Source organism: Topomyia yanbarensis, chromosome 3 (assembly GCF_030247195.1).
Source record: "Topomyia yanbarensis strain Yona2022 chromosome 3, ASM3024719v1, whole genome shotgun sequence".
Taxonomy (NCBI): domain Eukaryota; kingdom Metazoa; phylum Arthropoda; class Insecta; order Diptera; family Culicidae; genus Topomyia; species Topomyia yanbarensis.
This window is the reverse complement of record NC_080672.1, coordinates 101,507,582-101,579,670: the sequence shown is the minus strand read 5'-3', so window position 1 is coordinate 101,579,670 and position 72,089 is coordinate 101,507,582. Positions and strand designations below refer to the sequence as shown.

Genomic DNA, 72,089 nt, shown 5'->3' with positions numbered 1-72,089 from the left:
TGGAGCACATCTTGAGTTAACCGCATCGAAGACCAGAATGCCGGCGCACTGTTGAATGGTGTACGTAAACTGCAATATCGATCAATATCATTAAGACTATAATGAAGAACTTTTTTCCCAGCGATTCTTTCCACTGAACTTACCACATTGCCCGTTCCCAAAACGCATTGATAGTAACGTTTGCTGTTGACTGGTTCATTCGGAATGGCAAACCTTCCGGCACTGGGACAACTGAAGTCACACTTTCTTAAGCGTGCATTGAAAACCTCATTCCCTTGGCACTCGAATGTCATTGGTCCGGCCGTGCTGGAGCAGAAGACGTACAACTCCGGTGCAGGAGTGTAGGCGTACCATTGGTTTTGGGAAGTAGCAGCAGCACAGTTTATCTGAAAACAAGTTCCTGACCGTACGCAATCCTGTACCGTGTGGTTGTAAGCTTCGTTGGATGCACAAGGTGTGACGTAAGCGTTTTTATCTGCATCGCAGTAGATGAACTCGCGACAGTTGGTTGGTTCTATCGGAAAGTGGTTTTGAGGTAAACGATTGGAGTAGTTATTGATGAATACTTACGAGGGAATATTCCTTCTGCTGGGCATAAATCACTTGGCTGGTCGCAATCGCCGGTTGGCGTAGCGCTACAGGTTCCAGAATTTCCATTACAATACGGCTGGGAAGGATCCACAGAGTCGCAACGATACTTGGAAGACTCGATGGCAGTACCATCCCATTGACAGACCTGTGGCGCAAAGAATTCGATTAAATTTCTTTTTTTTTATGGGAATTCTAGAAACAAATTCGCATGTGCAGTTAACTTACCTGTACCGTAGAGCAATCGGCACATCCCAAACGTTTTCCACTGTCGCATCTAACGTTTGTAGTGAAGGGACTTACAGAGCGTATACGCCTTAATGATCTTGTCACATCCGGGGCGGCAGTAACAATTTGTGCAAGAGAGAAAAGCAAAAGAATTGCCACTGCCGGTTGATACGTGTGTGCCATATCTTCAGACTGGTCCGATTGCGAGACAAGTTCACGAATAACTGACGGTTTCATGCTTTTTACTTAGATATTTATTTCTTAATGTCCGATTTGTTATCAGTGCTGTGTGTCGTCAAAGCTTAAGTCAATTTTCACTTGCATTCTCATTGTAAACATCACAGGACATTTATTACATCTGTAGAGGAACAGGAAATATCGTTGCGAAAATGTAAGATATCATTGTGCTCACATTTTTTTATATCGCGTGCCGCCTCGTACGTCTTCCGACGAGATATGGGGTTGGTGCTTGTCTAACCAATTGTCTAGAAAATAAATGAATGGTAGGATGTGTGTACGAGACACAACACTGGTATTCATTAAAATTGCAACGGTTGGTTCAGTGAGTACATAATATTATCTTGGTTGCTCTGCCAAATGAATGTGGCACCGAATCAGAGTACGCAACTTACTGATTTATTTGATAAACCCAAAATCCAACGGGTACTTTTCTATTACTTTTAGGTAAGATTCTATTACCTTTTTGTCAATAAACTACGAAATTGCACATTTTGGTATTAAACCCAGACAGAAAAAAATATTTTGTAATTTGAAATTTATTTTCATGCACATGTTTGGAGCATGAATATCAATGTCAGATTAAGTTCCACCACAAATACATACAAGTTGTCGTGCTTTCTTCAACGAATTTCACTATAATTTTACACGCTAATTGAAAATTTCAGCTTCATTAAACGGGATACCAATGCACTTCAATGTATTTTTAATCCAGTATTGCTGTAAAATAAATGACATATTAATATCACACGAGCGAAAATGTAAAACCGTATGCTTTTTGATGCTCCAATTGAGTGTATCAAATTCAACTTATTTTTCACTCAAATTTTTTATTCAAGCTTTGTATGTTTACATTCGTATTGATTTACATGTCGTTTAAATTTCATTATTTTTTGGTGTGCATATTGACGCAAAGGTAATAAACGGCGGAGTGACGAATTTCGGCAGCGGTTGGCACAAAGATGTATGAAAAAAATTAAATACCGCAGAACCAAGTTAGGAAACTTTGCAATTCGTAATCGAATTCCTATGCGAAATTTGAATCGAATCTGTTGGAGCAGGTTTTAGCAGAAACGATTCTTGTATGGAGTTTATCATAGAAAATCAATAAGCGTCCATGAAGTTTGTATATATATCGTTTGGTGTCTCTGAAAAATATAGTGTATGCTACATTCTATTGAATCAATCAAGAGGACCAACTTCTTCTAAAGACAGTGCATAGCTATGACAGTTGGTTTCTGAGTTATTGCAAGATTAAACCATTGTTGACCTGAAAGTTATGAAAATTGAACCGTCTCTGGCTGCTCGGCGAGCTAAACCTTCAATCAAGTGAACATTGACGTATTTGTTGTGTTCACCAGTTTTACCGTAGACGTTAAACGGAAATATAGTTCAGGTGATATCATCAGAAACATGTGATATTGCGAACACCAGATCGAATTTCAATAGAATCATTTGTTTTTATTTATACCTTTCTCAAAGGCTATGCAATCGGTCGGATTTTCGACTTCTTAACCGAGGCCTGGAGGGCCGAGTCTCTTATACTATTAAACTCAGTTTGTCGAGATAGGAAAAAACGTCTGTATGTGTGTGTTGCGCGTTGCTGCGATTTTCAACGAAATAAGAGGAAAACACAATTTGTTCCGTAGCGCCATCTCGCACGCTCCATAATAAATGCCTACTGTGTAAATTTTTTTACGGAAATAGGTTAAGCCGTTTGGGAGTCTATAAATCATATACATAGAAACTTTGACTTTTATAGATAGATAGATAGATAGATAGATAGATAGATAGATAGATAGATAGATAGATAGATAGATAGATAGATAGATAGATAGATAGATAGATAGATAGATAGATAGATAGATAGATAGATAGATAGATAGATAGATAGATAGATAGATAGATAGATAGATAGATAGATAGATAGATAGATAGATAGATAGATAGATAGATAGATAGATAGATAGATAGATAGATAGATAGATAGATAGATAGATAGATAGATAGATAGATAGATAGATAGATAGATAGATAGATAGATAGATAGATAGATAGATAGATAGATAGATAGATAGATAGATAGATAGATAGATAGATAGATAGATAGATAGATAGATAGATAGATAGATAGATAGATAGATAGATAGATAGATAGATAGATAGATAGATAGATAGATAGATAGATAGATAGATAGATAGATAGATAGATAGATAGATAGATAGATAGATAGATAGATAGATAGATAGATAGATAGATAGATAGATAGATAGATAGATAGATAGATAGATAGATAGATAGATAGATAGATAGATAGATAGATAGATAGATAGATAGATAGATAGATAGATAGATAGATAGATAGATAGATAGATAGATAGATAGATAGATAGATAGATAGATAGATAGATAGATAGATAGATAGATAGATAGATAGATAGATAGATAGATAGATAGATAGATAGATAGATAGATAGATAGATAGATAGATAGATAGATAGATAGATAGATAGATAGATAGATAGATAGATAGATAGATAGATAGATAGATAGATAGATAGATAGATAGATAGATAGATAGATAGATAGATAGATAGATAGATAGATAGATAGATAGATAGATAGATAGATAGATAGATAGATAGATAGATAGATAGATAGATAGATAGATAGATAGATAGATAGATAGATAGATAGATAGATAGATAGATAGATAGATAGATAGATAGATAGATAGATAGATAGATAGATAGATAGATAGATAGATAGATAGATAGATAGATAGATAGATAGATAGATAGATAGATAGATAGATAGATAGATAGATAGATAGATAGATAGATAGATAGATAGATAGATAGATAGATAGATAGATAGATAGATAGATAGATAGATAGATAGATAGATAGATAGATAGATAGATAGATAGATAGATAGATAGATAGATAGATAGATAGATAGATAGATAGATAGATAGATAGATAGATAGATAGATAGATAGATAGATAGATAGATAGATAGATAGATAGATAGATAGATAGATAGATAGATAGATAGATAGATAGATAGATAGATAGATAGATAGATAGATAGATAGATAGATAGATAGATAGATAGATAGATAGATAGATAGATAGATAGATAGATAGATAGATAGATAGATAGATAGATAGATAGATAGATAGATAGATAGATAGATAGATAGATAGATAGATAGATAGATAGATAGATAGATAGATAGATAGAATAAAAAACCCTGAAAACCCCAAGAAAGCCCTGAGATTGCAGGAAAAAATGTACAAAAACCGTAACGTCTCAGGGACCGGGTTTGGATTGTCATCACCCGACCCGCTAAAAACCACTGCTCTTGCCCAGAACCTGACTCCTTCCAGGCACTATCTTACGGCATTACTTCAGGGACAGGTTTTTATGTGCATAACACATACTCTAATTTAACTATCTAGTAGTTAGTTCCTTCAGTAGGGTAACAGCACCACTCCCCGACACACCTCCAGTAGGGTGGGACAAAAAATAGATTCCAGCTCCGAGAAACTTTTTAGGTACCATTTGGGTCCTAGAACAACTGTGCAAATTCTTAGCTCGATCGGTGAAACTATATTTTTGCGCCCACTGTTTAAAGTTTACATGGGATTTTGTATGGGAAAGTTAACTTTTACAAAATAATTTCTCCAGGAGTCGCCCATTACTTCCTAAAAATAAATCGTTATGTGGCTTGTATAGGAAATTTAACAAAGAAAAAAAGTCTCGAAAACCACGAAACGATCTGATGATTGAGAAAAAAGTTATTAAGCAGAAACCGATTGATCCTCTGACGATTGATAAAATATTCATTTTTTCTAGCACCACTGCTGTTGGTTGTCCAATTATACGCAATTTTGTTTTAATCCTCTCTTAACGTATCTAAATCGTTTATCTGTACTATTTGGTAACTTCGTAAGGTTTTGAGGGATAAATTGAGGCTTCTTTTGTACATAATAAGAGAAAGTTAAAAAATTTGTATATAATAAAACCGTCAGAAGCAGTGATGCTATGAAAAGTGAAATTTTCATCAATCGTCAGGGCATCAATCGGTTTTTGCTTAATAACTTTTTCCACAAGCATCACATCGTTTTGCAGTCTTCTAAACTTTGTTTCCTTGACAAATTTCCTATAAAAATCAGACGTCTGTTTATTTTTAGGAGATAACGGGCGACTCTTGGAAGAATTAATTTGCAAAAGAAAATTTTCCCATACGAAATCCCATGTAAACTTTAAACCGTGGGCGCAAAAATATAGTATCACCCATCGAGCTAAAAATTTGCAGAGTTGTTCTGGGAGCTAAATGGGACCCGAAAAGTTACTCGGAGCCAAATTTTATTTTTTTCATATAACCATGTCCCACTCTAACCTCCAGTTCTCCACCATCCACACAGACTGGCAATGTCTGCATGGCAGTCGCGAAGCTGGCTGTGAGTCGAGACTTAGTGCTCTTCCCCTACGAAGATAATCTGGGCGGTAAACTTCAGATTGTCTAATTTACCGAGCTCTTCGGCTCCCTTGTGCTATTCAGCACCACGACTCGGCCCGCTTGTGCCATTTAGCACTGCAATTCCTTTCTCGCACCATTCAGCATCATTGACTTGTTGAGCTCCCGACTTGTTCGCGAACTACTCGGTCTAGTCCCTGACGATGAAGCTAGCCTACTTCGACGGAGAATTCACCGGCGAGAGAAGTTCTCCTGAAACCGAGTCAACCAACCAGGAGTTCGGCGATACCGGTGGAGCAGTCTAATCCCCGGCGGTGAATCTAGCTTTCACCGAAGGAGAGTTTCTCGGTGAAGGAAGTTCTCCCGATACAGATTCTTCTTTGGTTTCCTTACCACAAATTCTTGAGCCCTTTGGCTCCCTGTCCGCAACTCCTTTAACCCATGTGGTTCACATATCGTTCTATTTCGCCCCACTTCCCCAATGAGCGATTCAGCTCCCGACTTAACCTACTCCGATGGAGAATTCTCCGGCGAAAGAGGTTCTTCTGAAACGGAGCTGTAGTTTTCTCCTGATACCGATGTTCGTTTCAATCATTTAACTTCCCGCTTCTTTCCGATCTTTCGATCTAGTCCCCGCCGGTGGACCTAGCCTACTCAACGGACCAGCCAGTAGGTGCTGAGGTCCATCTAACGATTCCGGGTGGAGCACAGCTTCCGGTTCACTGGTTCCGACCCATTGCTAGCAATTCGACACGGTCTACTCGGTCTAATCGCCCACCGTGGATCTAGCCTACTCTCGAGCTACCAACTGGTCCCCGGCGGTGGACCTAGTCTACACCGTCTAAGAGTTCTCCGTTGGCGGAATTTCTCTCGAAACCCAACTTGTGCCTTCACAGCGACTTTCTAGCCAATGGCGCTACTTTGTTGGTCCCTTTGCCACTTCCTCTGCAGCTCTAAGAGTATACTCGTAACCACTCTGTCGACAGTGTCCCAGGTATGCTCGTCGTGGCACATCTCTGCGACAATATTGTCAACTGTCACACCATGCATTCCCACTACGAACTTTTTCGAACCTAGGGCATTCGAAGACCACATGTTCCGCTGTCTCTTGCACGTTCGCACGCTCCGGGCAAAGGGGTAACGAATCATGTCCAAAGCGATGCAAGTATTTCCGGAACTATCCGTACCCGGATAAAAACTGCGTCAAATGGAAGTTCCCCTCTCCATGCTTTCTATGTACCCAAGCCGACACATTTGGGATGAGTCGGTGGATCCACTTTCCTAACTCCGCGTTGTCCCACTCCTGCTGCCATCTAGCCAACGATTCCCCTCGGACCAGTCTCCTTGCATTTCGAGCATTTATGCGCTGGTAGCTTTCCACGTCCTCGGCCAGAGTGATGCAGATGGGGATCATCCCGGCGATAACGCATACTGTCTCCAAAGATATTGTTCTGTAAGCACTCGCAACTCGTGCGGCCATCAGCCGGAATGTACTGTTCAGCTTTGCACGGTCCCGCTTGATTTTCAGCGCAGCACCCCAGGCAGAAACCCCATATTGGAGTACCGATGACGAAACAGTAGATAGCAGACGTTTAGTGCTGCTTCTCGGGCAGCCCACGTTTGGCATGATTCTCGCTATTGCGTGCGTTGCCTTAGCCGATTTTTCACAGGGGTAGTCAACGTTGTTATTGAAGATCAACCGCTCTTCGATCATCACTCCCAATTACTTCAGTGTACGCTTCGATGGAATCACTTGCCCTCCGAAATCGATCTGCATCCGCTGAGCCGCTTTGTAGTTGCTGACCAACAACACCTTCGTCTTGTGGTGTGCTATTTGCAGCTTAGCACCATTCATCCAGCTCTCGATAGCGTCTATTGTCTCTGTAACAGACACCTCCACTTCTTCAAGTGTCTAACCCATCGCCGTTAGTGGCACGTCGTCCGTGAAACCCACGACTTTCACTTTCCTGGGCAGCTGCAGCGTTAAGACTCCATCCTACATCCCCTTAAATGAGTTGGACCGAGAATGGAGCCCTGAAGAACGCCCGCTGTGACTCGCATTGGCTTCTGCCCTTCGTCCCCTTCGACAGGTACAGCAACACTCTGCCGTAGACGTAGCTATTCAAGATCTGACATAGATAGTCGGGAACCCTCATTCTGTGCAGAATTGCAGCGATGGCTTCCCACTTGGCGCTGTTAAATTCATTTTTCACATCTATCCTGACCACAGCGCAGTATCGATCTCCTTTTCGCTTCGGTTTAGATGCCTTCTCAGCACTCTCGAGCACTGTCCGAATTGCATCCACTGGCGATGCTCCTTTGCGGAATCCGAACTGCATCTTGGACAGTCCGCGTTCACCTTCTGTTAATTTCGTCAACCTATTAAGGATGATCCTTTTCAGGAATTTTCCGAGTGTATCCAGCAGACATAAGGGATCTGTACGAGGCCGGATTGCACGGAGGTTCCCTGGCTTTGGCAGCAATACCAGTTTCTGGACCTTCCACATTTCGGGGAAGTTGCTTTCATTTAGGTACTTCTGCAACACCATCCTGAACATGTCCGGATATGCCAGGATCGTCGCTTTCAGCACCACTTTTGGTATTCCATCTGGACCGGAGGCTTTTTTTGATTTCAGGCGTTTCGATGCTTCTACGAGCTCGTCGTGTCGTCACTTGTCGATCGTCCGTGTTTGTTTCTTCTTTTTCGCTGTACGGTGTCGGTGGCCATACAGTTGGATCGTACTTCGGGAAAAGACATTACAGCTGCTCTCGGCACAGAACCTTGTGGAAATCTGACATCCCGAAACGCTGCATTGCGCTGCTCTCTATCTGGCTCCAATATTGCTCTTTGAGCCCGCCTTTTGGCTCTGAGACAAGCAGCGCGTAACGTACTAGGCGTATCGTTGCACCAGTAAGCTGAACGCCCTTTATTGCGTGGTTCCAGTTTTCGCGGCATTGTGGCGTCACAAGCCGCCACAATCTTTCTTATTAGGTAAGCCGCATCCACGTTCTCGGTCCCGCCGTTCGGCCGAAGTGCCTAAACGAAGAGGTCTTTGTTGAAGGTTTCCATCTTCCACTTTCGCTCGCTGGTCATCCTTCTCCGTAGTGCAGCAGGGTTTCGTTGACCGATACGGTAGCGAATCGCTTGGTGGTCACTATGCGAATACGTTTCGCATATTCTTCAATCCATGTTCGCCGTCAATGAAGAACTACAGAATGTGGCGTCGATGATAGACTCGCTCCCGTCTCACCGAAATGTGCTAACGGAACCTTCATCGAACAATCTTAAGTCTAACATCGCTAGAGCTTCCTACAGGATACACCCTCTTGTGTTGATAACTCTAGTGCCCCACTCCACAGCCCAGGCGTTGAAGTCACCACCAATGACTACCGGCTTCCGAGCGATCAACTGCTTGGCTAACTGCTCCAGCATTAGGCTTAACTGCTCTACTGTTCACCTTGGAGGTGCGTAACAGCTACACACAAAGACGCCTCACGAAGCTATGAGCATTTTACCACTTCTTGGATGGGTAATCTGCCCATAACTTATATCACAACCGTTCCCGATTTTCCGTTACCCAGTTACCGTTATCAAGGGGACTTGATACGGATCTGCAAACATGGCTTCCGTCGTAGACTGGTACAACAGTTGCTGTGCGGTGTCACAGTATTTCAGATTTATTTGGGTTACCTCCATTACCCAGTCACCTTCTTGTAGGTAGGGCAGTTAAAACCAACCATCTGATGATCATTTCCTTCGGCCTATGCGTGCAGTCTCTCTCGCAAGGTGGCCTGTCTATTCTTATTCCCAGCACATCCCGAATCTATTCGGACATTTGCAAGCTCCTGTAAAATGTCCAAAGCCTAAATACTTGAAGCATTTCTTCGCTTTTTTATTCACTCAACCGCCTCCTCAACGGGCATCTCGACCATCGAACCGTTACTTTGCCTACCTCCAGCGCCTTATCGACAGCGGTTACCGATAAACGAATCATCGCTATCTAAGTTCCTCCGTATCCCTTCTTTAGCCGAATCGTCATGTGCACTTCGCCCAAGTTACACTGCTGCTTCGTGCACCTCTCAGTTCGTCTTCCATAGTGAGTTCATCAAGGTCCTTGCACACAATCACTATCTCCGAGTTTAAGGCTTGAACTTCTACCTTTTCACTCATTGATTCGGCAAGTTTCCTGCAAGGTCGAGCTGTTAACCGTGGGATCCTTCTTCAAATCGAAGAGCATCTCACTTTTCTGGGTACGCCTGATTCTTACCACGTTTCTCTCAAATCCTTCAGCTCAGAGTCCTCTCTGTCCTTTTTGAGCAGCGCTTCATGTGTTGTAGCGTCATTGGTTTTGACGAGCACGGCTTTCCCTTTGGCGCCTTCTGACGAGCCGAAGATTTTCCTTTCCTCTTCTGCTGCCCTTTTTACCTTCCGACCTACAACGGTACTCAAGATTTCTCTCTTTTGGACGACGTCTTTTCTTCCGTCAACAGCGTCTTCGAGCGTCTACCTCTTGGGCCAACCTGGTCTTCCGTCTCCTGGCGAGGTTATTGTCCTCTTTGGAGTCACATAAATTGGCGTATTCTCCACTCCAATCTGCTTCTGCTCCTTGGTTCGGAGGGGCTAGGAAGGTAGTAGCCATAACAGACGCCAACGGTCGCTCAGCTACATCAGCGTGTCATACTCCTTTACGGCAGACAATAATGCCTTTCGGATTCGGGAAACCGTCTCCTTAATGTCCTTATGAACATAGTTTCTCGCGTGCACAAACTTATGGAGCTCCTTCACCAAGCATTTTGTTGCCACTAATTTTGGCTTCTGTGGGGTTTAAACTATCCCGCTCTGTTCTGGCTGCTCCTTACCCTCCTCTTGTTCTTGCTGAATAACTTCAGCTGTTGGTAGTGGTGGTGACCTCACCAAACCGCTTCTGACGAACGGATTTGCCGCGCCTGCTCCGTATGTGTAAGTTTCTATGTTTTTCTCCATTTTATTGAGTCTCAACTCGTATATAGTCACCTCTTGTGATCCCATGATTATCTATCAAGCAGTAAATGGTGACGAGTTTTGAACGTACCCGGAGACCTGCCAAGGTTTTGTCGGAACGGAGACAGCCGTGCTGTTAGCCCACTCGCCATTTCAAGTCGGTGTCATCCTTCCTTACTCAGGGAGTAGAACAGGACGCCTGTCAGCCCAAAATCGCCGTCCAAATCGTGATCCGTGTCCTGCCCGTTGACGATCGTCATGACCAGTATGCGATAATCAGGATGTTACTGGCGTCAACCCTGATGTGCCGGTTGACACTCCGGTTGAACTAGAGTGCTTTTATTGCCAAGATCTTAGATTATTGGAATCTTAGCTTCTTAGCAGAAGCGGCACAGACTCGCTTCGTCGGAGCTGCTTTCGGAGTAATAGCTTTTTATAGAGGTTTAGCAGAGCCCAATGCAAACCTCACCATATCCTAGCAAGACTCCCCAACGCGCTGTAGGACCGGGGTTGTTAGACCCCTAGACTCCTGTCTTTCCTGTCCCTGCTGCCCCCTATTTATGTGTGTGTATGGGAGTGTCAAATAATGTCACTCAATTTTCTCAGAGATGGCTGAGCCGATTTGCACAAACTTAGTTTCAAATGAACGGTATAACGCTCCCATAAGACGCTATTGAATTTTTAAATTTCCGATTTAAAATATTTAAATGGGTCCCGGTAAATATCCCGTTGACTGCTATTGAATTTTATTTAGTTCTGATATTTGGTCTGTTCTGATATTTCGGTCACAAAGAAATTTTTCATGTAAACCGGTACAATCGTAATATCTCAGAGGTTAAAAATCGATTCAAATGTACATCAAATTTCTTCGATCCGTACGCCTAGATCACTGATGGCGTATCAACGAGGCGGAGAATGCGCAAGATAACCTTGGCAACCTATTACCATTATTCTTTTCAACTTCTCGGACTGGAAAGATGGACTGATCGGTCCGAGAGTCACAGAACGAGTGTAATTTTATTTTGTATTTATATAGTATTATAAACTAACATTATATATCAATTTCGGGGTGAGGAGGGAGCATCAAGCCATCATTTAAGCTACAACTGAACGATGAAGTGGAAAGTCTATCGGAGTCAAGGAGGAAAAGTGTCCGTCGTTCGCGACAGGTTTCGGATGTGCTAGTATGTACGAGCTGGTGGGAACCTGTTCTAACATTCATATATTATATCAACATATCGTCACCACAAAATCAACTGAAACACAAATCTTCTTCCAGATCCAGGAGCTCATGATGAAACAAATATTTCAGTTCAGACATTATACTACCCTATGAATACATATACATAATCAAGTAAAACTAAAAGTATATGAGTAAGAGGGACCATCAAAACACCTTATTGACCACCGCGGTTTGGACAGGAAGAGTGGAGCAGCCAGCTTCCTGTTGCTAACATTTCGGCTTTTCTCCCCACCTATTACCTTTCACTACAACGGCTTGCATTGCGATTGACTTATACGATCTTGTCATTGGAAGGAGATTCCTGATCATTCCCGTGGTACGTGTAAGCCGAATTGTTTACCGACCACCCAACTATGGTCAATGGGTAATGTTTGATTAACTTGCTGTGAAAGGACTGTCCAATGCTACGGGCGGTGGTCCTGTTATAATGGGTGGTAGTAACACACATCACATCATATCACATCATCTCACTCATATATTTACAGTAGATAATTTCAATATTTAACATTTTGTAAATTTTGTATTATTATTTTAACTGGAAAAGTAGTACTATCCACGGATTGAGTAGAAAGTGTGATTTTTTCAAATCAACTACGATGATGCAGTCGAAGGTTCTGGTGATGAAGTGGCTTAGGGTGGAGCACATCTTAAGTTTACCGTATCGAAGACCAGAATGCCCGCGCACTGTTGAATGGTGTACGTAAACTGCAATATCGTTTAATATCATTAGTACTACAATGAAGAACTTTTTCCCCGTGATCCTGTCCACTGAACTTACCACATTGCCTGTTCCCAAAACGCATTGATAGTAGCGTTTGCTATTGGCTGGTTCATTCGGAATGGCAAACCTTCCGGCACCGGGACAACTGAAGTCACATCTTTTTAATTTTGGGTTGAAAATCTCGTTTTTTGGACACTCGAAAGTCATTGTTCCGGCCGTGCTGGAGCAGAAGACATACAACTCCGATGCAGGAGTGTAGGTGTACCATTGGTCTTGGGAAGTAGCAGCAGCACAGTTTATCTGGAAGCAAGTTCCCGACCGTACGCAATCCTGCACTGTGTGGTTGTAAGCTTCATTGGATGCACACGGTGTAATGTAAGCGTTTTTATCTGCATCGCAGTAGATGAACTCGCGACAGTTGGTGGGTTCTACCGGGAAGTTGTTTTTTTGACGTCAACGATTGGAATAGTTATTGATGAATACTTACGAGGAAAGATTCCTTCTGCTGGGCATAAATCACTTGGCTGGTCGCAATCGCCGGTTGGCGTAGCGCTACAGGTACCAGAATTTCCATTACAATACGGTTGGGAAGGATTCACAGAGTCGCAACGATACTTGGAAGACTCGATGACAGTACCATCCCAATGGCAGACCTGTGAAAAAAATAATTGGATCAAATTTCTATTTTTGGGTAAGTTGGAAGACAGGTATGTTTTTTTTAACTCACCTGAACCGTAGAACAATCGGCACATCCAAATCGTTCTCCTGGATCGCATTTAACGTTCGTAACGAAAGGATTTATCGAGCGTACACGCCGCACTGTTCTAGTCACATCCGCCAAAGTCAAAGAGAAAATTACAAAAATTACCGTTGCGTATAGGTACTTGTATGCCATGGCTGTAGAATGGTCCGATCTTACGACCAGTTCACGATCAACTGAAGGTTTCCTGTTGGTCACTCAAAATTTTATTTCTTCATGAACTACTTGTTATCAGCGTGGATCTATCTTCGTCATAACATAAGATGGATTGGCCATCTATTGAGATAAAGAGTTATTTAAATTTTTCTGGTGCGTTTTTTGAACAATATACGTGCTTCGTTTGAGCGCTGAATTCCAGTGATTCTAGGGGATACTGTAATTAGAGCGTAATGGACGAGATTTGCTCGCAGGGTGGAATAGATGCAGTCAAATGATTAGATCATCTTATTAATATGCTGCACGACTTATTTTGTAGTTTATAAAAACACATTTCATGCCAAGAATTCCGGTCAAGGAATCCACGATACTAGGCATAATTGTCCATGGGTCATGGAGTCAAACTTGTTTATAGAGTAACACTCCAAATCTTTCTACAGTATACTATATTACTGATCAAAATACACCTTTCCGATTTTTCCGATGGTCCAATTCCTTAAAGCTAACCTTGAGTTAAAATTGAAAAGATCACAGAACATCTACCATTAAACATTTCAGCTGCATTAGATAGTCAAAAGATGAGATAAGGTGGTCATATAAATTTGTGTTACCTGAAAATATCTGTGAACTAACAGCAAGCAGTAGAAGATGTAAGATACGTTCCATCCGAATAATTATGTTTCAGTATCACCACAAATCTTATCATAGGTGTACAGAAGCAATCTTCAAATATAACTCTTGCCAAATTAGTGCTTCACGCAGTTTCGCACTTTTCCTTATTCTACCGATACAGTTTCAACACACACGAAAATTTTCGACTTTTATGACGCGATAGTGAGTTTTATTTGTATTTTATTTATTTATTTATTTATTAATTAATTAATTAATTAATTTATTTATTTAATTCATCTGACAACACAGTCTTAATGAATAAACGAAAATCTAATTATAGTAACGAAGATCGCGATATTTTGTGCGCGAATTTGTGCGACGGTTCTCCAAAGGCGAACAGATCCTCAACTGTGGCGAAATTTCGCATACATGCAGATATCGGTTCGTTGAATCCAAACACCGTGCGATGAAACCTTGGTTGAAGCAAGCCAGTGGAGCGTAGAGGTCGTTGCGAAACGCGGAAGTTAGTAAGGGATAGAATCTTTGGAGAGTCGATTTCGGCGTTGATCACCTTCGCCACAAACACTGCTTGTTGATTTTTCCTGCGTCGCTCTAATGGGTCGAGTCCGATCAGGCGGCATCGATCTTGGTACGGTGGCAGATCCAAAGGACTCCGCCAGGGAAGGTCTCGTAGAGCGAGCCGAACAAATCTTTTCTGCACACGTTCAATTCGTAGATTCCAAACAAGCTGATGAGGACTCCAAATCAGACTGGCATTTTCGAGTAGTGGGCGAACCAACGAACAGTATAACGCCTTCAAGCGGATCCTTAAAGTCCCGGCCGATTTTGGAAATAAACCCGAGTTGTCGAGTAGCTTTCGAGATTAAAGCTGAGCGGTGCAGATTGAAGGTAAGCTTAGCATCCAATAAGACGTCAAGGTCGCTGACGTGATCAACTCTTGGCCCCTCGATCTGGCAGGCGTAAAGTATAGGATTGATTATGCGGTGGAAAGTTATTATCTGACATTTAGCGATGTTAACAATGAGCCAATTTCTACGACACCAGCCGACGAATGTATCCAGAAGCTCTTGAAGCCGAACGTAGTCGTCGATATTGCGGACTACGAGGTACAACTTCAGGTCATCAGCGTAAACTAGTTTGCATCCAAAACCAAGTAGCAAAGTTGAGTCGTTGAAGAATAGCATTTTATGTCACTTTTAGTACAAGAGCTAAAAAACCGAAAATAGAATATAGTTTCATAAAAGAGCAGACTGTCAGCAACATCTCTGAATTTTATTAAAATGTTTTCATTTATATAATCATAAATATGTGATGCAAAAACCCGTCAACTTACCCCGGCTTCGGGGTAAATTAGTCGTATAATGGGGTAGTTAAGCGGTACGTCAGAAAATAGACAATCAAATGTAAATTCAATCACCTCCGGGGTCCTCATAGATCGTTCTGAATGTCTTTTGAACTAAACTGTATTTTAATCGGCAATTGCCATTATATTTCATTCTCAATACTCCGGAATTGTGACATCGACGCGTGCTTCATATTCAATAGCAAATATTCGAAAATTTGCAGGTGGTTAATCGAAATAAATGTCCTCTGCATTTATGAGATACACAAGAAAAGATTCTCTTGTTTTGCGGTGAATTCCAGAAATAATTGATGACTCAGATGGGCGAACCGATTTTTTCAAACTTGCTTAACTGCTATGGAATTTCATTTCATTTCGACTTCCGGTTTTTCGGTACAAAAATCAATAACTTCCAAAAGATAAATTATGTCTGAAAGAACATTTTTGGAAATTGAATTAGCTTTCTTTTGAAATAAAATGTAACTAGTGTGGTTCTCTCGAACATTCTTTTCGAAAAGAAAGGAAATGTTGATTTTGAGATATTTTATAGTATTTTTTATGCACTTTTGATAAAGTAAAAATTCAGCTGCTACTTTTTGCAACCTTATGAGGTACAAGTCATTGAAAACTATCATTTATATTTTAAATAATGACCGTAACTCGATAACGAAAAATGATATCGATTCACATTCTTCAGCAGAAATATGCGCAATGAAAAGTACTAAAATTGTTTCGTAGAGAGTATGAAGATAGACTAACTATTTAAAAATTTATAGTTAAAAAACTGACTTTTTCAGAAACACCCTAAGTTAAAGAAGAAAAATAATTATAACATGAAAACCGATAGTGCTATAACTTTGATGCGTTTGAAAATGTGTCTTGAAAACATTTTTTTACAACTTTGCTGAAGTAAGTACCTATACCATTTAGCATAAATATTTTTTTGACATAAATGTTCGAGAGGACCACCCTAGTTACATTTTGCTTTAAAAGAAGGCTTATTTAATTATTTAATTAAATATTCTCTCAGATTTAATTTCTCTAAAATGAACGGTTTGGAAGTTATTGATTTTTGTACCGAAAAACCGCCCTTCTGACCCATAATGCAGGGGTGTGTGGCGGAAGGTAACTCTCCCCCCCCCAATTATCGTACCACCATCCCCTCATCCCCTTCCCCATCAAACCCATAGCTCTCTTTGTCCCATCGCGTTCTCCCAGCAGGCATACCAAAATAAGCTAGCTGGTAGTAGCTGTGGTTGGTGGGTTTTTCATCCCCCTTACACATACACCTCCACAATCCGAAATAAGTTAGCAAGCAGACACCGTTGAACTAATGCTGATTTAGATAATTACCCGTTGTGTGTCCAACAAAAAACACCTTTAACAGGCCGACGAGAGTACCCGGGTACCCACAAATTGAAATGCTCAAAACTATGGCTTTCAATTCGGACACTTTTAGATGTTTTGGATTCAGGAACTCATCTGCTTTTTGATACTGTGAAATGAACCCGGATGAATGGATCTGGTTCTTAGTAATTCGGATTTTCCGGAGTATACTAGGGTATGATTTGTAAATTTTTATAATGCCCTATTAATATGGGTATCAAAACTTGTAGGTCTGTTATTTATTGCTACGGGACCATATGGTAATTTGAGTACGGATTGGCCAATCACAGCCCAACAGGAACCTGCTCCGGAATGTCTGTTCTGGGGTCAAATCACCAGGTGGTTCCAAAACCATGACATACAGCCTGCTGATGCAATTTCAAGAATTTTGATACCCGTATTGCCAGCATTCCATTGAAATTCACCATTAATATCCCAGCACTGGAATATGCTTCTGGAAATCCGGATTCCCGGGAATCGAGTGATTAAACCAGATTCATTTAAACCAAGTCTAAAAGTAAATGGGTTCCTGAATCCAAAACACCCAAAAGTATCGTTTGAAAATTGCCTTAGTTATTGGCATTTCGATTTTGTGGGTACCCGGGTACCCTCGTCGGTATGTTATGTAGTAAAAACAATATTATTAACCAAAAAGCTTGACTTAAGGTTGCACAGAGAATGCGCAAAATTCGCAAACGAAAAAAGCAGTTTTTTCCACACCGTATGTCAGATCTTCATAAAAATCAATCAGCGTATGTAGAATGTTGTTACAGTACTGCTGATTGATTTTTATGAAGATCTAACATACGGTGTGGAAAAAAACTGCTTTTTTCGTTTGCGAATTTTGCGCATTCTCTGTGCAACCTTAATGAAGTTCTAAGATATCACAAAGTGTAAATTTCCAGTTATGGATAGAACATTGAAATTTCATTAATTGAAACCCAAAAAGGTACCCGGCTACCGCGTCGGACACATGACGATTAAGTAGGATATTTTTGTTTGTTTCAAGTGTTTCAGCGTTGACACGTAGCTCATCAAGTTCGTGGATGACGAGCAGATGTATAAAGGTGTACTAAGCATGCATTAGACTATTCCACAACTATATCGAACATAACCAGCCATGGAATTTGAGTTTGGAAAACTGAGAAAGACACAATTGCACCACTAGGTGCTTTAAAACAATTTTTTTTACCCCGAATAATTCGAAATTAACTGAAACTATGTTTTGTTGCTATATTGTCCATGTATTGGAATTGAAAACCCCGTAAAAATGAAGAGATCGAGTCGTCGCTACGGAGCACCTTAGTGACTCAATCAAATATGGGGAAATTATGAATAGAGGTGCCGCGTGTCCGTTTTGTTTTTTGTATGCCGAACGAGCGACATCGTGACTATATTGTTCACACGGCCACACGCAGTGGTGGCCCTAACCCCCACACCGTTGAACCGTGTACAACTTGCACCTGTTTGTTTGCAGAGTGCACAGTTTATCGTGCGCTATTTGCGTTGCTGTGCGATTTGAAACGTTCCTTACCTGAACAGGTATGGAAATGTGACTAGTTCGAATCGTGTATACACGATGATTTACATGGTTGGGTGGGAAGTAGGGCATTGCAACCAATTTATTTTTTTAATTCTCAAAGAGACCCCCCCCCCCGTTTTCATATTGCGTCAAATGTCAATGTAAGCTCAGATGCCGAATTTCACATAATTTGGACAATTCTAGACCCCATTTGCTTAAATTTTTTGCTTAGCCCATTTTGCTTAAAATTTTTAAATCTTAGGTTCCAATGAAACTTTTCACATTTCACAGTCATGGAAGACTAAACATTTTCACTATCAGTAAGATTATTTTGACTCAAGAGCAATTTTTTTAAAAGGGCGTAGACATTTCTGCACTAATTTCAAAAAAATTTGTTCGATTACTGTATTTTATACAGCAAAACTTTCTGAGAATGAGTTACAGGGAATGAATATTTCTGTACGAAAAAATATACACAGAAAACAATCTTGTGTCATTTTTCATAAAAACAAAAGTTTGTGTTAAAAATGTAAATGGCAAAAAATCCTATTTTCTCTGATTTTTATAAAATTTGTCAACAAAAACCAAAAGAGAAAAGGAACATTTTGAATAAAAAAAGTTTTTCCAACAATAACTTTATACATGTTTTTAAATTCCATACTGATTGACATACAAAACTTTAATTTTATTACAGAATATAATTCTTAGTATCGTTTTAAATCAAAATGCATTGAACAAAAATCTTCCAAAATGCGATAGTTTTCGAGATATTTGGCATTTTGTTCCAACATAAACAGTTAATTCGTGTGATTATAACCTTTTTAAAAGTTGTTCGTGTTACCCCATCATAAAATGTCAAAAATCTAATGTTTATCGTTTTAAAGACGCAAAAGAAATTTTTTCAGTGTATTTGAATCATGGAGAAGCTTTCAATGAAAAAGTTGTCCTAAAAACAACTTTTGTCATATTTTTATAATTCATACTATTAGCAGTCAAAAATACAATTTTATTTTTGAAACGCCATTTTAAATCAAACTGCTGATAACGAAAATTTTCTAAAATGTTGAAATATTTTAAATTTTGTTTTAACAACACAATTTATTTGTTTTATTACGACCATTTCAAAATTTGTTTGCATTTCTCCATCAACAACTATAAGTTTTTTTTAAAAGGCCCATACAATTTCTTATAGCTTCCTTTTTGACATCAAGGCGATATTGTAACCCATTTGAAAGCTATATGAATAAAAAAACCAAAATAAAATCGAACTCTTTAGTTCAAGCATCAGACGCTATGGTTGAATAGTTCTCGACCACGGCTGAAAATTTCTGCTTCAGTTTCTTCGAAATCTAGCCGCTTTCAAACACCTAGTATCATCTGTTTTACGAATATACAATATAAGATTTGCAACTGAAACTTAAACTAAATGAGCGGCAGACAAACACGAACGAGCTTTGATCAAATCAGTTGGAAATCCGATTTCTCGTGTTTTTGAAAGTTTACTACTAGCGAAAATTTATTTCACAAATTATCTCGCAAAAATGGTCCGTCAGTCGCCTTCAAACACCTAACATCGAATGATATTGCAGACAAATCTACAGTAACCTTATTTTTTAATTTCACAAAATGTTAGTCTGTTAGTCTGTCAGTTGTTTCACAAAATGTTAGTCTGTTAGAGAACTCACTACTAATAATTTTGATTTTCTCTGTCACATTCGGAATATTTTCTCAAAACAAGCTTTATTATAAAAGTTATGCATACTTAGAAATTAAAATACGCCTGCAGTACATCTGCAAAGGACATTGAAATCTTAAGTTGATTTATAAACAATACAAAGATAAAAGAGGCGTAAGTGTAAGTACCATTTCCACTTAATTATTGTTCGAAAGTCAAACTGAAAATGAAAGCCAATATAAACACCAAAGGGGCGCAGAATTGAAAATTCTCCAAGGGCTTCAGAAGTTTACGCTACGGCTCTGCTGTAGGTATTTCTAAAGTACGGGCGGACTGAACTGGTTTTACGCCTACTGAATGGCGGGTGTTGACCGGAGTTCTGGAGATTAAGTTATATTAGAGCAGTTTCAGTTTGGTTTGTTTCCAAAAAGTTGCGAAGTTAATGTATATCGAGTTTTGGTAGTCAACCCAAAACTAATGCCATTTGACCAGAAAGCACTGATTCGTTGTTATTGTCATTACAGGTTTGCTAGCATTAGCACTGTTAGCGTTTTTATTTATCATTTTTAACAGTTTTGTCTCGAACTTTCAAACTGGTATAGGCAACTGTTCTTTTTGTTGCTTCATTTGAACTGTAGACTTTGGAAATGTGTTTCAAATATATTAAGAGTATCGGGCACACTCGGGTTCGATAGACCGGGGAAAATAACTGATGTGCTGACCTAAAGACACGTTTTGGAGTGGTTCAGTTCTAGATTTATGATTTTTACAGTTCTGTAACATAAAACTGAACATTTAAAACTGAACTAGAACTTATTGTTCCCAGCAGCAGCATACATTCCACGTCATGCTTTGAGCGTTACTGGACTCAATAGCAAATAGATTATTTTTCACACAGCTGCTAATTGATTAATTGAATAATCGATTAGTTTAAACTTATATAGCAGAGAGCATAGTGTTGTGCTTGGTTTTAGAATTTTACTGTAGTTAAAGGACTATTAAGGTAGCTGTCTTCAATAAAAAATCGTGTTTTTGCTATGTTTCCATAGGAAGATCACTTACACTCTGATTTAATAAACCATACATGCCCACATATCGTCAAAGGTTGTTCCTTAGACATATCTTAACATGTTTTAACAAGTGAACATAGCTCTAATTGCAATAGAATTTGCCTGGATTTTTATATAGAAAAGTATATCAAAACCATGAAAAATTAGTAGTATTTTAAGATATGTCTAAGAAACAACCTTTAATGATATGCGGGCATGTAGGGCCCATTAAATCAGAATGTAAGTCATCTTGCTGTGGAAACACAGCAAAAACACGATTTTTGGTTGGAGACACCTCTAAATGATGTTTTTAAATTCAAACCTAGAACAAAAACCTGAGCTGACCCATGTATATTTCAAAACTTTTTCAAAATATGGAGAGGTCTAATGTATACCTGTAATGATGAACTACTTTAACAGTAATTTTCACTCATAAACAATCTGTTGACATTGTCAACTGAATTTTTTATATACTTTCTTCATAAAAGTACACCCGATTGCGCCTTCGTACTCGACATTGGTTCCGGTTTTTGTTTATTCTGCAAATTAGCATTATATCGACTTCAGTTGTAGATTTTGGAAGTAAGTAATAAGCAGCAATGACAAATGAGTAGTTGTTGGCGATTATTTGTGGGGTAATTTCAGCTTGACCTGTGTGTTGGAAACATCAGTAACAAAAATTTGGTGATTATGCAAATTGCCATCCTATGCTTGTTGTATCAATTATTCGAAGAAATCCAAATGTTTCAGAAGCGCCAAATTCTAGCAAGATACACATAACTTGGCGGTACCGGATTTTTTTATTTGATTTGATACCTCACTGACAAAAGTGGTCCTAATTCCCAATCAGTATATATAAGCATTTTGCTCACCCAAACAGATAGTGTGAAATACCGTCGGTTTCAGATGAGAACGATTAGATTCGTTTGCTTTGGTGTACTGCTGATTCCAGTTTCCTTTTTGGGTACTTACTTTCTTCAATGTTTGAACACATTACGCAAACAAGTACGAATGAATATTTCTCTCTTTGGTAGTCGCACAGGAGAACGATATACTGTTAGATGAGTTCGCGCCAGCAATTGCTCGACAGGTCCCGGCAGATGATCTTCTTTACCCGGATCCAGTTAAATGTGCTGGTGGGCGGTGGTTCGTTTGCGTCGGCTGCCGTACGATAAAGATATGTCTGGGACAGGCGAATGACAACGACAATCCTACACAGATATGCCCGGTCGATAGTCCCTATTGCAACACGGCAGAAGGAAGTTGTTCAACGATTCCGGATGATAGCCAGGAACAGTGTTCCGTCCAGGCAGCGACGCAGTTGAAACTTCGTTGTACTTCCAGAGGACAATTTCCGGATCCACGCACGTGCGATGGATACTATTTTTGTGAGCAAAGTGGCTCTTTTGGCGATCCGTATAAATGTCCTCCGAAATACACTTACAACAGCAGGTTGCAGTTGTGTAAACGACGCGGTAGTAAAAGATGCAATACGGTTAACTGCACTTCGAACAACTCAATTTTGACTGCTTATCCTTCGAACCCACAGTATTTCTATTACTGTCCGAAGGACGTCGGTAAAGATCCTTTGCCAATTATGTTTTCATGCGGCGACCGAGCCACTTTCGACAGTAGTGCCAAAAAGTGTGTGTATAAGTGCCCGCGGCAAGGATTGTTTGTGAAGTCGAACAACCCAAATATGTATTACCAGTGTTATAGGTCAAATGGAAGGCTTACATACTCGGAAAAATTTTGTCCAGCGGCTAATCAAGTGTTTGACAACGATAAGAAAGTGTGCGTCGTACCTGGTGTTTCATATAGGCCTAGATTTAGTTTCATAGTTGTAGTACGAGGATAGTTTACATTTTCATGTAAGAAATAAACTTAACGTACAGTAAAGTGAACACTGTTTATAAGCATTTTAAAATATTATCTTGATATATCTTAACTATACTGAAATCGTGCAGCGGCAGGTCTCTATGGCCCCGAAATAAACTTGCTACAAATATTTTATTTATATACCGTTTCTTAATATTAATGACTCGTACGAAAGATCCAAATTTTTGAATGACACACTCTCCTGATTTTCCTGAATTAGGAAATACTGACCTTCAGTATGTAACAAATTGATTTGTTCCATATCAATTAACAAAACTACCTTACTGTATACCAGTTATAAATTTGACACCCTAGCGGACGATAGCTGAACTAGAATATAGAAAGTTCGATTATGACAACTCTTATACAAAAAAGCCTACTTGTCTGCGTAAAATTATTCTCACTTACGCTAATCGCGGGAAAAGTGGAACAAATGAAAAGTCCGAACAAATGGAAATGATCAAAAGGGAACAAAAGGGATTTCTTCAAAAGCCAATCAGAACAAATTACGCGCGAACACACGATACCGCCAAAGGGTACGCATGAACAGATTCCCGATAAGCTCGTCACTTTGGTGGAGACCATTCTGGAGATTAGTTGCGTTTGAGTAAAAGTTTAAAGTTCGCGTTGCGCGTGTAGAGTGTGAGGCAAAGTACTGTGTGCCTTTAATTTGAAATTTAAAAAAAGTTCTTAATAGTTTTTCCAACTAATTTTTGATTCTAGGTGCGAAAACCGTTTAATTGGTTTAGTGAATTGTGTGAACTAAGCTTTGTGCTAATCAGGTAAGCCATTTGCGAATAAAATGAGTGCGTTAGTAATGTGAATGCGCGTTGAACAGGTGACGCTACCCATTCAACGTGGGTGCTAGTTCTGGGTGAAGAACGCAACATCGTGGTCGAATCGCTAGTTGGCAAGCCGTTGGATCTCCACCAAAACCTACACGGGGACACATCTACCCCAAGGACTCGGCCGTCGTCATTTCTGGCCTACGGTGCGGCCTCCTAGCCTGATCGACCCGACAACAGCGAACTGCGCTACTGCCACCCGAAGATCCTCGAAAACCCAAGCTCCGAGGGATTGTCATCGTCACCCTGCCGGCCGGCATAACAAGTAAGCTCGTTCCGTTACGGTCGTGCGCACTCACTAGAGAGAACAGAATAAAGTGTTAGCGGTAGTAGATTGGCCAATTGTATAGCACGATTTTTCGTTCACATCCGGTAGTCTTGGTTCGTTGTGATTTACAGAATAAACGCGGTATTGGTTTGGGAAACTATTAAGAAGCGTTTGGATTCTTGCTATTTTGTTTGATTCTTTTTTTTTACTCAAGCTAGACTGATCTATCGTGCGCCTTCACTGTGGTATCGTGGTTTCGAGATTTTGTCCTGATTCGCGTGATCAAAGAGTATACTGAACTACCGTAGGTTAGAATAAGATCGGGAATACCTAACCCGCCCGAGTTAAGAGTCTTTGGCCGGACACCATCTGGTACAGTGATCCTTCTTAGGAAGGTGGCGCTTAAATCACTGTAACTTGGTAACCGTGTTACTTCAATTTCGGTAGTGAAGTCGCGAGGTTATGCGTTCAGTTGAGAGGAAGAAAGAAGACGATTACAAGTAACAGATCCAAGGGGAGGGTCTCGGGGGTCCGGACCCCCTCCGAAATGTTTTAACTTGTTGAGAACTTTTAAAATAGTTTCCGTTCTAAACTCAAAATCATTCCAGACCAGATTCGACCACCAAAACAGCCCCGTGAAAATTGTTCGTTGCCTGAAGCTACCACCAAATGCCAGTAGCGCTAGCTACGCTTCAAATTCAATTCAAGGTCCGTTCATATGAACTGTACAGCACTGTTCAAAACTTGGATTCAAAACAAGTAATTATTAACAATATATGAAAAATCACACTTTCTCTTGCATCGCTTCTTCCCCACAAAATCCGAATGCTTTTATCACCTGAAGTTCTGTTAAACACATCAAACTGAAATTTGTTTGCATTCGATAAGTTTCAGGTCGAGTTAACAACATTGGCTCGTAGCGATGTGAACGTTACTTAAAGCGCGTTCGCTGTCATTTTTGGCAACTAGCCGAGCCAGCTTATGTTGGCTTCACTCATTCTTCAAAGAAACGTCAAAACATTCACCCTCTTGATTATTACGCATTGTTTAATGAACATTTCAAAATCGAAATTTCGGACCCCCTCCGAAATATTTTTCTGGATCCGCTCCTGCTCACCAATTACGGAAATATTCCATATATTATCGAACGAATGAGCAGTAGAGAGATTTCAAGCAGTAAATAACTGAAAAGAAAAACTCAGAGGTCTTTGACACAATTCGCTCTGTCAATCATGGGTTCTGCTAGACAGTATTCGAATCGTGTTGGCGTTTTTTCCCTCGAGAACATAATGACCGTGCAATTCTTAGAATTTAGGGAAATTTGGTTGATTTCGTACCATTTCACAAAATGTTACCAGTTGGCAGCGTCATCAGTATTTCGGATTTTTTGGTATAACTTGAGCTCATCATCGAATGACGGCCGTGGTCTTTCTGTACAAAAGTTGATGTCGTTGGAATGCAGGAGAAAAATCAACGGACCGAGATGACCGCCCTGTGAAATACCAGATAAAGCGAAGAACTCTCTAGATACACAATCATCTATCTTGACTGCTAGACCACGATCACTGAGATACGATTGCATCCAATGTATGAATATTAGTACCAAAGACATGTCCATCCAACATTCCCACTGCAATATCGTGATTAATCTTGTCAAAAGCCGAAAGGTCTGTATTGATTACGTTCGTGATTACGTCAGTTTAGAGGCCGTTAGCCATGGCATCTGTCACATAGGTTATAAAAATCTATGTTGAGATTGAATGAAAAATGCCATAGTTGTGACCATTTCCATTTTGCGGGAACACCTGTCGTTCGATATCTAAATTTAGACAAACAAGAGTGTATATAAATTGATTTATTATTTCATTTAAAAAAACAAATTATATGTATACTTTTGGAAGTTCAGTATTAAATACTGCAAACATGTTCAGCTAAGCTTGAGGTTGACCGAATCCGAATGACATTTCATTTAACTCCTACTAACAGATTCCGTAAAGCGACTTTGTTCGCCACAGAACACCTGTTAGCTTTAAACTGCTTCTCGCTTTCAATATTTAATAACTGAAGAGCACATGTGAAAATAGAACGTAACAAAATAGCATGCACATACATATACCAAGAAGCTAATGTTTTTAAATGGATTAAAAGAAATACGTTAAATTTTAGTCGACCAAATTTTGACCGCAAAACCCTTTACTAATTAGAACGATATTTTGAATATTTATATTTTATATTGTAAGTAGGGGTTTGCCCACTACTCGGGTTCTTGTTTGCCCGGCGTACCTTTCTTTTCAGGGCGGCCTAGGTGCTCCTACCGGAATTTCGGATTTTCGTACAATAACAAACAAAAAGAGGAAAAAACAAATAAATTCTAACTTTACCGTTTATTCTCCCGAAACTCTCCTCTGCTGGTCGTTCCTTACGGTCTGCTGCTGATGACGGCGGGAAGGCGACGGTTTTTTCCGACCGGCCGGGACTCCAACGGCCGAGTTCTCCTGCTGGTATCGTTGGCTGCTCCGGCAGCGGTCCTTTGCAATTAGCCAGGGAGGTGAGCAAGGCTCTTTTGTTGGAACCTCCCTAGCGACGGGGCGAATAATCGCCGGGTCCACTCACTCCCCGTGAATGGCCCAGGTAGGTTCCGCAGTAACCTACCTCAGGGGGAACCTTTGTCTGCCCTGCTTCGTTCTCCTTTACGATTAACTGTGGAGGAGAGCTAGGCTCGTTCGGCTAATCCTCCACAGTGAGAACGGCACTGGTGTTACCTGGGTCCTTTTTGGTTAGCCGAGGAAGCGAGTGGCTCCTTGGTAGTTAGCTTCCTGTTTCGGCGACCGTACACCAGGACTTTTCCGAATGCCCGGACCACAAACCGATACACTGACGGCTTTAATTTGCCGAGGCACGCGCGCACTGCACTTTTATTACGGTGGCGGGAAACTGTCCCGAAAAAAAGAAATACGGTTTTCGAACGTCTGTTCGTGGCTGTGGTCCGTCACTATCTACTCTTTTACGATGGCCGCCTTCCGCACTCGACTACAACAAACAAGCACCAAAAAAACGCACCGCCGCATAGCTGTCATCGCTATAGCACAGCATAGTCAGACCACTTTTGCAGCGAAAGGAGAGCGGTAACCTAACTAAACCCTATGCTATTTATTTACAAATACACAACAAAAATTACTACACCTATCTGGACTAATAACAACGTTCATGGACTATTATTTAAACGAAATTTACATCAAAAACATGAACGAGCATAATGAGCAGCGGTGAGTTATGTTGCAATAACAATACACTCTACGGAGAGAGTACGCACAAATAGGTATATTTCCACCCAGTGCTAAATTGTTACCCTGACGGGTTACAATCTCGCCCATACCGGGTGGAAACAAATTGGCAACAATTTTTTTCTAACCTAACACCTAACACCGATACAATAATAATACGCAATGAATAAATAAATAAATAAACAAAGAAATACTAACTACACCTAATTATTTCTTCCGCAATTTATCAAAATTCATCAAAAAAAATAATCGACCGGATGTCCTCATTGGTGAAAAGTTTGCCTGTGTTTGGTCTGATAATACTGACAGCGTACGCGAAGCGAGAGGTTGTCAGCCATTGTCATTATTCGGTTATGGGTTGAACCCTAAATCCAATCCGAAAACAAGATCGGTAACAACTCGAAATTCCCAAAATTCTGCAAGTGACATTGATAATTTTCAATGTTTCAACTTGCAGGGGAACGGTTGTCGGCATTATATTGTTCTTTTTCATCGACTGCCCAGAAATGTCTTACGTGTCCTTACGGTACCAGTACTCAGGGCCGTCGAGAGCCGCGCCGGGCCCCGGGGTTTGAAGTACTGACGGGCCCTACCATATATGACTTCTTATTTCAATATCGATTAGAGAAACTATACGGATGCAACCGTTTCAATTAAACTATTTGTTATGAAAATTGTTTATTTGACACGATTCAACGCGTTAGCTTAACAGAGTCGTCAGTATTTTAAACATGTAATAGATGGAAAAAATAAAAATTAATAAAGGAATATTTGTGTCTGGCCATTAGAATGACTTGCGTCCGATTTACCATTCCAATTGGAAACCTTTTTTGTGGCATTGCCATACAGTCCATATCGGCATTGTTCATGCTCCCTTGACGCACAATAATGCTGCCCAGAATCAGAGCTTAGAAACATTGACATCCCTTCGTGAGCTTGAAAGAGAAACAAAATTCAATTCATGCCCGCCGCGATGAATCGAATGTTTGGTTTGTTTCCCTCGTCCTTTGCTTTTCGGTACAACGCATTCATGTTCGCATATGTTCGGTTTCAGGAGCAAACTGAATCTTGTTTCTATGCTAGCTCGTCGCTGTTGTGCTATCTTATGACAAGCGCCATTTAGCACATTTCGAGAAAAACGATTTTTAAAGTTTGAGATTGAATATCATGAAACTTAGAAATTGCACAAACAATTCAAAGAAGGCAATTGATGCTTCTATCTACTCTGTATTAATCTCTCAAATATTACGAAGATCGGTTGACTATGTTGCGAGTTTTCACTATAAATGTGAACAAAAGTCACACTTACACGTGCCATAGGCGTGTATTGATGACAAAATTTGTAGGGTGTCATAATCGTGCATGGAAAATTTTCCATAGAAAAAAATCAGCAATTATTAACTTTTATTCATATCTTTGGCTTCATTTGGTCTATGAACAATCGATGAGATGCATTTTTAAGGAAATGAGTGAGGGAATTTAGAAAAAATAGTTATTTTTGGTTACAGTGTTTGTTAATAGCGCCATACAGTTCAGCGAGCCCCTCGGCGCCCATACAGCAAATCAACATCAACAAACCGCGCCCTTCGCCTTCTCGAGGGACTGGCACGAATATCGGTCACGGACAAGACAGTCAGATAGGAAGAAAGAAAAAAAGTCAAGTCATTCGGTAAAAAGTAGCGTAAGCTAGAACACATTTTCACAATTGTTATAAATTAACCCAATTCTCAAGTTAAATAATTGTTCCCATTTCGAAGTAAATCTACCCTAACTGTACTGTGGTAAGTTTAATTATATTAGATATTTATAAATACCTAAAATTGAACCTAACAGGAATTAAAGCTACGGTACGGACAGAGTTAGTGCGGGTAGGAAACAGTACGGATACAATTGATACGGAGAAACAGTACGAATCGAAGACTGTGCGAACAACACCATTAGGAGCACATTTAAATTACAATTTAAATAGACTTCGAAACCGATCAGGTCATTAAGGTTAGTAGTCCAAGCTAGCTTATTTGATTACCGTGAATCTCTAATACTATTATACTTAAATGCTAGGACACAGACTGATTACTGTACGGGTACGATTTAGACAGCTCTGTACGGCAGCGAAAGCATTAACAGTAAGAATTTGTACTTATACCCTAAAACTTAATCCTAACACAAGATTATCCTCCATGCAGGAATTTATAATCCAACCTTGATTCACAACGAATAAAGAAGATTCATAGATTTGCTAGTTTTCACTGCTGTCCGGCAACAGTGTTGCCAAATATGCTACATTTCCAGTTTAAAACTTAACTTGCATTTTTCTCACAATTCGTGCATTTTTGTTTTGAAAATGAGTATGCCATTGTGTTTCTCAGATAGTTTTACATATAAAAACATCTTTTACATCAAGATAATTTGAGCCAATCCCTAGACACAGTCAATTGAAGTAAAAAATGGAAAATTTCTCAGCACGTTTCTCGCTATATCTCAGTAACCAAGCAGGTTGTCAAAATTCTGTAAACTCCACTTTGCACAGTGGCTCAAAACAGCGTTTTGAGGTACTTAATTCACTGGAGTCAAAACTGTCCATATTAGTGATTTCACATATCCTACTATGTTTGTGTGTGTAAAAAGCGCCATCTTTTAGTGATATTATCTTTTTAAAAAAATGATCATAGTAGGCTATAGAAAATTTAACTTTTGAACCGAAAGAGATAGCGCTTGGCTGTCTTCGACAAAGTTGTAGAGGAGAGTATTTTTATAAATTTTGCAGAAGACATGTTGTCTCTGTCACTCATAGTAATCGAGTTATGAGAAGTTCTCTATGGTGAACTCCTTCATTTCCTATTTTTACTCATAATATTTTTATTTCTAATTTTTCGCATTAACAATGTTCTAAGGTATTTTTTATCATCATAAAACACACAACTTTTCCGAAGAGACCAGATAGCTGTGAATGCTGTGTAAAGACTTATAACTGATTTTGATTTAATTTTGGCCTGTTTTTGAACCCGTGTGACTTCACTATCGGCAAAAATTGTAATTATACTATCAATTATTCTAATAGGACTAGGTTTCACCTACAAAACAAAGGTAAAATTGTTTGTCCATAAGCACCCGTTCAAAAGTTATACACTTTATGTCTGGCCTTCCTTTATGTCTGGCCTTCCTGAAGTCGCGTGCATGGCTCACTGAACGAGTAGGCCAGAACACCAGCCAAAGACGCTTTCGCTTGATTTCCTGAGTGACGCGCACTCTGTGTACTAGTGCGTCTACCGAAAGGTTAACACTGATATTGAATGATTTTCCAATGGGTGCATTAACCGGCTGGATATTTTCAAATATTTCAGACTGTGGTGAAGGCAGCAATTTTATGCATAATCTTTTTTGCCCTGAAGCTAACTTTCATACGATAATCTGGACTGAGATGAAATTGTATGTCACCCATTGGAAATCGGTTTTGGAATCAGTTGTTACATTTGCGCTGACATTCAGAGAGAAAACATTCCGAATGCGATGACTGGGATCCAACAGCGAAATCTGCTGTTAAAAGACTGAGACAGAGAGTTGTGAGAGAAAGAATTTCAACTTTTGGTGGAAACTAATGGGTAGAATAAGTATCTAGTTAAATTCCCATATTTTCTGCATCAAATGTGTACACTGCAACCTCCATTTACGAATCAAGCCAAGCCGTAAATTAAATTAGTTCGTTTTTTGGGATTTAGATCGTAAAAAAAGTTCGCTTCACATTCTTATTAAAATTCGTTGGTTGAGCAATATTATCGATAACCCTAACAATATGGGTATTTCCGGAACGGGCTTGACAAGTACATGATGAAAATAGATATTTGGTACCTTTTTGAAATCCAGGATGGAGACTTCCGATTGAACAATAATCTCGATAACCCCAACAATTTGGGAATTTTTGAAAAGGGCTTGACGAGTAGATGATAGAAACGGTAGCTTGGAGCTATTTCGAACAATATCTGTATAAACTATGAGGGTATTTTTAAGCGGGTTTGATGAGTAGATGAGTGATGCCCTTTTGAAGACCAATATAGCGTCTTCTGGTTGAGAAAAGTTTTCTATAATCATATCATTCGCATCACAAATCACTATACCTATATCGATTATATGATTATCTTATTTCGAAAACGTCAATATTTTAGGTTATAATGATGTCTTAACTGGAATTCGCCATCTTGATTTTCAAAATACATTGATTTTCGTCATCTACTCATCAATCCTATTCCGAGAATATCCAACTTTTATTAGTGACAGTTAGCTAGGAATATGATAAATTGTATACCACTTCATACTGCACACTTTGAAAAACACTTGCGATAAATGAAACCAGAATGGTTCAATTGCACTGTTAAATGAATCTGATTGGGTTACGTTCACCTACTTCAGAAAACCATTGGAACGTATTTGATTGTAATATATTTGCAGTGTCAACAGAAACAATAAACTTCAACAATTAAATTAAAATAAATTTAATTCGGTTAAAAATGCGGGCCCCCAAAACAGACCCGGGCCCCAGGGTAGTTGCCCCCCCCTGACCCCCCCTCTCGACGGGCCTGCCAGTACTACACGCTTGTGTTGGGGTTTCTATCCAAATACATTCATACAATTATCCCATTCATTCATCCTCAATCACTGGCCTACTCGATCATTCACATTCCGATAAGCACTTCGAATTAACCCCAAAACAATTTTATCTTATCATTCACACATGCATTCATTAACTCTGTTCGATTCCGCACTCATAAATTCACTCATACAATACCGCTTAACACGTCATCATTTCTCCCACTCACAGACATTCCGGACAAAAAGTTTGTATATTCGTCCCTTTTCGCCTCAAAACGCTTCGTACATGGCAAAAGAAACGTTTGAGAGGGACCAAAGAATGTCTTTCGCATAATTTAAACAGATCAAAAAGATTCCCGCTGGAATCAAACGAACCACCCCAGGTTTAACCACAAACCCAAAATTAGACGAAATAAAATTTTATTCGATTCGAAATCGAAGACGCGAGGCGCTTTTTACCCCATTCGCTTTTCCACTCACACTACTCTGATCCAAATCGGGCTACACCTGCATGATGCAGAGCATTGATGCGAACATCGGGGAAAGTGTCAAATCGATGATCCATTCGATATGATGAATGAATCATCAAAATCGTAAATAAAAACAAAACAGTTCGCGAAATCGGTTAGCAAACTGTTTTTATTCGCGGTTTTTTTTCGTTTACGGTCGGCTCCGGAGTAGTAGTCGCGCAGGAAACCCATTTCCGCGAGTGTTGTGTCCCTGTTGGAAAAGGGAGTAGTGATTTTCTTGTGAGATTGTGCTCCAAACAAGGAGATTTTATATAATTTAGTGCACCCGTAGGTGCGAGCGTTCCCCACAGAAAGGGGTTTTTGAAAAATTTTATGTTGCCGAACACGGCAGAAGAATGATATGTATGCATCCGGCGGTGAAAAGACGGTACAATAGGTTCGTTTTGTTTCTGCCAAACACTGGTACTGGTTTGGTGAGAAAGTTTTCTTTACCGTAACCGTCTCGACCGCCGGAGCAAAGCAAATTAGTGGATAATTTGGTTACCTCACTGCGCGAGTGGGGCGCAAAAGAATTTTTTTGTTTTTGTTTGCCGAACACGGCGGGTAGTGTATTTAGATGCGCCCGGTGCCCGGGAGAGCGGCACGGTATAAGATTAGTGTTTTTAGTGGAGTATTCCACCCTACCGTAGTCGTCACCGGGGCCGGAGCATATATTTCGTGCGAGTGTTTGTTTACCACACTGCGTGAGTGTGGCTCTGGAAAATTGCAAGAAGGTGTTGAAGAACCTTCTCGCGGCAGAGTTGGTCTTCCACAATAAAAATAGAGAAGACGGAGAAATGTTTATTGTTTTTTTTTATTTCGGACCAAAGTCCGTGTTGTTGCCGTAGGGAACTGACGGCTGCTTTTGGAAAACTCCCAAGTGAGTAATCCATATAAAAGCATACCGTCAGTCCACAAACGGCACGGAAAAGTTTTTTTATGCTGGTTTAAGGAGATTTGCTGGCCAAACTCCGAGATTTTTACCTGCTAAATCCTCCAGCTCGTAGGAGGATACACCTTTTTTTGAGACAATTTTTGCCGGTAAGTATTGTGGTCCAAGTTTAGCATTGTAAGACTCGAGTGCATTCGACAACTTCATGTTTCGACGGTATACCATTTGTCCTGTTTCAAAAGGTTTGGAGAACTTTCGATGACGCAAGTTGTACTGATGTCGAATGCCCTCGCTTGCCTTTGCCAAACTTTTGACCACAATCTCCCGGATTTTGTCTATCTGTTGGTGTCTTGTTTCTAGGTCACCCTCACCGGAAATCCTGCTGAAGTCATCGGCAGATGCCATTTCACACCCGTGTATAATGAAATGTGGACTAAACCCAGTGGAGGAATGAACGGTAGTATTTAGGATGCGCTCCACATCGGTGATGTGGACATCCCAGTTGCGCTGCTCGGTTCGAGCATATGCCCGGATTGCGGTGTTTATCGAGCGATTTGTTCGCTCCACTGGGTTAGCCTGCGAATGATAGCGGGAGTTCAGCCAATGTTTGACGTTGGTTTCTTTTATGAATTGACTGAACTCCTTCGAGGTGAAAGTGGAGGCATTGTCGCTTAGCAGAATTTCCGGGCTGCCATGGCGATTGAACCACTGTTCGCGCAGTATCGTACAGAGTGACGTACTAGCGATTTTGCGAACGGGGGTTAACATGACGTACTTACTGAAGACGTCGAGGACGACAAGCAAGTGTTGATTGCCACGTTTGCTTTTTGGAAGAGGACCAATATAGTCCACAGAAACCATTCGCCATGGTGCATTAGTCGCACGCGACTTACCCATTTCGGGCTGGACTGGGACGAAAGGAGCTTTGATTTCCTTGCACGTCCCACATTCTCGAATAAACTTTCGTACTTCAGATCCCATACGAGGCCAGTAATATCGTAACTGCACTTCGTGGATCGTTTTATCGTATCCCACGTGAAGCAAATTTTCGTGGGTACGTTGAATCAAATCTTGACGGAACTCGGGTGCTGGGACGAGTTTCCAACTGAACCGCGAGTCGCACGGAACAACTTTCGAGTTTACATACTTGAAAAGTTGATCATTTTCTACTTTGAAGTCGGCATAGTCGTCAGGATTTTGGATAACTTTGGACTTCATGGAACAGTACCAGTCTGAGGTGGACAAAGCGGAAACGGCTGCTACGGCCCGGGATAACGCATCTGGAACGACATTGTCCTTGCCTTTCCGGTGCTCAATAGACATGTCGTAGAGTTGCAATTCTAAACTCCAACGACTCAAACGTGAACTGATTTTCCATTTAGTCTTCAGTATCCATGTAATCGCTGACGAATCAGTGACCAGTCGAAAATGATAACCTTCCAAGTAACCTCGAAAGTGTTCAACCGCCATTATCACCGCCAGACCTTCCTTTTCAGTTGCATGATAGTTTCTTTGGGGAGTGGTCAGTTTGTGCGAAAAGTAAGCAACTACTTTCTCACCCTCGGGATACTCCTGCACCAGAACAGCAGCGACTGCTACGTCACTAGCGTCTGTCTGAAGAATGAATTCTTTGGAGAAGTCTGGTGGGACTAAAACTGGAGGAGTGACTAGAAGTTCCTTAATTTTAAGGAACGCGAGTTCTGCCTCGGAGTTCCAAACTAAGCTCTTGGTTTTCGTTTTGAGCAGATCGGTCAAGGGAGCAGTGACCTCACTGAACCGATCAATGAAACGGCGGTAATAACCGCACATCCCGAGGAAACGACGAAGTTTCGTCACGGTAACCGGTCTCTCGTAGTCGAGAATCGGCTGAATTTTGTCAGGATTGACCTTGAGTCCGTCCCGATTCAACAAATAACCAAGAAACTTTAGTTCGGGGACTCCAAAACGGGATTTTTCCAAATTGATGGTTAGATTGGCTCTTGCTAGACAATCGGCCAATGCTTTGAGCAACTGTATGTGATGCTCGAACGTTTCGCTTACCACGATGATGTCATCTAGGTAGACGAAAACGTAAGGTTCCCATTTACCTCGTCCTAGAACCTGGTCCATCAGTCGCGCCAGAGTAGCGGGGCTGTTGACGAGACCAAATGGTAGACGGGTGAATTGGAACATACCCCTGCCGGGAACACTGAAAGCGGTATATTTACGACTCTCCTTAGCCAGGGGTACCTGGAGAAAGGCCTCCTTCAAGTCTATGGTAGACAGGTACTTCGCCTTGGGTAAGCCGCCCAATATTCGCCCAGGGTGGGGCAGAGGGTATGCATCTCGTACAGTACGCTCATTGAGAGGCCTAGCGTCTAGACAAAGGCGAAGTGAGTCGTCTGGTTTCGTGACCGCCACAATATTAAGCGACCAATCCGAATCAGACTCCTCGATAATTCCCATAGACCGCCATCGGTCAACTTCTTCCCAGACCTTTGACAGTTTCTTTGGGCTCATGTGATAAGGATATCGGCAAACGGGTGCCGCACCTTGGAATTCATCTTTGATGACAATCCTGTGCTCTGTGAATGAGGTTGGGCTTAGCTTTCCGGGCTCTACTGCCTGGAAACACTTCTTTACTTCTTCTACACGCGCTAACTGTTCCGAAGTGAGTATCGACTCACGCGGTACTTCATCTTCTTCGTCGTCTTCCGATTCCTGACCTGAGTTCAACAGAGCACAGTTTTGTATCTCAGGAGAAATCCCAAAGGCGCGCCAAAAGTCCATACCTAGAATGGAGTTGACGGTCAGATGCTCTACTACAAGAGTGCATAAGACCTTTGTCAAATTTTGAAAAGTATACGGGAGATACGCTTGTCCAATGATTGGTAAGGATTGATCATTTGCAGAACGTAGTTCGAATGGTCGTTCCAACCTTTTCAATGGACTTTTCGAAAACTTTCGGTATAGCTTTTTAGTTATAATTGTGGCGTTACTACCACTGTCGAGCAAGGCTTTGAAGGATTTGCCGTACACTGCGACAATTGCAAATGGACGGTTATCGAACGGGTCGTCAAGGACGATGGTTTCGACAGACAACGAATTATCATAGTCCTCATCACGAGCCGGTCGAAAACTGTCGTAAATCTGGGGATTAATTATTAGTTGTTTGGAGCGCTGCTTTACTGCCAACTGCGACTTCAGTTGGTTCTGATCCCGTTTTTTAGGCAGTAAGGGCAACGAGAAACATCAAAGCCTTTAAACCCACACACGATACAGAAGACCCGATTTGGTTTCCGGCATTCCTCAAATTCATGTCCTTTGTCTCCACAATTGTAGCAGACGCCGAGCACGGGAGGACGATGCTTTTCCACCAAATACTCCAGACACATTATAGGTTTCTGCGGTGATTCGATCGGTTTTTGATTGTTTCCGTCGAGATTCTTGCCGTCCTGATTCCCTTGCTGTTTCTTTTTCTGGTTGTCAGGAGGCTTGCTTGAATCAAGACCTGCCGGTTTGGCATTCTTGTTCCAAAACGTTTTGGATTTTGCGTTGCCGTTATTCTGTCCACCTCCCTTTTGGTTTTGATTATTTTGTTTTTGTTTGTTTTGTGGTGGATTATCAGAATAAGCAGCAACTTCCCGAGAAGAACCGAAAACTTTCTGATAAATCGGCGTCTTGGAGGCGTCGATCGATTTACCAAGACTCATCAATTCTGAAAGCGTGTTCACTGGCCTGAGAATCAGCATTTGTTTATAATCGGCTTTCAGGTTCCGCTTGAGCACGTCGAGTTTTTCGCTCGGTGCCATTGGAACCGTCATAGCACGAAATATTTTTTCCATTTCCAGGAAGTATTCCTGGAAAGATTCGTTACGCATCTGCCGGCGCTGGAGAGCCTTCATTTTGAGCGTAGCATCAAGTTCAGGATGTACGAAATTTACCTTGAGCTCGCAAACAAGATGGTTCCAGTTAAACAACCGGTTTTGCGCACGCATAGCCTGATACCAGGTCAAAGCATTGCCAGTGAACAGATGCATCGCAGAATTGAAAAGTTCTTCTTCGCACATTTGTTCACACGCAGCGTAATTTGCTACGGTGTCCAAAAACTCATTAAGTCCAGTTCCTTCATCAGTTCCAGCATACTTCCGAATCTTCCAATCAGCGACGCGTTGCGGGTTTCGCGAGTAATTCCTGGGGGCCACCATCGATCCGTTTCCCGCATTGGTGGATATCGAAAAGTTCGGATATGATGGTCCCGCCAGCTGTTCGGTCAATTCAGGAACGTAAGGCTGGTTCTGAGTTTGGTACGGGGCTGTGAATCCAGTATTCTGTTTCGGTTTCTCGATAGGAAGTGATGGACATAGATTTTGTTGACCCGAGAATCCTCGCTTCAACACAAATTGATCGGGACTGGGCGCCAGTGTTGGGCGAGGAATCTCTGGTTCATCAAATGAATCGGGTACGTCCATCAAACGCAAATCTTCCAGATCGGTCTGCAGATCCATCTCAGGAGCACTTTCCTTCTGATGTACTAGTGCCCGAAGTTCACTGACGGATTCACGAAGTGAGACAACTTCTTGAACCGTCTTTCTTAAAACTGACGAAATGGTTGTCAGTGAAGCAATCCCACCCATTAGCGTTTCAGTAGCTTTTGAAAATGCATCAGACCCCTGAGACGCTAGGGCTCTATTATCGTCGGATTGCTGTCGCAATTGTCGAATCTCGTCCCTCATCTCGCACAAGACACGCAACAGGTCGTCTCCTACGAGCTGTTTGGAAAGAGATCCTTCGTTATCGGAAGGATTGGATCCCTGTGGAATTGCAGGTACGTCTGTACTCAGCAAATCTCCCAAAACCTCTCCATCCTCCCCTTCTTGGTTGTCGGGAGGAAGTGCTGCCTGTTCGTCACTGAAATGACTGGCATAAACTGCTAGAACTTCCTCCAGCAACCCCGAAATTTCCTGGTTGACCTCCCCTGCCGCATAATTTCGGATAACCTGGAGCCTAGACCCCAAATGAAGCAACCGTGTTCGGTAAATCTCCTTGTTTGGGCACCGGTACTGGAGATCTTCCTTGATTGTTAGTAATTTACCAAGGCAGATCTCCTTTTCTTCACCCACGTCACCCCGGAAATTGCGTACTAATTCCCTCCGAGACGACCGCTCATGCGACAAAATTCCCCGAAGACGCCGCTGCCGCTGGACACCCGAAAGATCCGAATCAGGAGAGATAAAAATGCTTCGAGATAGCAACTCAAAATCCAGCTCATCGAAATGCAAATGATCGACGCGCATGAACACACACGCTTGGTTGAATTTCTCCAACGCCATCATAACTTGCGCTATATTGGAAGAAATCACCAAGACACAAAGCATGTAAGTACTGACACGGTATTATTTTCGATTTTTCGCCCACTAACGATTCCCTTAAAATTTCAGGAAATCAAGCCGTTCCAAAAATGTCTCAAATCGGATTGAGAATTCAAGGCGATTGGCCACCGCAACCGAATAATAACAACAACCTTCAAACTACTCGTCCGGCAGACCAAACACAAACAACGCAATCCACAAATTCGGACAAAAAAAGAAAATGCAAAAATCAAAAAACAATACCAAAAAATGTAAATAAATCAATAATACGACCGCGGAACAATATTGCGGAAGAAACCTCACCGACTGTTCTACGAAAATCCTAGATTTAGTAGAAGCACCCCACACTCCGGAAGAAAAAAATATTTTCCAAAATAGGAAAATATTTTTTTCAGTGTGTTTTGCGCTGTGCGCCAAATGTAAGTAGGGGTTTGCCCACTACTCGGGTTCTGGTTTGCCCGGCGAACCCTTCTTTTCAGGGCGGCCTAGGTGCCTCTACAGAATTTCGGATTTTCGTAACAAACAAAAAGGGAAAAACAAATAAACTAAATTTTACCGTGTTTATTCCTTCTGATTATCTCCACTGCTGCTGCTGTTGAGCTGCTACTGCTGGTTGGAAAGGTGGGTGGTCTCGTCCGACCGGCCGGGACAGCAACGGCCGAGTTCTCCTTGGAGTATTGTTTGCTGCTCCGGCAGCGGTCCTTTGCAATTAGCTAGGGAGGTGAGCGTGGCTCGTTTGTTGGAACCTCCCTAGCGACGATGGTGACGAATCACCGGATTCGTTTGCTCCCCGCAAAGAATCCCGGAAGACACCGCAGTGTTCTTCCCAGGCGGATCCGTTGTCCTACCTGCTTCGCCCTCCTTGGCTGTTAGCTGGAAAGGAGAGCAAGGCTCGTTCGGCTTATCCTTCCCAGCGAGGGCGGATCGGTGCTTCTAGATCCTTCACGGTTAGCCGGGGAAGCGAAAGCTCCTTTACACTTAGCTTCCCACAAACGGCGATCTAGCACCACACAAGAGCACTCGAACCACAGGCAGACACTTTTGCAGATATTTCTGCTCACCACACACGGACTGCCGTGAATCTTCAAAAAACTATCTCGATCGAGACACAAAACGACTGTTCACAAACGTGGTTCGAAGCTCACTCTCCCGGCTCCGATGGCTACCTCTTGCTCGATGTCAATATGCCACTCCACCTTCCACCACCACCGTCGCTGTCACCCGCTGAGTAGCGTATTCAGCAATCGTTTTTGCCAGCAAGTGGAAAATTGAAGCCTATCTAAACTCTACTGTTAATTCACAAACATGCAACAAAAATTATCTAATCTAGCTATGTCAACAAAAACGTTCATGGATAAAAAAACAAATGAAATTTACATCAAAACATGAACGAACATATTGAACAGCGGTGAGTCTAATTTTATGTAAACAATACACTCTACGGAGTGTATACCCAATAAATGGTATATTTCCACCCAGTGCTAAATTGTTACCCTGACGGGTTACACAGATTAGCTATGGAGTGTTTGATAGACTATATTTTTATGGGTTGTGCATTTTGTATATGGTTTGGTGGTACAATTAAATATGATAATTTTCATTGCAACCTTCCCCATTAAACATCACTGCAAAGTTTCAACTGTGAAGCCACATTTAATTTCTTTTTAAAAAAATCTTCAGCACAGGTTCTTGCGGACCCCAAAAAATGGGGCAACTTTGGGTTTTTGTTCCGCTTCTCAATTTTGTTTTTAATGTTTTTCGCAGTATTATGATCCGTAAATTGACGGTGCTGCTAAACGAATGTACATCCAAAAATCATTAACAAAAAATAATGTATTTTTCTTAGTTGAATAATTTGATGAACTCAAAATAAATTTATCGTTTAAGACGAAAAGTCATAAATTTGTGATAAAAATACCTAAATAAAAAATGAAGGAGAATAGAGGACCATTGTCAAATGTCTATCGCTCGATAGTAAAATTAAATGCATATATAAAACATAGAACTCAACTGATTGTATTGGCACTGATTAATTTATTACTTCTGTAACTCATATTTGGAGTTATAGTTACAGTAACATAGCGCTGATGAAACAATTATAGGAAAAGCTTACTTGTAGCATTGACAACAGGCGTGATACACACTTTCTTCGTGTCGTCGAACTGCTGAGTCGCCAACGGGCATGAGCGTTCTATGTACGTTATTCTTCCATTGGACCAGTAGCACTGGTAGTACATGTTCGGACTGGTCGATTTAACATACAGACCCTCCCGGGGACACTTGTAGACACACTTCCTGGCATTGCTGTCGTAGGTGGCCCCATCGCCGCAGGAAAACATGATGATGGAAGGTTCCGCTGCTGCATTGTTGGCATCATAAAGACAGTAATAGAAGTATTTGTTGTTCGATGGATGCACCTTAAAGACGGGGCCGCTGGCGGTGCAGTTGAGGGATTTACATGCGGTGTTGGATCGTTGACATAGTTCAACTTTGCTGTTGTATGTGTAACTCGGGGGGCACCGATACGAATCGCCAATAGTTCCAGATTTATCGCAGAAGTAATAACCTCCGCACGTGTGTGGATCCGGATATTTGCCTTTTCCGGTACAACGGAAGCGTAACTCTTGAGCAGCTGCTGAACATTGTTCCTGGGTATCATCCGGAATTGTGGAACAGCCACCCTCGGCCGTGTTGCAGAACGGGGCAGACGTTGGACAGAGCTGGGTCGGATTCAGAGCATCTTCCAATCCAATGCACACTTTGATCGTGCGACAGCCATTGCAGATGGTTAGCTGTCCATTGCCACATTCAGCTGGCTCGGGGTACAAAATATCGTCGGCTGCAACCTGCCTGAGAATTCCTGGCACGAACTCATCGTTATCGATATTTTGTGCTGCCATGCCAATCACCTGAGGTATTACAAAGACATTACGTTGGTCCAGTTAGTGTTCACAGTCCAAATACTTACGAGAATCAACAGCAGTCCAAAATGCGAATTTCCTTTCCATGAGATCATTCTAAAGTTTAAATTTGCTTTCTGACTGAATCGGAGAAATTCTAACCTTTATATACCAATTTAGAAATAGGTTAGCTGCGACTATGCGATTCTGTATTGTAGCACAATTTGCAACTAGCTGGTTAGATAATTGCAAATATTTGTTGCTGAATTTACTGGTTCCGCATTAGTTTGATCCAATGCGATGAACCGTTATAAACCATTGCCGCAGAGAAAAAAAAAATATTACACTTTGTCGTTAATTGCGGTTGCTTCCAAAAGGCATCGTTTGGAGGTTCTTCACCTTCATCATGCCGCAAAATTCACCTGGTAGAGACGAACCGAAAAAAATATATCTTCAAATGTGACAGATGGCTGTACCATTCCTAAATAATTACATCGAGTTAGGAATGATGATAGAGCTTTATTTGAAATAGAAAATTTCTCGTGCTTAACAGTTAACACAATTTGATGAGACTGCTTATATGCTCACAGTAGCATGTTGATAACACGGTGCCACAGTGATTTGGTACTTTTTGACCTAGTATAGGTTGAAGATATCATCAAATGCAACACAAAATAATGCATGAATAATGTTGTTGAAAACCCTCAAAATCTTAAATCATAGCAAGAAAACTATTTTCGTTGGATACGGAGTTGAACATTCTCTCTAAAAATATATTAAAACATAAACACAGATCTGCAAAAATGTTTAGCTATTTTTATATTTTCATGAAAAAATCGCGAAATAATGATAACTTTCATATTGTTGTCCAGGAGCAATCAAATTATTTCAGAAACTTTATTAATTTATTTAGATCGACAATTGTTAAAGCCTGGTACTATTGCTTCAATCAGTAATGGGGAATTCCATGAAAATCCGTCCAAAAATCTTTAAAATCGTGACTGACCATCTTAGTTTCAGATGAAACTTTACATGTTTCACCGATATGAAAGACTTAAAATTTTCCACAGTCCACGATATTATTTTGACTCAAAAGCATTTTTTTAAAGGCGTAAAAGTTCCTACATGTTGCATTTTCAACAAAAAAAACCTATTTAATCCAGCAGTGAGATGAGACATTTCATACATATATCACTGTTGGATCGTAAATTAGTTTGCAGAACTCATGCGAAGTTAGCACCCAACTAGAGCCGGGATGAAAACAGTCTCTAGTCCTGCACGAATTAACTGAATATATTATAGAAAATCAATAAAACGAACGAATAAAAAAGTAAAGCCAAAATTAAATAAATGGTTTTCAAATTCATAAAATGAGTGGAATGATTTATATAATTCAAAATTATAAAATACACAATCATAGCTCATTAAATGAAAAATTAAACAATATTTAATAATAGTTATAAGATTAATAGAATAAAATAAATTGACACAAATTAAAATTAGTCAAATATTCGAAAATTAATAAAATAAACAAGACGAATGAAATCCATGACATGAAGAAACTGAATAAATTGACTAAGCAGAATGAAATTAAAAACCATTTTTGTATCAGAAAGTTATGAATTGTTTTTTGAAAATCCCATTATCCGAAAAATGGGAAATATATACAATAAACTTTCTAGGGCTTCCATTCTGTTTCATTTTCACCTTTTCGATTTCGTTCTTCTTTTCTTGACGGCGTCGTTTAAGATTATCTGGTATTGATGAACCTTAATTAGTCATCAGGAATCTAGAACGTTCAATTTATTTTGGAATTCAAAGTTGTCTTTTTGGTCTTATATTCCCGAAAACAAGATTTTTAAACAGAATACGTGAATACGTGCAATTCGAAATAGTAAAGTGAGACAAGGTCACATGTGCTTTCAAGCCCTTTAAACAGAGAACGATTGGGGGAGACTGCGATTCGTGAATGAGACAGGTAGATATTTCAAATTTTTCATTTGCCTTCCCGATCAGAATGAAATAACAAGATTCTAACAGAACACAATTTTTGTATCATATTGTGTTATAAATTAGGTCTCGTTAGTAGTTAAAATAACAAAAATTTATAACAAGTAACAATGCGATATATATATAGTTTTGAAATATTTCTGTTATGTGTTTCTGATCGGGTTGGAGTAAATAGTAGGTTTATTCCAGTCCCACGAGAAACTGGAAGTTCTCCGGATCAAACAGGTAGAAAACCGTTCCTATATTCTCTTCTTCTCTTTTTCCCTCTTCTTCCCGGAGTAAAAAGGAGCAAAAACGTTTTGCTCCTGTTTGCTCCGGAGCAGTTTCCTCGTAGCTAGAACAAAGCTAGTGTGAAGTGCCGAGGCTCTGTTAGTGATTATGTTTTTGCCGATAGCAAAAAAGCCGTGCATTCAATTGATTTGCAATTCAGTCTCTTTTTAGTCATTTTTATCGCTTGCATATTGTTTCGTTCGGAATTCTCGTTCAGGCAATGTTGCAAATATTCTTCGCCGAACTAGTTCATTCGTTCATCATCGATGCGATATTCGTCGTGTCATTCACCCATGCCTCGAATAACGCTGCGCCGTTCGTCACACGGAAGCACAGAAACAGCGAAAATGAATAATACAAACAAACAAAAAATCCGAATCTGATGTCTGCTGTTCGCTGCTTGTTCGCATCGTTGTTTGTTGAATTTAGCCATTCATGCAATGTTCATCTTCACGCATCGTTCGGATCGGCACACGAATGGCTTAGGTGATAATCGCCACTAGCCATTCTTCGCTAAGGATTCTTCGTTCTTCATTCCTCCTGCATTGCGACCAAGAAAAACAAATTTCTTGTTCATTGATGGAAGGGTCAGAGCTTCATGACTGAAGTGGTGCAGAAATGCTTGCTATGTTCGGAATAGGATGACTTTTGCTATAAACAACAATTAGTAGTAGGCATAATGATTATTTGCTGATGTTTTTTGTCAGATTTGAAACGGGAAGCTGCGCAAGCAAAGCAAAACAAATCAATTACATTTGTAAATCTGCGGATGTCTCGCGGGCGAAAACCGAATCAACACAATGATGAATCTACATAGTAGACTATTGGTACTTCAAATAACTTTTTTTCTAATGATGAAATCAACACTGGGTGATAGTTTCCTTGAATCTACGTTTAATGATTTTCTTAGGACCATTTGGCACAATTAGCAACCGTAAGACGAAATACTCTTATATAATATAATTTCTATATCTATAGAAGTATAATCAAGCCACAAGCTTTTGACAAATCGATGCATTCCGATTTCAACCTCACTTAGCAAATATTAAACTTTTTGTCAAAACTGAACCGGTTAGTCTTATACCCTAGTATCAATTGAGGTTTTATCGTGCTTTTATAGCCACTCATAACATTTAAATTGCACTTGTAGCGTGCTATAAAACTTCAATTGTTGCTTGTAAACATAAGTTTTTGTACCATGAAAGACTATTCTTTAGCTTAAATAGCAGCTAATATGGTTTTAATTTCAGCAAAATCTAGCATGTTTTCAATAAAATTGTACAACAAAGCATTTCAGAAAAAATGCTGAATATGTATATCTCACTTGACATGACATCAAGAAATAAAATTTGGATATATTCTATTAAGGGGCTACACCACTGTAGAGCACGCCAAACATGTCATGAAAATCGACACAAAATTAATTAAAAAAGCTAAGCAATAAAAAAAATCCTACGTGCGTCGCTGGAGAAATCAATTTTGAATATACTGTGAAAATTTCCAAGCGTTCAAAAATCATTTGTTCGAGTTACATTTGCGGCCAGCTCAAAAAAAAGTGGCATCGAGAAAAACGCGGTTAATGTTTTCAGTACACACGAGATATACATAAGAGGCATTGCGGTAGAATTGAAAATCTGAATATTTATGTATTGTTTTCGTCTTCCATGTTTTGGGATATGATTTTTAACATTCTAAAGCCATTTTTGACTAATAAATTGAAAATCGACTTTTTTTATTCTACAGTGCTGTGACACTTTAAAACCGTTTTAGATAAATTTAGTAATTATTATTTAACATAAATGTAATCTCTGGACATATTAAAAAATATTTTAGAGCGCATGAGATGTTTAAGCACACCAACCACTAAACTATTTTCATTTGAAAGTTATAAGAACTTCGTCATCTTCGAATAAAGTGCCTGAAAGTGAAAACTGCTTTTTCCATAAAGAATATACGACTTTTTAGAAAAAAAATAGCCTGAAAATGCCAAAACAATTTTTTAAATGTTGCAATATTCACTCAAAATCCTATATAAAAAGTGTTCATAATTTTTTCACGGAACAAACTAGAGTCTAATGAATCAATATGTCAAGACATATAAATCCTCTAGGCCAGATTTTTAAAGGCAAAAGTTTTCTTCGAAAACTTCAAAATTTCTATTGTGGAGAAGCGCCTAAATAATATGAGAAATGGACGTTAAAAATATCAATATTTTCCCATATCGCTCAAGTGTTCTACAAGTCATGACATTCTATGAAGTTGAACGGAAATAAGCTTTGCTTGCCATAATAAGTGCTACTGGAATATTAAACAGAAATATTTTTAATGAAAAAGTGTTCATAACAGTTTCATAAATAAATTCAAAATGTCTAGCGTGAAAATGCGTCCCGTGAAATGCTTTTTTTGAATCGACTAATTTTGATCAGAAATGTGTTGATTATCTTGAAGCTTGAGTTACTACATTTGATCAAGTTGTTTATTTTAAATGGGCGAATCTTAAATGTAAGATTGATTGAAACTTGGCACTTCTAGCATATTTCGAAAATGTACGTAAATTTAATTGCTCCGACGATAAAGTAGGGAACATGGGGAGACTTGACTAAGTGTAAGATTCTACATTTGGCTATAACGTATTCTATTTGGTTTTTAATTTTTTTGAAATATTTTTATGCTTGTTTTGATCCCTTAAGGTAATTATAAATGTTTGAAATGAAAAATCCTTTCATCATAGAAAATATTCTGCTCGGGGCCGCCGTACACTAATTACGTAAGGCTTTTTTAGAACTATTCAACCTCCCCCTCCCACAGATAAGAGTTAGTATGATTTTGGTGAACTCCCTCACCCCCTACATAAGATTTTATCATGCTTTGTGTAATTAAAAATCATTTTGTTAATTCATTAAATTATTCGATAGCGAAAACAATATTTATTGAATTATTAAAAGAGAACTCATGACAAAATTTAACTACACACCAAAAAATTATAAATTTTATCATTGACGTAATTGCAAACATGACACATTTTAACAAACCATAATTCACAAAATGACTAAACATTAAACATTACCGTGTTCCATTTAATTTTACATGAAACATATTTTCCATGCACAATGACATAAAATTACACTTACTGTCATTCAGAACAAACGCCATATGTGGAGTAAAATTACATGATTTACGAAATTCAATGTCATGTAAAATTAAAATCAAACGTAAAACTAAGTCATTTTTGATGCTCGTATATGTCAGGATCAGGAGACGTAAATTTATACGATTTTTTCTAAGTGTGTGTATAATCATCTGCAGAAATTTCATTTGCATCCTAATCTCGCCCAGTAGCAATTTCAGAATAAATTTTGGGAGATGTTTAGAAACTCCGATTTGTTCCACATAATTTGCTTCGCTATATTCCACTTCCTTTGAATCTATTTCTTTGTGATGTAGAACTCAAAAGAATTTCTAACCTCTTCTGGTGTGAATTTGTTCGGAGTTTCAACTATAACGCTTATCGTACGCATAGTTCCGACATGGCTATCTTCGAATTTTCTTGAAGTAAAATACAGTTCACACTCTGGAACTATACGACCAACAAGTTCTTTGACAATCACATGACAGAAAATTTTTCATATACCTTGCGGGTTTGAAGCGAAAGTTTGAAAAGAAGGATGTTGGCCTAACAACACGAAGGGTCTCAACACTTCTTAACTTGTCAAGCAGATTGTGACTCCAGTTCCCGATCAGAACAATGTACCACCAAGGGTCATGAAATTTCTGTAACTGCTCCAAAACCATCGACAATTAAGCCGCCCCTTACGTTGGCAACAATAAATTCCATAACTAATTTAACAATCATATTCTGTCGCTGCAAAACACATCAATTTGAGGTCTGCGTTTCCATGACCATGATGTACAGTATGTGCTCATTTTGTTTGATATATAAAATGTTCATGGCACAAATAAGAAATAGTTTCTTTTCTTATGAGAAGAATATTTTTCTTATGGATTTCATTTTTCATGCATGTTTTATGATATTACTTAACAAAGGACAAACCTTCCCTCCCCCAGGTGAGAATTGGTAAGACATTTTGAAACACCCACTCCCCCCATATGTCCTTACGTAATTAGTGTATGACCCCTAATTAATAAATTTGCGTTAAATGATGTATTTTTTATCAAGCTGTGGTACCTACTGTTAATGTTAACCACGTCACAAAAAATCTCACCTTAAACATCAATCTATCTTTATAGCACTAGTTAACAAAGTTAGCAGTCATGGTTGAATTCGTGAGATGTGCACATGCAATGTAATCATTATAGGTAATCCCTAGAAGGGAATGCATTAAAATCGAAATTCAACCATTTTATATTTTTTGTTGGTATCTAAGGATCTCGACAATATGGAGTAAAATAATTACAGCACGTTTTTTATGCCAAGTCTTTCCCGATGGGGGAACAAGAAGTAATATTTGTATTGTCCATATTACACCCACAACACACTGTTCATTCTACAGCTAATTTATTTTTAAACAACCGTGCTGATTAAGCGATTTCGTCGTGATACTAGCAAAACATGCGCAATAGGTTAAATTATTGTGATATAACACCATGTGCAGATTAAAATCAAAACTTCATCCAAAAGAATTTTGTTTTGCTTATGCCGAGTTTTATCACCAAACATGGGTTAAATCTCCTTTGAATATTTGACACACAAGGCTTCTATTAAGACTGTACTATAGTTAACAAATATTGCCTTGATTCGGCTGTTAATTTAACCCATAGTTTTGTACTGAAGAACCAGTAGCGCATTGGCTTGTTCCGAACAGTACAACGCATCAGAATAAAAATATATTTCTTCGCGAGCCATCATTCTGCGAAGATAAAATTGAAGTCATCTTCGCCAATAGTTCGTCGCTGTTGTGCTATCTTATGACAAGCGCCATTTTGCACATTTCGAGAAAGACGATTTTTAAAGTTTGAGATTGAATATCTTGCAATTGGTAAATAGTAGAAACAATTCAGAGAATACAATTGATGCTTCTGTTTATTCTGTATTAATCTCTCAAATATTATGAAGATCGGTTGACTATATTACGAGTTTTTGCTAAACATGTAAACAAAAGTCGCCGTCATACGTGTCATAGGTGTGTATTGATGACAAAATTTGTATGGCGTGTCATAATCGCGCTTGGAAAATTTTCCATAGAAAAAAATCATCAATTATTAACTTTTATTTATATCTTTGGCTTTATTTGGTCTATAAACAATCGGTGAGATGCATTTTAAAGGAAATGAGTCAGGAAAACTAGAAAAAATAATAATTTTTGGATACAGTGTTGCCAAATATGCTATATTTCCAGTTTAAAACTAAAATGGATTTTTTCTCACATTTCGTGTATTTTTATTTTGAAAATGATTTTGCCATTGTGTTTCTCAGACATTTTTCATATAAAAACATCTAATCCATCCAGATAACTTGTGCCAATGCCCAGACACAGTCATTTTAAGCAAATACCACAGAATTTCTCAGCACGTTTCTCGCTATATCTCAGTAACCAAGTAGGATGTCAAAATTCCGAAAACGCCATTTTGTAGAGATTTTTTAGACCAACAATATGGCATATTTAACTCAGTTTACCCCAAAATGGCGTTTGTCATAAGATAGCACAACAGCGACGAGTTGTAAGCGATCATCGCTATGGTGAGGAATGGTTTGCTGATTCGTTTATTCGTCATTCACTTCATAGCTTCCTCGTGCAGTTCATTCGGTCGTTCGATGAGTAGCAAGGCAAGAACGTATGGATAAGGCATTCGGATAAACACGGATTGGCAGTCGGCTTCATTCGTGGATGAATATCAACAGCAAGTTGAATATAACAGCGAAGAACGATGTGGGACGAATGCAGGTGAATCATATTCACCATGCTTCGTCGCGATGAAGATTCTGAAGCAACATTGACTATGAAAAAGAAATAGTTTATACTACCAGGATGGTAAAAATGTAGTCAGATCAACTATCTGTTCAATGCATAAACTCTTATTGTAATCCTTGTTAATTTACTTGTACAATACGGAACGTGCACAGAATTATCCAACGCCTCTCTACCAATTGCGACTGCCATTAAAACATCAATTGAAGTGTACTTAGTATAGAGCAAAAATGGACGACGATAAGTTAGAAGACACATTGTACTTCCATCCCCCATCGAGATTGGGGTCTTTGGGAGACTTCAGTTTCCGGTTCTAAATCGTAAATATTTTTGGACTTTGATCCGTTATTTTTCATGATAGTTCATACCAATAAAATGAATATGTATTTTCAATAATATCATCACAAAAATGGCATTCTTACGTTTCACATGAAATTTTTGAGCATGTTTCATTCAAAATGCAATAGAGATACGAAGAGTTTAAATAACGCAAGTGTAATGTCTCTATTGAAAATTTTCATCTTCAGACATCTACATTATCCAGTTAGGTTAAATATTTTTCTGAGATAGCCTAGAACTTTCTGAAATATAGTGTATATAAAAGATCTGAATGGAGCTGAATTAAATTAGAGTTGATGTAGTTTTCGATTTTTGGTCACTTGCCTACTCATAGTGCAACGTTTCGAAGGGATACTTCTGTCAGCTTAAGGGTGTCAATAATTGAAAAAAGATATAGTTTTCTTCTATAGTTAATACAAATATTTTGAAAATTTTCTCAGGACTACAAATATTTTATTTGCCATGTAATTTTAAACTTGTTTTCACTTGTTTTGTTCAATTCTCCTACACTAAAATGCAAAAAAACTTTTTATATGGTGACAGCAGACAAAAAATAATATTGTCTTCTCAAACCTCCACAATTATATCGCACACATGAAATTTGTTTGGGAATTAATAAATATTTCAGATTAGCAGGAGATCTTATCACACAGCTTAGAAATGGATAGAGAAACAGCAAGATAGATGTGAGTTGTGACAGTTGCCACGAACACGAAGAAAAAAAGAGCGAGAGAGAGAACGAGAGAGTGAGAGAGAAGAAAATAGGGGGCGTGTGAGAAATGGCAAATGATGTTTAGTTCAGTGACCTTATTTTTATAGGCATATTATGCGATATTTTTATTTCTTTACACCCTTGTTATAAATAACGCAACTAGTAATTTTTGCGTCATGACCAGTATGATCTGAATCTTGCAAAAGAAGCCAAATTTTCGCTGCAATTTTGGGATTCAAAAATACAGTTACTCTCGGTGAAGCCACGAGTATACTATCCTTAAAAGCATAAGAGTCCCATTTGGATTTTTGTTGAAAATGAGTTATCTGTTGGATTGTATTCTGTATCACCACTGAATAACAATACACAAATAAGATTACCAGGTTTGTTCAGAAAATATCGAAAAAATACCAAAACATGGTTGTCTTATCCAGGCTCAATAAAAATGTAAATCTTGAACAGCGTTTTTCTCGGCTTGCTGTTTTTCAACATGGGACTCTTATGTGCTTTTATGGGCAGTATAGTTATATTAGAAATATTTTATCTTCCTACTAGGTGGATTACTTGATGATCTTTGAATTATTATATTATCCAACATCTACCTCACTGCCGAACACAACGCCTACAGAACTTTAGAAAAAGTTATACAGCATTTTGTCTCTGAAGTGAACTTACATATTGATTTTTGAGAAATAGTTAATTTACTATCGTGGTAATTCATAAAAATACTTTCAGAATCGAATTCCTTGAATCACAGCAGATGTGTTTCCATATCCCGATATTCAAAATCGGTTAATTTTACCCCCTAAAAACCAGTAAAGCAATACTCTGTATGTAACGGTCTCATTTTAGTTAGTGGAAATTGGTAAGCGAGGAATTAAAATACAAAATGCTTAATATCACCGCCACTCGTGAACGGATTCTAACAATCTATAGCTTGTTAGAAAGGTATTTTCATAAGCTTTCTAATTATATCTAGCTTGCGCGTTGCGATCGCTTTGTTAGAAAGCTGTTTGCTTAAAACACGTTTTGTTTTGCCAAAGTCAGCCATATTTCGGAAAATAAACATATGTACGATAAAAACAAAAATAATAGTGTCAAATGGTAATGTTAGGCCTTTCATTTGAAAATACTTTCATTAAAATCGGTTCAAACATTGCTGAGATAATTACATGACATGACCACACACACACATACAGACATTTTTCGAGCTGAGTCGATTGGTATATGAGACTCGGCCCTCCGGTCCTCGGAAAAGTTTTCAAAGTTTGAGCGAATTCTATACATTTCTTTTGTAAGAAATGTAAAAAGTTCGATTATCGTATTTTATACAACAAAACTATCTGAGAACGAGTTACAGGGAATGAATACTATAGTACGAAAAAATATACACTGAAAAAATGCGACATTTTTCACAACGACAAAAATTTATGTTAAAAATTTAAATTGCAAATAAACGCAATTTACTTATTTTTTTATATTTTGTCAACAAAAACCTAAAGAGAAGTGAAATATTTTAAATGTCATGGAATATTGGAGAACTTATCAGTAAAAAAGTTTTTCTAACGATAACTTTATACATGTTTTACATTTCTTAGAAAAGAAATGTATAGAATTCGCTCATTTTTGATTTTGATCTTTAGTTTCCAAGATATGAATGTTTGAAGGTGCAAAAATCGCGTTTTTTTGAAGTTTTTTTTATAAATTTTGCTGCCGATATTGACGACGTAGCTGAACAATTTATATATTTTTAGAAAGCTTATACGAATACTTCTCGAACTATAGATTGTTGAGATCGGACAATTATCAAAAGAGATATTCAACATTAAATGCGGGCGAAAGATTTTTATCATTTCCCATAGCCAGAAATAAGACCAAAAAAAATTCAATGTATTATTAGCGCCAAAACGGATAATTTAAGGTCAATAGTATCTTCGAAGAATTTAAAGCATACAATATGCCCTTTCTTTTGGTATTGTGACTTTGCTTACTTTTGCAAATAACTTTACTGAATACATCAAATACATATTTCGAATACTTTAAAAGTTATGGCTTGTTGTTGTTGTTTTTTTTTAATCTAAAGTTTTTTTTTGAAACGGCTTAATGCGTTAGCACAACTGAGCCGTGGGTCTTTTAATTTTTTTTACAATAAGTAAAAACAATAAATTCTACGAATGTCGATCGGCCAGATCTTGTTGACGCAGTTTGCTGCTGCGTGTTGAGATCGTTTTACTTGGCGGTGAAGCCGTTTGGGGGTCATTCAGTCTGCCTTCTCTCGCGTTATCGTTCCCGTCCATGTCGTCATCGGTACTGATTTCTTGCTGTTCACGATCAGATGTTCTTATTTGTTTCTTGTTCTTACGGGTCGCTGTTGTAAATCCGTCTTCATCGGTATTTGCTTCTTTGTTGGCGATGCTAGTCGTTGGTTTGGGAGCAGTTGTCGTGGTCGTTGTACCTGCATTATTGGTTAATTGGATCGTTGTTTTTGGTTTATCTGAAGGTGTCGGTGGCTGCTTGTTAGAGTTGGCTGTAGTAGATGAGTTTTGACTAGTTGCTTCGGCGCGTGTTTTCCGTAGTGCGCTGTATGATTACAGAATTGGCATGTTGGGGTCTGCCCGGGATATGTGATTAGCGTTGTTTGCTTATAGGTCAGTCCATCCTTCGATGATTTGCATTCAAAAGTCATGTAAGAAGGTATTGTTTTAGTCACTCGCATCCTCACAATACGAACGCCGTTGGGAATGCCGGTGAAAAAATTTCTCCAGGTGTCATTCGAAATAGATTCTACTACTCCACATTGCGACATGATTCGTTTGATATAATCTTCCCTAGTGCGCGGGGCCAAATCATGGATACGCAAGTCCACCATGTCGTTTTCCATATACACGGGGATCTTGATTCTGGTGTTATTAAATTCGACCTCGTGTTGCATGTTGTTCTTTGCAATGAAGTTCTCTGCCTGTGCTAAACTTATAAACGTGATCAAAACACAGTTTTTGACGTGGTGCAGCTGAATGTACGTAACTTCAGCGAGATTAAGCTCCATTTTAACATTAACTAACTGTTCCACTTCCTGAACTGTGGTTCTCTCACGAGTTTTATTAAAGTCGATCGAAACCATGATATTCCGTAGCACGGGCACTTTTGTTTCACTTGTAAAACTCATTTCACTCCACAGTCGGGGCAACGATACAATTTATTTGTGCACTTATATTGAACAAAAGCTGGCTTTATTCACTGGTGACTATAGCCTGCTATAGCGTAGCGAATTTTTTTTGTTTCTGCTTTAGGCGAGGTCAGAAGATAAACTGCATCAACGGAATGTTGAAAGTTATGCAATTTTTCGGTGAGCAGTTCAATGTTTCATAGACAATTCCAATTTCGCTTCCTATTAAAAAAGGCGCTAATCCATATTACAGTACATCCCTTCAAAAGTGAACTCAATATGATAGGAAATCTGAGGGTTAGATCTGTGGAATGGACCAATAGATCATTTACAGATCAGGATCCCCTTCCCACAATTTTTCAAAAGTCCTAATGATGTGTAAAAGAACAGGTTATCAGTGTACTGATTAGGGTTGTGGTACCGGTAATACCGGTACCGAAAATCCCGGGAATACCGACCCATTTTTGGTACCGTAATACAGGTACTAATCAAAAGCCAGTACCGGTATTACGGTACTATATAATTTTTATGACGAATATGTTAACTCTGCAGGGGGATCTATTTCAAAATATTGGTCTGCAAGATAACGTTTAATTATATTAATTTGCCTTCTAGATAAATCGTTAAGATAACACCTTTGTGTGGGAATGAGGTGGGGACATCATCATAATAATTCTAAAAGTTAAAGTTTTATTAGCGACATTCTGGTTGGTTTCCATTATTCACTGGGTGGCGCGTAATAAGACTATGGTCTAAGTCATGTCTGTATTTGGTTTGCTCTTAAACCTTTATCTATAATAGAACTAACAGCGATTTAGTAGCTAACAGTTTTAGACTTGGTGAACTGGAGCGATTTGTAATTATTGGTGATCGAAAAATTCAGCAAAACTCCATAGTTTACAGGAAAGCAAGGAGCCTTGATATGCATTAGAGAATAGTAGGCAAACGACATAAAGGTCGAGACCAATTTTCAGAAAAGCAAGAGAGGAAATGCGATTAACCTGCTCGGATCTACTGCCATTCTCGCTTTGATTTACTGTTGTTAATAGGGTTTCATACATTTACTATCTGTTCAAGTCGACGAAAGTCGCACAACTTAGCAGTTATTGATTTCAAAGTGGCCTAGATTTCGAAATAAATAAAGGTGCCCTATACGAAAAATATCTTCTGTGAAGCGAGTCTTGCCATTCCGAAGCAGTTAAAAACAATAAACATGTTTTTGGTCAGCACAAATCAATCATCTGAGAATAAGATCATCAGTTTGAGCATTCAATTTCAGTTTGAAGCTTTTTTCGATTTTTTAAAAAAATATTCGAGTACCGGTACTGAGGGCTTCAGTACCGTAGTACCGGTTCTCGCCAAAAAAGGTCGGTACTGCGAACCCTAGTACTGATCAGATGATTATTATTGTAATATTGAATTAAATCAGTCAGCATCAATAAATATTTAACTTCAATAAAATTATTTTTGGGTGGGGGGGATGGTTGGGGTTGGTGTTAAGCCTCAAAGCCTCCTCTTGGCAATACCGCTGATTGGAGTTATTTACTTCGCTTTTATTTTCCGAGATATGTTTAAGATCGATTCGATGGTTGTAAGTTAGAAAATTTGCAGTCAGAAAGTTCGCGCAAATGAAAATTTTTGAACCGATAAGTGATCAAGTTCCAACTAGACAATTTGGACTTTTTCTGGTGGTTATTTCTAGCGGCTGTAGATGGAAATTAAATACGATATTCGTTTTATCGAAATAATATTTGGCTTATTTAAATGGATTAGTGATCATCCATAAATGACGTAGCATTTTTTGAGCGATTTTTAACACTCCTCTCCCCCATCGTAGCATTTCGTCAAAAACTTCTAAATACCCCCTGGTAATTACGTAGTTTGACGGTAACTCTACCCCCCCCCTTGCAACGCAAAATTAAAAAAAAATAGAAAACGATGATAATTATTCCCCTTTAAAAAAGCTACGTAGCATGACAACACCCCCTATCCCCCTGTCGTCACACATCATCACAAAATACAAAACTCCCCCCTCCCCCATATAATGCTACGTCATTTATGGATGGTCCCTTATAGCTATATTGAACAATAAGTAGGGGACAAAGGGTAATCCACAAACCACAAGCCATAAGTTTTAAAGTATTCAAAATAGATATTTGATGTCTTCAGTAAAGTTATTCGCAAAAGTAAGAGCTACAAATTATCTGAAGGCACCATCTCAATACAATCACTTCCAAGAAAATTTATGAAAATATCTCACTTGTAGGGGGAATAATCAGTAAAATCACAATACCAAAAGGAAAGGCATATTATATCCATTAAATTCTCCGAAGATAGTATTGACCTAAAATTTGCCGTTTTGGCGTTAATAATAGATTTCATTTTTTTGGTCTTGTTTCTGGCTATGGGAACTGATAAAAATCTTTCGTCCGTATTTAATGTTAAAAATCTCTTTTAATAATAGTCCGATTTCAACATTCTATGGCTCGTTCGAAAGGTATTCGTATAAGCTTTAAAAATATATAAAGTGTTTATCTACGTCGTCAATTTCGGCAGATAATTTAAAAAAAAAACTGCAAAGAACACCATTTTTACACTTTCAGGCATTCATATCCTGGAAACTAAACATCAGAATCAAAAACATATTAATAGCGTTCTGTCAGGGTGATAGGCCTTTCATTTAAAAGTGGTTTGGATAAGATCGGTTCAACCATGGCCGAGAAACACGAATGAGAGTTTGTCAGTTACATACACACAGACACACACATACATTGTCCCAAATCGTCGAGCTTAGTCTTGAAAGTTTGAGCGAATTCTATACATTTCTTTTATAAGAAATGTAAAACTTTCTATATCTCGAAACATACATAGGACCTACAAAGTTTGCATCTTCAGAAGATATGTTTAAAATGATAAGACCTACAACTTCCTCGAAGACACCACATTTCTATCCAGCTTCATTAAAAAGTTGATATCAGCTAGGGCGGCCTAGCGACTGAATTCCGAACGAGTGTGATTCAACCAAATAAAATGCTAAGTGCCATACAGGAACTCTTCCGAAGACACCATAACTCTGTAACGAAAGATGATAATTGATTCTACGTTGTTTAACTTCCCGACCACAATGTAAGGTTTGTCTCTTAATTCTTTATTGTTTGGTGAACTTTCAATGTAGAGACATGATACCTTTACTGGAATTTTCGTAAAAATATACTTAATTATGTAAATTTGTGCAAGAAATATATATTAGATAGAAAAAAGCCATACATAGCAAGTGTACGAGCGACCCTTACCTTCAGAAACGACTGTTTGGGCCGAAACGTCAACGTACAATGCAATCCAATTAAAAACAGTATTAAATCGAGTTCACCACTATAACACAAAATTTCCTGATTGCGAATCGAATAATAAGTTTTTCTTAAAACCTCGGCAAAGAACAAGAAAACTTGAATTTCCATAAGATTCAATGTGGGGTTAACCCCTTTTTGGAAGCGAGCCATTCATCTGGTTTAAGCCTTGTCGAAGCTTACCAAATATTCAAAACTCATATCAAATCTCCCAACCTTTGAACGGAACGGCTCGTTATACTTCACAGTGGTGTTCGGTGTGTAAGTTTCAGTGAGTGAAGGTCATCCTTTATTAGTTCGTTTGCTGCCGTTCTGCCGATGCCGGTAGTAAATCCAGTACATTGTTTTCGCTGGTGCGGAACAATCGACGTTGTTTGCAGATAAGTTTTGTTTGCTTTCTTTCCTTTTCCCACCTTTACTCTACTTTGTAATCAAATAATAAGACACATTCCCGTTTATATAACGCTCTGCCCTCGTGCTTAAATGGCCGAGGGCGAAATACCATCTGATGTTATCATGGAAGTCCCTGATCCCCCTAACACTCGCATTGCTCCCCAAGGTTCCTCTGGGCCATGGGTGGTATATTTTCGGACCGGAGAGAAACCAGTTAATATACTAAAACTTTCTCGAGATCTGATTGCTAACTACCCGGCCGTGACTCAGATCACACGTGTTCGGGCAAACAAGATACGTGTTCTAGTGAATGATCTCGGCCAGGCAAACGCGATTGCTTGCTGTGAGAGTATTGTCCGAACCGGGCCTGAAATGCGAAGAACTGTTGGAGCACGGAGTTGGCAGCTTTAAGGACCCCTCACTTCAACAGATTAAGATCTTGGAATGCAAACAATTGTATACCGCGAACACCGAGGGAGGTAAGACTACCTACTCTCTATCAGGCTCGCGTCGAGTGACATTCGCCGGGTCCTCTCTTCCCAACTACATCCTCCTTGACAATGCTCGCCTGTTTGTACCGCGGGTCATGAGCTGCAGCAATTGCAAGTGGAAATAAGAAACGATGCGGCAAATGCGAAGGAGAGCATGAGGATGACTCTTGCGACAAAGAAACTGAAAAGTGTATTTGCTGCGGGGGCCCTTCGCATGCTCTTAAATCATGACCTGCGTACAAGCAGCGCGAGGATAAAATTAAGCGCTCCCTTAAGGAACGCTCGAGGCGCTCTTATGCATAAATGCTAAAGAATGCTTCGCCATCTGTCCTGTACGAAAATCCCTATGCTGATTTGGCTAACGTTGAGCAAGAATCTGACGACCCACGAGAGGGAACATCTTTGGTTAACCCAGGGGAATCCAGGAAGAGGAGAAATCTAGCCTCCCCTAGATTGTCTCGTAAGGGCGCCAAGGTGTCGTCCCCTCAGAGTGCGCCAACTACAATCAATAAATCCAACGGAAGTGATGCACTAAAACCGAATCAATTTGCTCCAGGATTTGGAAATATTAATTCTAACAAGGAGTATCCACCACTTCCAGGGACACCAAAAACCCCAAGTGTCCCCTTTTTCCAACAGACACTTAGTCCAGTAACGGACTAATGAAATTTTCTGACATAGTGGACTTAATTTTCACAACTTTCAATGTTACTGCGTCGCTGTTGTGCTATCTTATGACAAACGCCATTTTGGGGTAAACTGAGTTAGATATGCCACATCATGTGTCTAAAAAATCTCTACAAAGTGTCGTTTTCAGAATTTTGATATTCTGCTTGGTTACTGAGATATAGCAAAAAACATGATGAGAAATTTTGAATTTTTTGCTCCAAATGACTGTTTCTGGGGATTAACTCAAGGTATCTTGATATATAAGATGTTTTTATGTGTAAAACTATCTATAGAACACAATGGCATAATTACTTTCAAAACAAAATTACACGAATTGTGAGAAAAATGTAGTTTAAGTTTTAAACTGGAAATATAGCATATTTGGCAACACTGTAACCGAAAATGACTCAGAGCTGTCCACTGCATATAAGGCCTTCCGGGAAGACGGGTTACCCGCTAGCTATCAGCAGTACGCGTCGCTAGAAAGGCGAATGAAGAGTTTAATGAAAGCCAAAAAAACGTAGTTATTGGCGCCGGTTCGTCGACGGGTTAACGAGAGAAACAGCGATGAGCACTCTTTGGGGTACGGCTCGACGTATGCGTAACCGAAACAGTACCAACTGGAACGTAGAATATTCAAACCGTTGGATATTCGCTTTCGCCAAGAAGATCTGTCCGGACTCTGTCCCGGTACAGAAAACGTACTGCGCCGCGTCTCCTCACGATAGCGCGAACGAAACATCGTTTTCGATAGTGGAGTTCTCACTTGCTCTCTTATCATGCAACAATAACGCCCCAGGGTTAGACAGAATCAAATTCAACTTGCTGAAGAATCTGCCTGACACTGCAAAAAGGCGCTTGTTGAACTTATTTAACAAGTTTCTTGAGGGTAACATTGTCCCTCATGACTGGAGGCAAGTGAAGGTCATCGCCATTCAAAAACCAGGAAAACCAGCCTCCGACCACAACTCGTGTCGACCGATTGCAATGCTGTCCTGTATTCGGAAGTTGTTCGAGAAAATGACCTTGTTTCGCCTCGACAATTGGGTCGAAGCAAATGGCTTACTGTCAGATACACAATTTGGCTTCCGCAAAGGCAAAGGGACGAACGATTGCCTTGCGTTGCTTTCTACAGAAATCCAAATGGCCTATGCAAACAAAGAGCAAATGGCATCAGTCTTCTTGGATATTAAGGGCGCTTTTGATTCAGTTTCTATTAATATTCTGTCAGAGAAGCTGCACCAGCATGGTCTTTCACCAATTTTAAATAACTTTTTGCTAAACCTGTTGTCTGAAAAGCACATGCACTTTTCGCATGGTGATTTGACAACATCGCGATTTAGCTACATGGGTCTTCCCCAGGGCTCATGTCTAAGTACCCTGCTCTACAATTTTTACGTGCATGACATTGACGATTGTTTTGCCAATTCATGCACGCTAAGGCAACTTGCAGACGACGGGGTGGTCTCTGTTACAGGGTCAAAAGCTGCCGACTTGCAAGGACCATTACAAGATACCTTGGACAATTTGTCTGCTTGGGCTCTTCATCTGGGCATCGAGTTCTCCACGGAGAAAGCTGAGTTGGTTGTTTTTTCTAGGAAGCGTGAGCCGGCGCAACTCCAGCTTCTATTAATGGGTTTAATGATCAATCAGGTCTTCAAATTTAAATATCTCGGGGTCTGGTTCGATTCTAAAGGTACCTGGGGATGTCACATTAGGTATCTGAAACAGAAATGCCAACAAAGGATCAATTTTCTCTGGACAATAACTGGAACATGGTGGGGTGCCCACCCAGGAGACCTGATCAGGTTATACCAAACAACGATATTGTCGGTGATGGAGTACGGGTGTTTCTGTTTCCGCTCCGCTGCGAACTTACACTTCAGCAAACTGGAGAGAATCCAGTATCGTTGCTTGCGCATTGCCTTGGGTTGCATGCACTCGACCCATACGATGAGTCTCGAAGTGCTGGCGGGCGTTCTTCCGCTAAAAAATCGATTTTGGGAACTCTCATATCGATTACTCATCCGATGCGACATTCTGAACCCGTTTGTGATTGAAAATTTCGAGAGGCTCGTCGAGCATAATTCTCAAACCCGATTTATGTCCTTGTACTTCGACTACATGGCACAGAGCATTAAACCTTCTTCATATACTCCCAACCGTGTTCGTTTCCTAGATACTTCTGATTCTACTGTATTCTTCGACACATCCATGAAGGAAGAAATTCGTGGAATCCCGGACCATATACGTCCGCAAGTGATCCCCAATATATTTTATAATAAATTCCGAGAAGTCGACTGTGACAAAATGTTTTACACTGACGGATCAAATCTCGATGGGTCCACTGGCTTTGGTATCTTCAACAATACTATCACCGCTTCATTCAAGCTCAATGATCCTGCTTCAGTTTACATCGCAGAGTTAGCTGCAATTCAGTACACCCTTGGGATCATCGACACTCTGCCCACAGATCACTACTTCATCATTTCGGACACCCTCAGCTCTATCGAGGCTCTTCGTGCGGTGAAGCCTAAAAAGCAATTCCCGTATTTTCTGGGGAAGTCCTTGTGTACGTTATCTGAAAAATCTTATCAGATTACCTTTGTTTGGGTCCCCTCTCCACAACAAACATTAGGAGCTGAACTATAAGACTACGTGTTGATTTAAAGCAGATTAAAGGTTATGTAAGCTGAATAAAACTTTCGCTGAAATATTTAAACATTAACAGTTTATTCAGCCTATTTAAAATCCAGTATTCGCCAGTTCTAACTAGGCTGAACTATACTGCTAATAAATGTAATAGCGACAATATTAAAGCTTTTATTCAATCATCTTAATTAAACTGAATTGTGAGTTGAATAAACGATGCTGTTACCAATAGTATTACCTTTAATCATTAAGCTGCACTACATGTCTTCAAAAGGTTGTTTCTACCTTTACATTTGCCGTTATACCACCTTTGACTTTTAGCTGAATTATGTGTTTAACAAAGGTAATTGTAACTACTACAAAAATTGGCGCGATTAGCAAATCATGAGGAATGGCAACCGACCTGGGTTCGAGTCCCAATACACACACAATATTTTTTTTTACTATTATGTGAAGGATTTTTTTATTATTTCGGTATATTCCAATTGAGATGTTTTGCATATATTACAGTTAAGGAGCAATAGATCAATAAATGAATAAAGAAATAAAGAAAGTTTATTTAGTTTTTTTTTATATCTACTGAGTTTTCACCACGGGAAATACACGATTTACAGTTTTTCAATGTACAAGCTTACCAAATCCCACGCGCCCTCGTTTATGTAAATTTACCTTTTAATTCGAAACGGTCTGTTTACTAGTGAAACATGAATATTCTCATATTGAACACAAGATAAACTTTTTGTTCCAACTTTGCTATAAATTTTTGACACCAGCATTGTTACCATGATTTTTTTCTATCCATCGACTTGCAAACAAAGGTTATTCACGCTGGCGAACTTAATTGATATAAATAAATAAACTATTGAATTCGAACAGCGACTTCCGCTTACCAAAAAAAAAATCACAATGGAAAGAAAATTATTTGGCAGGGAGTGGTAAATAAATTGAGGAGATTGCCACCTTAGAATTATAAATGACTTCAATCCATCATTCAGTTACCACCACTTTCATATAACACCCATTTTTACTTATCTAAATGTTTTGTGACAATCTTGGAAACAAAAACGACTATAATCATCATTTTTTAAATAAATAAATTATCTAATTTAAAATTCCCGAATGTTCTAAAACTTATTCATTAAAAAAAATTGAAAAAAATTATCGTAGGTTGGGATTCGAACCCAAGCCAACTAGGTTCACTCAAATCTATAGAAGGCTACAGTAGCCTTTGTACAGACTCTATTCAGCAGCCTAGACTTGTCGGTACATCGGTGAAATCTTAAGCATTCGATGTATGCAAGATTGGTGCAGACAGTAAGGTAAGTGCTTAGTATTCAACAGGTTGTTGGTTCGGATCCAGGTACGTGATATGATATCCAACAAGGTAATACAATTTTTCTCTAACTGTAACGTAACACTAATAAAATAATATGGCTTCCAAAGAGATTGATGGCATGTGAAACTTGAAATAAATGTCTTTTTTAATAATTTTGCTATGATAATCCTCTCAGCTGAATAGCGGTAACGAAAAGGTTTATTGATAAAGCTGAACTGTGGTTTTCTTCAGGCTGTATACGTGCTGAAGAATTGTTCTTTCGTGTGTCTTAATCAGACAAGCTGAATAAATTCTCCAAATCCCGGATGTTTAAGGGTGGAATAAACGATATATGAGTACACGTATACTTCCATTGTTCAGCTAGAGCTGAATAAAGCAACTGTTAAAACGTTTATAAAATCACGAAATGTTTGTTGGGTCATTGCTCTATCCCGGACAATGAAAAGGCCGACTCATTAGCAAAGGTGGGCGCATTAAATGGTGACATATACGAAACACCAATCTGCTTCAACGAATTTTTTAGTATTTGTCGTCAGAGGACACTCAACAGTTGGCAAACCTCATGGAGCAATGGTGAACTTGGACGATGGCTACATTCGATTATCCCAAAGCTATCAACGAAACCTTGGTTCAGAAGGATGGATATGGGATTTTATCCGTGTAATGTCCCGACTTATGTCCAACCACTACACCTTGGATGCGCATTTGCGGCGTATTGGGCTTGCGGAAAGTAGTCTGTGTGCTTGTGACGAGGGCTATCACAACATCGAGCACGTTGTCTGGGTGTGCGCCGGGTATTTGGACGCCAGGTCTCAGTAAAAGGATTCCCTTCGGGCCCGAGGTAGACCACCCAATGTCCCAGTCCGAGATATGCTGGCAAATCGTGATTTTCCCTATATGTCCCTTATGTATACTTTCATAAAAACGATAAATATCCCAATTTAGCCCCTCTCTTTTATTTCTCGTTTTTTGAAGTTTCTTCCTGCCTTGTGGAACCGATCAGCTCCAGAGTGCCACTATGTAACCGCCGTCGCCCTTACCACTACGCCTGCATAGAAGGAAACTGAAGCGAGAGCGACTCGAGGTCCGATGACTTTTGAAGGATTCCCCGCGGGTTCGAAGAATACCATCCGCCAATCCGGTACTTGACGACTTACCAGACTGAAGCGCAAATTTGTTTCGCGGATCCCCCCCCCCCCCCTCACCCTCCGTTTGAGCGAAAGTTGCAAGTTTTGCTCCTCTTTCCCTGTCACCATACGCCTTCTCTCCCCTGTTCTTGATACAACTGCTGCTACACTGATGCGGAAATAAGCCACCCTCTAAATATCTTGACCAAGCATAAGTCCCCCTTTGTGTACCAAACTATATTGTTAGTTTTAAGATAACTGTAAAATATTTCGTAAAATACTATTACTCCCCCTCTTGTATATAAAACTGAATCCCTTCTTTTAAAATTTTTCATAAAAAAAAATCTTTTGGCCCTCTCTTGTATATTGAATCTTATTTCTAGTCTTAAGATAGCTGTAAACTTTCTTTTCTTTTGTAAAAAAAATATTTCAACATTGTAACCTCCTAGTTTTAAGATAACCAAAATGTAAAAACAAAAGAATTTGGCACTGCCAAGCTAACACATTTGTGCCTATCAAATAAACGAAATGAATAAAAAAAAAATATTCAAAGTTGCGTATGCTGACTCTAAAGAACACGTTAGAATACTGTTTCTTATACATATTTAATTGAAGATATTACTCTTAAAAAACATTGTAGAACGAAAATGGAAAGACTTGTCTACTAAAATAACTTTTCATTGTATAGGGTATGTGTAGATGTACCGGAAAATGAGCTGCACAATTTTTCGCTTTTTTGGGAGGTATACTGTAACAAGTCTTCAATGAAATGTATAGTATAGTAGTTTGATCAACATCTGAATCGCCAGCTTTCATTCATAACCTACTCTTTTAGCGCAATTTGAATTGTTCCACACGCTATCGCTGTTTATCGAGATATGGCTGTATGGCTAAGGAATTCAATCTCAAGCCACAGTAGCAAAAGATAAAGGTACGGTTTTAATATGTGTAACTATTAATTCAAAATTAGTATACAACTAGAGCAAAATAGCTTAGCACCATCTCTTATCTTAATCCTAGTGATTATTGTCAACATCATGCAGATCACTTGGGTACCCGATTTCCAAGAAACTGCACACCTTCTTCACAAGTGCACTATAAAACTACACCTCAGGTAGCACATTGACGATTAGTTACAAGTTGCAATTAAAATGAAAGGTATATTCCTTTCACTGTTCGTTTCGGCTGCGCTGACTAGTTACACGCTAGCACAGCAGGATGTTCCCGGTGTAAAAGTTCCTAACTCATCGCTGCTCAGATCTACGATTCCGGGTGATTGTGCAGTGAATGGAGGTATTGTGTGCTCAAGTTGCACTGCTCTATCGCTTTGCATCAATGGAGCTCCGGCGGCAGAGATTGAATGCAGTGGCAACTTCCCGTACTGCAATCCAACCGATGTACCTCAGCCCAGTTGCTCCGCGACACCAGCCACCGGTTGCGGTACAAACACTTCCACTGCTCCTCAAGCAATCACTTGTTCCTCGGTCGGAATACTTCCAGGTTAGTTCATCTTTCATTTATTCCAGTAATTTAGTTTAACCTACAGATATTCGATCTCAGATCCTAATAATTGCAACAACTACCATGTTTGTCGACAAGGAGTGACTACTTCGGATGTCTACGTTTGCCCAACAGGAACCAGTTTTAACCTAGCAACTCTCCAGTGTCGAGCTCAAAACGCAAACAATTGTGTTAGGATCCAGTGTAACAACACCGCAAGTGGTTTCGTTTACTATGGAACATCACGCCAATACTACGCCTACTGTGCTGTCGCCAATGGGGTGGCCACCCCGTACATGCTAAAGTGTCCCAATCGGGCGACATTTAATATGAATACTTTTTCCTGTACGTACAACTGTCCCGGACAGGGGAACTTTGTCAACTCGAACGATCCGGCAACCTATTATCAGTGCTATATCCTCAATGGCCGGTGGGTGGCTACTGTGGTGAGATGTCCAGCGAATACCACTTTTAATCAGACCTTGACGTATTGCGTTTGATTCTGGTGATGTACGCAATTCGTTCGTTTGTGGTTCGTTGATGGATTAAATTAATAATAAATCAATAAATTTTACAAAAATATAACTACGACAAGAATCTTAAAATAATGTAAATTGTTTATGAGAAGGACTTTCCAGAGGAGAAGATTGAGAGAAGAAGAAAGATTATCAGGTGTTAAGGAACTACTTTATTCCAATTATCATATTGTCTGATATCGGTGGCTAAATGGCGGATTGCGGCAAAGATGCAAGCAGCCTCGTTATGTACGGGGAAGTTAACGGAACTTGACCTTACCACTTCACAGCTAACCTCGGTTATGATTTCATTGCCATCTCCTGGGCAGGATAATCTTATCATATTTAAACAGTAATAACTATTAATTTAGGCAAGATTTTTACACAAAAAAGTAAGGTTAATAACTTGGAATTATTTCTTTTGAGCACTATCTGATCTGATCTCTTGTCAGGGGCGGGTCCAAAACAAAATTTCGGGATGGGTCCGAAATGTTGTTTTGGAATTAACATTTTACAATACGTTTGAAGTCAAAACCTCATTTAACGAAAAATAGTTTTGATGGTAAAATTTGGCTAGAAAAGATTTTAAGTTCGAAACTAATACTAAATTGACACTAATTTAAAATTTCTCAACAAGTTGAAAATTTTCGGAGGGGGCCGGACTCCCAAGACCCTCCCCCTGGATCCGCCACTGGCTCTTTTTAAACCAGATTAACTTTAAAACATGGTCTTGATGCGAACATTGCGTGGTTTGAGCTTGTACTAGAGTTCTTGCGATCAAGTTGGCAGAAAATTAGCTGAAGAATTTTACCACCATTAGAAAATCACTTTAAAATTGCGTTTATTGAGTTTTGATATTAAGAATGGTTACTGAGTTATAGCGAAACATATGGGAAATTGTAAGATGGTCTATTTCAAGCCGCTGTATCTTGAGATCGGTTAAAAATATATAGAAGTTTTTGTTATTTTGACCACCGTAATATTCAGCATATGAATTATCTTATATTATTATTGGATTACCTCATTTAATCACGTGAATTGTAACGCTCAGTCCCTCAAATTTATTATGCTCGAGCCGAACGATACGCGACCCAAAGTTGTATGGAAAAAGCGCCAAGTGCGAAATTTCAAAATTGTAGTTTGGGTGGCTAATAAGCTTCCCTGAAAAATTTACCAAATCTATAAAGAAACGCATCAGTTTCACAATATCAGCTTCAGGTGGCGCTGTAATCGATGAATGTCTTTTTCTGAGAGAAACAAACACTTCCACACCTTTGTAATAACGAATCGACTCGTGAAGACCAGACGTAATCCAAGAAAACAGAGCATTACGGAGTGCCGAAAATTTTTTAGTACCGCATTAAAATTTGTTTTTTTTTTAATCGTTCGATTTTTTTTTGGTAGATCATATGTCGGTTGAATAGCTGGGACCTTTTAGAAGGAATTCTGATTATGAGCACAGTCATCCATAATTTTAGAGGAAAATGTCATCGTGCGGCATCTCTCGCCTACAATTGGGGCAGATGCCGCATCAAAATTGCGGGTGGTATGACGCACTCGATGGCGGAGGATACGTACACGGAAAAAAATCCGTTCATAAATTCATGAACAAGAGGTCACGATTTCGTGAACTGAACGATTAACGAAAACCGTGACCAAGTTCCTGAAATTATGAATAATAAACCATGAAACTGTTTGTGTTTCGCCCCGAGTATATACATGGTGTTACATTAGAATGTTTGGTTCGGTTACTGTTGTTGTTCCCTGGACATGTTTTGTTTTTGTTGTGATTTGGGAATACACAGTCGACAGTCAAACGTTGTTCATGATTTCAAGAGTTTATTCGCGATTCTTGTGAATTCCCATGGCGTTAGCGGGTTTAAAGTTAGTTATAGTTATAGTTATAGTTATAAACAGAGCAATTCATGTTCATGGTTTCAGGATTATTGTCACGATTTTAAATATTTTTGTCATGAGTTGTGTAATTTGTGTTTATGATTTCAAGATCTTAGTCGCGATTTTTGTAATTTCTGTTCATGTTATCGTGATATTTTAGTCATTTACAGAGCAATTTTTGTTCATGATTTCAGGATCTTAGTCCCGATTTTCGTAATTTCTGTTCATGTTACCGTGATATTTTATTTTAGAGCAAACTTTCAAAGAGTAATGTAACTAATGTTCGTGACAATATGAACTGGATCATTAAAATAAGACTCATTCGCGATGTCTGGTTCTGTGACTATTTGGGGTTCTCAGTGCAGATTTCGTTTTCTGTCCGGACATCACAATGAACCTTATCAAATGAATATCGATGTTCGAGGTCCTAATAGTTTTTTTTATATCTACTGCTCGTACCTATTACTGGTCGCTGGCAGCTGGGTATTTCACGAAAAATGCTCCAAATTTTGTAAAAGAGTTTACACAAAAATTTCATTACCATGTTGCATGAAATTGTAAATGATTGAGGATATCTTCTAAATATCACAAACACGCGAATAGATACTAGATAGATCGTAAAGCATGAACCAGTTCACGAATACATTAATAATATTTTATGATTTCGTGAACTTTTTCACAAAAACGAATGATAAGTTGAGACTATTATACTAGGTATCATGAACCAGTTCACGAATTCATGAATAACAATTCATGATTTCGTGAACTATTTTACAACCACGGAAATTGGATCGTAACTAATATGTTTGAAATCATAAACCAGTTCAGAAATGCATGTATATTTTTTGATTTCATAAACTAATTCACAAAAACGAATGGTAAGTTGTAACTATTATTCTAACTATCATGAAACGGTTCACGAATACATGAATAATATTTCATGATTTCGTGAACTATTTCATGAGCACGGATATTGGATCGTAACTAATATATTAATTCCTAATCGTGAACCAGTTCACAAATGTATGAATAATATTTGATGATTTTGTGAACCATTTCACGAGCACGGATATTGGATCGTGACTAATATATTAGGGATCATAAATTAGTTCACGAGGATTGAATGGATTTATGAATAAAATTCCGAATTTCGTGTAATAGTTCACGATAAAATAGCCAGAATATTTTGATTTTGTGAACTAATGTTCCTATTTCTATGGAAAAAAATCGTGAGACAACCTTTGGTTTTATGAATAATGTTGTACCTATTTTGGTCGCTAGCAGCTGGGTATTTCATGAAAAAGGGCATGGAATAAAAATGAATCCACGAAGAATACTCCAAATTTTGTGAGAGTTCACGTAAAAATTTCATTACCATGTTGCATGAAATTGTAAATGATTGAGGAAATATCACAAGCACGCGAATAGATACTAGATAGATCGTAAATCTTGGATCCAGTTCACGAAAACATGGATATTTTATGATTTTGTGAACTTTTTCACGAAAACGAATAAGTTGTTACTAGGTATCATGAACCATAAATAATACTTCATGATTCCGTGTACTATTTCACGAGCACGGATATTGGATTGTAAATACTATATTAGGAATCATGAACTAGTTCACGAATACGTGAATATTTCACGATTTCGTGAACTATTTCACGAGCACGGATATTGGATCGTGACTAATATGTTAGGAATCATGAACCAGTTCACGAATACATGAATAATATTTTATGATTTCGTGAATTATCTCACGAAAATGAATGGTAAGATGTGACTATTATACCAGGTTTCATGAACCGGTTCATGAATACATGAATAATATTTCATGGTTTCGTGAACTATTTCACGAGCATGGATGTTGGATCGTGACTAGTATATTAGGGATCATGAATTAGTTCACGAGGATTGAATGGATTCATGAATAAAATTCCGAATTTCGTGAAATAGTTCACTGAAAAATAGCCAAAATATATTGATTTTGTGAACTAATGTTCCTAAACCTATGAAAAAATCATGATCCAACCTTTGGTATAATGAATAATGTTTATAAAGCTGTGAACTAGTTCGCGTACTGAGAATCGAATTAGAATTAACTTGGCGGAATCCGTGATTGAAGTTCACAAAACAAAAACAAATATTTCCACAAATGAAGGCGTTATGCGGGCGTTACTGAAGAGAAATTGAACATAATTATAAAAGCCATGATTTTTGTTCATGGTCCTGTTTTTGTAACGTAAAAGCGTGATTGTTCCAGAGTTTATAACACTTTATTAACGATTTTGGGAAAAAAAATTCCGTGCAGCTAAAACGTATTTTCTTCACCTCGGAATGTCATTAAATGATCAAATAAGGTATATCAACAAACTAACGGACCTAATACATATAGAATTATGAGTTTATTTATCTATACATTTAAACGGGCGATATGTGTCTAAGTATTAGTTACTTCGGTTTATTCTTTACAGTTTCTGGCACTAATTTTCGTGAACGCATTGATTTGTAGTGATGTCAATATTGGGATAAAAACGAAAATTTCAACAAATTGATGCTTTTTCAATATGAATCTGTGAAGAACAAACCAAAGCTATATAAATTCATTGTTGGGAGAAACCACATTATGTATCCTCAAGAAGTTGAAAAAATCGCCTTCGCACGTTTTTAATGAACGAGCATTCTAATTTAATAAATTTAAATGATTATTTAAAGTCATTGTTAAACTTTAATTTCATTACAATTTTGTTAGCGAATTCCCAACCCGCTTGAAAAGCTTCAAACATGGAGTTAGAATTTAACATAGCAATCATCATAGGTAACATAGATTCTTTCAGGTATTTTAATTTTTCTTCCGTTACGCTACCTAGATCCATTGGACTAAAGGAAGCGTTAGGTGCAATCGAATTTGTAGGCGTGGTAGTGGTAGCCATTATTTTGGCCTTGTTACCTGCCACTGAAGCATAAGATGACAAACCATTGCAGGATGGGGTGATGGAGGTAGAAAAAGTTGTTAATCTATTTTGAATCGGATTAACTCGTTTGGACGTGTTTTATTGAAGTGTACCTGAAGAAGTAGGTACATTTTTGCCTTTCTCAATAGAAAGGTATTGCAATTGCTCTGAAAACCGACTTTTCAACGGAGGCCCGGAGGGCCGAGTGACATATACCATTCGATTCAGTTCGTCGAGTTCGGCAAATGTCTGTGTGTGTGTCTGTATGTGTGTGTGTATGTATGTGTGTGTATGTGCGTCTGTGTGTGTGTACGCGAACACAATCTCACTCACTTTTCTCAGAGATGGATGAACCGATTTTTACAAACTTAGTCCCAAATGAAAGGTGCAACGTTCCCATAGGCTGCTATTGAATTTCTAATGGATCCGACTTCCGGTTCCGGAATTACAGGGTGATGAGTACGATCACGCAGAAAATGTCGATTTTAAGAAATTCTGCAATGAATGTATAAAGGTGAAAATTTTTCCAAAATATGACCACAACTGCTTCGATTTGTAGTATTAGGTCACTAACATCCATTCAAAGTCTATTTGGTCACATTGGCCACCATCATCGGTTCCGGAAGCCCCGGCGGAAGTATCCAAATTCAGACTAACAGTCACATCGGTTTCTCGGAGGTGGCTAGACCGAATCAACCAAACTTAGTCTCAAATGAAAGATGTTGCGTCCCCGTAAATGGCTATTAAATTTTATCCCCAACCGACTTCCGGTTCCGGAGTTACGGGTTGTGGCGTGCGATCACATAGCAAATTGAGATTCAAACCGATACCCCGATGGAAGCAAAAAAGGTAAAAATTTCGCTAAAATGTCTCTCAAATAACTTAACTTTGCAGTTCTAGGTCACCGACGGCCAAACAAACTTTCGTTGACTACATTGACCACCATAGACGGTTCCGGAAGTGCCCGGGAAAAGCGGCCATCTTTCAAAATTTACGAACTCACATCAGTTTCCCGGAAATGGTTGGGCCGATTTTCACAAACTTAGTCCCAAATGATAGCTATAATATCCCCATAGATGTCAATAAAATTTCGGACGGGTCGCTTATATGGGTCCGGAAATATAGACTAAATCGTCCGGTCACATATGAAATTCCCATATAAGCCGGAACTCAATTTTTTTTCAAAGGGGGGACCCCATGAAATTTCAGAAATCGAATTCGTATTTTTGATGCCAGACATCTTTAAAATGCATGAAACGTCGA

General features: G+C 39.1%; 5 protein-coding genes across 5 annotated transcripts in view; 2 read left to right on the top strand and 3 right to left on the bottom strand.

Annotated features, from left to right (window-relative positions):
* LOC131692426 (uncharacterized) overlaps window positions 1-1,068 on the bottom strand; it is a 1,209-nt gene extending 141 nt beyond the window's left edge. Inside the window, exons 1-4 of the mRNA XM_058979468.1 lie at window positions 817-1,068; window positions 571-736; window positions 144-514; window positions 1-69 (exon numbers count right to left, since the gene is read on the bottom strand). The exon at window positions 1-69 is cut by the window's left edge and continues 141 nt beyond it. Of these exons, the coding sequence (XP_058835451.1) occupies window positions 1-69; window positions 144-514; window positions 571-736; window positions 817-1,053 (843 nt within the window). The 5' untranslated portion in view covers window positions 1,054-1,068. The remainder of the gene's footprint in view (window positions 70-143; window positions 515-570; window positions 737-816) is intronic.
* Window positions 1,069-12,224: 11,156 nt separating this feature from the next.
* On the bottom strand, window positions 12,225-13,433 carry LOC131692427 (uncharacterized). The gene is made up of 4 exons (XM_058979469.1): window positions 13,213-13,433; window positions 12,973-13,138; window positions 12,543-12,913; window positions 12,225-12,469 (listed from the first exon to the last, which is right to left on the bottom strand). Exons 1-4 carry the CDS (start codon window positions 13,378-13,380, stop codon window positions 12,395-12,397), a joined length of 780 nt encoding a protein of 259 aa, XP_058835452.1. The 5' UTR covers window positions 13,381-13,433; the 3' UTR covers window positions 12,225-12,394.
* Window positions 13,434-21,909: 8,476 nt separating this feature from the next.
* On the top strand, window positions 21,910-22,866 carry LOC131687109 (uncharacterized). The gene is made up of 2 exons (XM_058971150.1): window positions 21,910-21,972; window positions 22,043-22,866. The coding sequence occupies exons 1-2, from the start codon at window positions 21,915-21,917 to the stop codon at window positions 22,864-22,866; spliced, it is 882 nt and encodes a 293-aa protein (XP_058827133.1). The 5' UTR covers window positions 21,910-21,914.
* A 17,852-nt stretch (window positions 22,867-40,718) lies between these two features.
* On the bottom strand, window positions 40,719-41,522 carry LOC131687108 (uncharacterized). Its single transcript, XM_058971149.1, has one exon. It carries the CDS (start codon window positions 41,520-41,522, stop codon window positions 40,719-40,721), a length of 804 nt encoding a protein of 267 aa, XP_058827132.1.
* Window positions 41,523-65,071: 23,549 nt separating this feature from the next.
* LOC131689957 (uncharacterized) lies at window positions 65,072-66,069 on the top strand. The gene is made up of 2 exons (XM_058975365.1): window positions 65,072-65,461; window positions 65,522-66,069. The coding sequence occupies exons 1-2, from the start codon at window positions 65,113-65,115 to the stop codon at window positions 65,959-65,961; spliced, it is 789 nt and encodes a 262-aa protein (XP_058831348.1). The 5' UTR covers window positions 65,072-65,112; the 3' UTR covers window positions 65,962-66,069.
* Window positions 66,070-72,089: the final 6,020 nt, after the last annotated feature.

What these genes read in the sequence shown, in the direction of transcription:
- LOC131687108 (XM_058971149.1), bottom strand. Translation starts at nt 41,522, where the DNA reads ATGGCAGCACAAAATATCGATAACGATGAGTTCGTGCCAGGAATTCTC.
- LOC131687109 (XM_058971150.1), top strand. Translation starts at nt 21,915, where the DNA reads ATGAGAACGATTAGATTCGTTTGCTTTGGTGTACTGCTGATTCCAGTT. An exon ending in GATTCCAGTTTCCTTTTTGG is followed by an intron (nt 21,973 to 22,042) that starts GTACTTACTTTC and finishes TCTCTTTGGTAG; the next exon opens with TCGCACAGGAGAACGATATA.
- LOC131689957 (XM_058975365.1), top strand. Translation starts at nt 65,113, where the DNA reads ATGAAAGGTATATTCCTTTCACTGTTCGTTTCGGCTGCGCTGACTAGT. An exon ending in CTCGGTCGGAATACTTCCAG is followed by an intron (nt 65,462 to 65,521) that starts GTTAGTTCATCT and finishes ATTCGATCTCAG; the next exon opens with ATCCTAATAATTGCAACAAC.
- LOC131692427 (XM_058979469.1), bottom strand. Translation starts at nt 13,380, where the DNA reads ATGGCATACAAGTACCTATACGCAACGGTAATTTTTGTAATTTTCTCT. An exon ending in AGCAGAAGGAATCTTTCCTC is followed by an intron (nt 12,914 to 12,972) that starts GTAAGTATTCAT and finishes ACTTCCCGGTAG; the next exon opens with AACCCACCAACTGTCGCGAG. An exon ending in TTTTGGGAACAGGCAATGTG is followed by an intron (nt 12,470 to 12,542) that starts GTAAGTTCAGTG and finishes ACGATATTGCAG; the next exon opens with TTTACGTACACCATTCAACA.